The 72,089-nt window shown below is 33.4% G+C and overlaps 3 protein-coding genes across 4 annotated transcripts; 1 reads left to right on the forward strand and 2 right to left on the reverse strand.

Annotated features, from left to right (window-relative positions):
- Positions 1–29,059: 29,059 nt before the first annotated feature.
- On the reverse strand, positions 29,060–34,819 carry LOC120076275 (chromatin modification-related protein EAF7-like). Its single transcript, XM_039030043.1, has 4 exons — positions 34,689–34,819; positions 29,857–30,091; positions 29,531–29,668; positions 29,060–29,320 (listed from the first exon to the last, which is right to left on the reverse strand). Exons 1-4 carry the CDS (start codon positions 34,817–34,819, stop codon positions 29,060–29,062), a joined length of 765 nt encoding a protein of 254 aa, XP_038885971.1.
- Positions 34,596–40,877, forward strand: LOC120076442. Its single transcript, XM_039030269.1, has 4 exons — positions 34,596–35,018; positions 35,123–35,321; positions 39,640–39,758; positions 39,972–40,877. Exons 1-4 carry the CDS (start codon positions 34,884–34,886, stop codon positions 40,422–40,424), a joined length of 906 nt encoding a protein of 301 aa, XP_038886197.1. The 5' UTR covers positions 34,596–34,883; the 3' UTR covers positions 40,425–40,877.
- Positions 40,878–44,492: 3,615 nt separating this feature from the next.
- LOC120075578 (probable LRR receptor-like serine/threonine-protein kinase IRK) lies at positions 44,493–48,534 on the reverse strand. 2 transcript variants are annotated; one of them, XM_039029107.1, is made up of 3 exons: positions 48,099–48,534; positions 46,563–48,001; positions 44,493–46,341 (listed from the first exon to the last, which is right to left on the reverse strand). In XM_039029107.1, the coding sequence occupies exons 2-3, from the start codon at positions 47,999–48,001 to the stop codon at positions 44,892–44,894; spliced, it is 2,889 nt and encodes a 962-aa protein (XP_038885035.1). In that variant the 5' UTR covers positions 48,099–48,534; the 3' UTR covers positions 44,493–44,891. The 2 variants fall into 2 exon arrangements, with proteins under 2 accessions (XP_038885035.1, XP_038885034.1); XM_039029106.1 differs by having other exon boundaries at positions 46,563–48,534.
- Between the last annotated feature and the right edge of the window lie 23,555 nt (positions 48,535–72,089).

A 72,089-nucleotide genomic window follows, 5' to 3' on the forward strand; every position in this document is an offset into this window, starting at 1 on the left:
GACACATGGTCAATGAACACTAAGCATGAGCATTTAATGGGCATCTATTGTCATAATATTTATAATACTCTCCCTTAGGTACCCATTATATTTGAAATATGTCTCACTAAAACCTTATTGGAAAAAAATCCAATGGGAAAAAATCCTAGTGAAAGGAAAAGAGTACATATGTCATATAGTTTATTCTCCTAAAAAGTATATTTACTCCCCTTCATGAAAACATCACTTGGAATCTCTGAGTCACCGCATTCCAATATTATGCACCAGTCTTTCAAAGGTTGCGGTTGATAATAATTTTGTAAATAAGTTTGGCAAGTTAGCCTTTGAACATATTTGTTGTTCGGTGATGTTGTCATTTTCTTCAAGATCATGAGTGTGTAGAAGAGTTTTGGTGAAATGTGCTTTGTTCTATCTCCTTGAATATATCCTCCTTTGATTTGGGTTGTACATGTTGTATTGTCTTTGTACAATATTGTTAGAAGATTTTTACTAGAAGATAAGCCACATGTTCCACGAATGTGCAGAGTTGTTGATCTTAGCCATACACATTCTCGACTAGCCTCTAAATTACCAAAATTTCAGCATGATTTGAGGAAGTAGCCGTTATGGTCTGTTTCACTGATCATCATGATATAAAAATTCTTCTCCATGTACTAAGTATCCTGCATCTTCACAACCAACTAGATCAATTAGATTTATTAGAATAAAATAATCAATGTAAACTAATTCTCAAATAAAACATACCATATGTTTAAATCTAGTCCAATATCCTCCTTTTGGAGAAATATCATATATATCTAATAAAATTACTAAAAAATACTACAAAGTGCAGTCTATAAACTAGTAAAACTATATAAGTGCACTTATTTCTCAAAATTTATGGTTCTTCAGGACCTAATATTTTTCATTATCTTTCTAAGATTATATGATATATCCTTTTCACATCGAGTGAATAAACCACCATAGGAGTATTCAATGATGTAGATTTTTATGTATAAATTGATTCAATTTCATTTGCTCTATGCTTTATTTGCAAGCTAAGGCAAAATTTATCATCTCAATTTCTTTCTTCAGAAATTTTATTGTCTTTGAAATCTCTTCAGGAGTTTCTACTCAAATCATCAAGATATAGTAAATCTCATATTGTTATTTCTTTATAAAAACACATGGACATATTGGATTGTTTTGATATCCTTCTTTCAAAAAACATCCACTCAGGCGATTGTACCACATTCGTCCTGATTGTTTCAATCTATATAGTGATCTATGTAACTGTATTGAATACAATTCCCAGAATTTTGATTTATATGTTTCAAGTACTTTAAATTCTTATAAAATTCTCATATAAATATCATTATCAAAAGATCCATATAAATATATCGTGACTATATCCATAAGATGCATGTTTAGACTTTCATACACAGTCAGACCAATTAAATATCTTAGTGTAATTGCATCCACCATTGGAGAATATGTCTCCTTATAATCAGTACCAAGTCTTTGTGAAAAACCTTGTACAACTAGTCTTGCTTTATATTGAAGGATCCCAAATTGAAGGGAATCGTGAGCGGAAGATAGATCGTCCCAAATTCATTTTTCATTGAATGTAAATTTTACAGTAATTAAAGAACTAGATTTACATTTATATAAATTACAACATGCTATTAAAAAGGTTTTAAAAACCTTACCTTTGAAGACTTTTCTTCAAGAATCCTTCGAACAGCACACGAACGTCTTGAAGACTCTCTTCAAGAAAACTTCGATCGAGAGCACAAATACTACCACAAAGGCTTCCTTGGTATTCTTAAGTAGAGAACCCAGAAGTGGTGGACTTTGACTATTTTTAAATGAGGGATAAATGGGAAGGTTTGAAATTGTTCACCAACAACTCAAACTCATACACATAACTCTTCTGTCTTTCTCCACTATGAAAATTGAAGAACAAAATGTGGAAGAAGGAGATTCTCTCCTATCTTTCAAAAAACCAAATACCACAACGAGATAAAAAAGGGGGAGGGAGTTGACAACTCCCTCATTTTTGTTTAAAATAAAATAAAAAAATATATATATTAAATTATATGTTATATCAAAGATAACATATAACCTATAGATTTAATATTGTATCACATACAATATAACCTATAGTTTTTTTCTCTCTTTTATGACATTTAATATAAATCACAATTACATTAAATTTAACAATTATGAATTCAAATCAAATTAATAATATTTAAATCACATTCAAATATTTATTTCCTCTCACTAAAGCTATAATGTATCACATATAATTAAAATTAACTTAATTACATCATATATAATTAAATCCCTCTATTAATTTGAACAATTCAAATTAATCCAAAAACTAATTCTCATTTAATCCAATTGAGCTACTAAGGGGACCTCATAGACCTGTAGCTTGAAGTTTCAACAGTACATGAATAATTAATCAAACTCTTTAATTAAATTATTCACTATTCGTTAACTATCGAGCACTCCACTAAAAACCGACAGCTGCACTCTTCGCACTACAAATATATTTCTGTGTCCGTTGGATATAACCAATCAACAGTACGATGACCCTTCACAAATTGCTCGTACGTACAGCTAGACCAAAATTACCTTTTACCCCTATAGTTACATCTAACTCCTTAAGTACCATTGATCCCTCTAATGAACAATAGATCGTAATCCAACTATGACCAAACCCCTCTCAAGCTAGGAGAAGGTGTGGTGCCACATTGTTTAAGCCCTGGAATCAACCCTTAAGGGAGCAATTTATCTACATACTCCGACCTCAAGAAAGGAGTAAATTCCTTCTTGTGTAGCTGTGTTCCCAGCTTCTCAATCAGACGAATCCCCAAAATGGTAAGCTTGTTGAGTTGGTGATCTGACCTCTCTCACTCATACAAATCAAAAGATCGCCTTCATAGGCAGAAGTTCACAATTCACTCAGGATTCAGGTCATGTTACCTATGGTCATCCTGGTGAAATGTAAGTTTCTACAATGAACAGTGATATATAATGAGACTTAAACATTTTGTGGTCTAGTCTTATAAAAACTCCTTTGCATAGAATATCCCCACTCACATGTCTATATATGAATGATCAAGATCAGATCATTTGTAGCACTTTACAACAATTGTAACACCTACAATGCAGATCATACTCGTAATGTCATTAGGATAAGGTACCCAACCTTATCCATCTACTACAAACCATTTAGGTTATCACTTAAACATGATCTACCTGTATGCCTCTACATACATGTTTAAGTTACAAGATAACATTGGATGTTAGTTTATTGGTTTATGACTAATGCAACAAAAATATGGGTTAAAATATCATATATTTTATTAAATAAATAACGAGTTTGTTCAATACATTTACAAACTATATGATCCTATGAGATTTAGGGCATCAAATATTAATTATATGAATTTGATCTATATAACTAAATTTAATATAAATGAGATTTATATTAAATGTCATTATTGAGAGAATAGAAACTATAGGTTATATTGTATTGGATATTGTTGAAAATAAGGTTATTAACCTAGGGGTGATTATGTAATTGTGTAGACCCTGGGGTTTCCTACTGTCTATTTATACAGCGTGTCCCTTCGTATTCAGAGTATCAGTTTTAAAAATAGTAAGAAAAGTCTCTAAATCGTGGTTTTTCTCCCTATACTAGGGTTTCCACGTAACTGTGTGTTATTCTTTTCTCTACGCTTTATTTTTAACATGATATCAGAGCTAGGCGACGAAACCCTAGCAGCTATGGAAGAGAATCAAACAAAATCATTTTCTGCAGCCGGAACTTCGAGTTTTGACATGAAGACGACAATTCAAGCGGCAGTAAAAGAATGTTTTCAAGCAGCCTTATCGGAGTTTCTTTCGACTGTTCAACAGCAGTCGATGGAGAATCATCATCCATGGGCGTCGTCGTGTCAGATAGAAACTTCGATTGACGGACGAACAGACCGCAGGCAGATCGATCCAACTGTTCAAGGTGATAGGGTGTCGTTCGTGCCATCGGAGTCCGCCGCACTTCCTCAAACATCTTTGCTAGTTGAGGTCGCGTCGATCAGCCAGCTTGCCTCAGATCCGGTCGACTTCTAGCAGGCTATGCCGAACACGAACGTCACGATGGTCGACCGCGTGTTTGATACCTCTACAGCTGGCGTCGATCGATCGTCCGTGTCAATGGAGCTGACCGTTCGTCTGCGTCAAACTCGGTTTACCCAACAACGAGCCAGTTTACCCGTGGGTTTCAGCCATCTGTTTATTACCCAACGACGAGCCAGCCTGCCGACGATCACCTCGAGTCGTCCGGTCGGCTGGGTACTTCACAGGTGCTGGCAACCTCTGTCTAGCCGGTGATGTCGTTTCAGCAGAAAGTAGCAAACCCGATTTCGATCACTTGTGGTTCGACTCATTACCCAGACGATGTGAGACAATAGTTGGCTTATCTGCAACAAAAAAATTCAGATTTGGATATAATGTTTGGCGCAAATCTCAATCCTGTTCAACTAGTTTATACAGAGAACTCGGTAAACTCGTTCCCTGTTATGTCGAATGTTTCTTATTTATCTGGTTCAGTGGGTAATTTTGCAGGACTTCTTGTAAAGGAAAAGTTAAATGGCTAGAATTATTTCTCCTGGTCTCAGTCAATTCGAATGGCCCTGGAAGGGCGTTAAAAATTTGGAAAGGACCTAGAGATCCACAGGAACGAATCTAGAAAGAAGAAGACTCACTGTTACGCTCTGTTTTGGTGAATAGTATGGAGCCTCAAATTGGGAGACCATTATTTTATGCTACAACCGCCAAGGATATCTGGGAGGCAGCGTAAGATCTGTACTAAAAAAGACAGAATGCCTTTGATCTATATACGCTCCACAAACAAGTTCATGAATGCAAACAAGGATCCATGGACGTTACATCTTATTTTAACAAACTGTCAATGCTATGGCAAGAAATGGACTTGTGTCACGAAATTGTCTGGAACTGTGCACAAGATGGAGCCCAATACTTGAAAATCGAAAAGGCAGATCGTGTTTACGTGTTCTTGGCTGGATTAAACCCTAAATTCGATGGTGTTCGTAGTCGAATATTGGGCCAACGCCCGACTCCTTCACTTAGAGAAGTCTGCTCCGAAATACGGCTTGAAGAGGATCGGTCGTGTGCTATGAATAATTCCATTCCTACAACTGATGTAGCTGCTTTCGTTGCAAAGTCGTCCAGTGCTGATGATGATAAAAAACCCCCACCTGTGTGTGAACATTGTAAAAAGCTCTGGCACACAAAGGACCAATTTTGGAAACTGCACGGGAAGCCCCCAAACAGCAGGAGACGACAGTCTCATGACAAATCTAATACTAGTCATGCCCTGGTAAGTGACTCAATAGATGAACAGACTCAGAAGCAATCTTTTGTTGACAGTAATTACAACTTGAGTACGGTTGGGGTGAGTGCAATTATACAATCAGGTAATTTTTCTTCATTTGGCTTGATTAGTATAAATGATAAAAAGCCGTGGATCGGGAACTCAGGAGCCACAGATCATATTATGAGCTCTTCAGAATTGTTTATGTCATATAACCCAAGTGCTAGTAATGAGCGTATCCACATAGCAGGCGGGTCTTTTTCCCCTGTTGCAGGGAAAGGCAATATTTCTTCGTTTGATGGTTTAATTCTGCGTGATACCTTACATGTGCCTAAAATATCGTATAATTTATTGTCTGTCGTTAAAATAACAAGAGATTTGAAGTGTAAGACAATTTTCTCACCTGATTCTGTTTTGTCTCAGGATCTGAAATCGGGGATGATGATTAGCAATGCCAGGCACGATAGGGGACTATACTTCCTTTCTAAAGAAGCTTCCTTTAGAGATAATCATCAAACTGGTTTTATGTCTTTAAATTTCTCTGTTTCTAAGAATTATTTTATGTTGTGGCATTTTTGTTTGGGACATCCTAATTTTCAATATATGAAGTATTTATTTCCGCATTTATTTCGCAATGTTAATACTTCTTCTTTAAATTGTGATGTGTGTATTCGTGCCAAGCAACATCCTGTTTCTTTCCAGTCTCAGCCTTACAAACCCTCGAGTCCTTTTTCCCTTGTTCACAGTGATGTATGAAGTCCTTCACCAGTTACTACTTCCACTGAAAAACGGTGGTTTGTCACTTTTGTAGATGATCACACCCGCCTTACCTGGGTTTCCCTTCTCACTGAAAAGTCTGAAGTATCATCTATTTTTCAACAATTTTATACAATTGTCGAAACACAGTTTAAAACAAAGATTAGGATTTTACGAAGTGATAATGGGCGAGAGTTTTTCAATGTCTCCTTCAGGGATTTTCTTGTTTCTAAGGGTATTGTCCACCAGAGCTCGTGTGCTTACACTCCGCAACAAAATGGAGTAGCTGAGCGTAAAAATCATCATCTGGTTGAAGTAGCCCGATCTCTTATGTTATCTGCCACTCTTCCGTCATACCTATGAGGAGATGCAGTTCTCACTGCTGCCCATCTCATTAATCGGATGCCATCTCGTATTCTTAATCTTCATACTGATTTAGAATTATTTAAAGAGTCCTTTTCAACTACTCGATTGATCTCTGATGTTCCTCTTTGGGTTTTTGGTTGTGTTGCATTTGTTCACTCCCATGGTCCAAACCACACAAAATTTACTTCTCGTACTCAGAAGTGTGTCTTTGTTGGATATCCACTCCATCAACGTGGATATAAATGCTATCATCCATCATCTCGTAAGTTCTATGTCTCCATGGATGTCACCTTCCTCGAGGATCAGTCATTTTTTCCTGTTAGTCATCTTCAGGGGGAGAACAGGAATGAAGAGACTAACTGGTCATCTTATGCTATTCCCTTAGAGTCAACTTCCATTCAAACCTTGTCTAAACCTAGTTCTGAGCATGGCAGTCTGGTCCTTCCTACCAACTAAGTTCCTTGGAAAACTTACTATAGAAAGAATCTCAGGAAGGAAGTAGTGTCACCTGTCGAACCAGAACTGCCGGCTCCAGTGCAAGAGTCAGGCCTACCATCAGATCCAGGAACATATATCCCTTAAACTAATGATGTTGATGTATGTATGAAGACTGATGAAGGCAGGCAAGACAAGGTAGAAGGAAGCAGTAATATTGAAAGAGTGACAGAAAAGGAAACTATAGAGGAAGTCTATATGAGTCCCCCTCCTGGGTTCGAGAGTCAATTCAAGAACAAGGTGAGTAGATTGAGGAAGTCACTATATGGATTGAAACAGTCTCCAAGGTTCTGGTTTGACAGGTTCACAACTTTTGTGAAAGCACACAGGGACATTCTGATTACACTCATTTTATAAAAAGATCGACATCAGGGAAGATAGTTGTTCTTATTGTCTACGTTGACGATATTGTTTTATCTGGGGATGACGATGCAGAGATCATGAGGCTCAAAACAGAAATGGCACAAGAGTTTGAAATTAAAGACCTCGGGAAGCTAAGATACTTCCTGGGAATGGAAGTGGCTCGCTAAAAAAAAAAAAGTATATCAATCTCTCAACGAAAATATACTCTGGACTTACTAAAGGAAACATGCATGACTGGGTGTAAACCTATTGACACACCAGTAGAATACAATGCGAAGCTCAGTGATAAGAATGATAGAGTTCCTGTTAATAAAGAAAAGTATCAGCGGCTAGTCGGGAAGTTGATATACTTGTCTCACACAAGACCAGATATTTCTTATGTAGTAAGTGTTGTGAGTTAGTTTATGCAAGCTCCTTGTGAGGATCATATGACAGTAGTTGAACGTATCCTTTGGTATCTGAAAGGAACTCCTGGTAAAGGCCTAATGTTCAGAAAGACCGATAAATGATCCATTGAAGCTTACACTGACTCTGACTAGGCAGGGTCTGTGATTGATAGAAAATCTCCGTCTGGGTATTGTACATTTGTCTGGGGTAATCTAGTCACTTGGAGAAGTAAGAAACAGGGTGTTGTTGCTAGAAGTAGTGCTGAGGCTGAGTATAGGGCCATGAGTCTAGGGATTTGTGAAGAAATTTGGTTGAATAAGGTATTATCAGATCTCCAGCAAGATAATGAGCTTCTGATGAAATTTTTTTGTAACAATAAAGCTGCCATCAGTATTGCAAATAACCCAGTTCAACACGACAGAACTAAACACGTAGAGATAGACAGACATTTCATTAAGGAGAGGTTGGATAGTGGAAACAAATGTATCCCTTATATTCCTTCAAATAAACAAGTTACTGATGTACTTACGAAAGGGTTACTGAGATAAAGCTTTGATTATTGTGTAAGCAAGTTGGGCCTTGTTGATATTTATGCTCCAACTTGAGGGGAAGTGTTGAAAATAGGGTTATTAACCTAGGGGCATTTATGTAATTGTGTAACCCCTAGGGTTTTCTACTGTCTATTTATACAGTGTGTCCCTGTGTATTCAGAGTATCAGTTTTAAAAATAATAAGAAAAGTCTCTAAATCGTGGTTTTTTCACCTGTATTAGGGTTCCCATGTAACTGTGTGTTATTCTCTTCTCTACGCTTTATTTTTAACAGATACAATATAGAACCGATAAGTTATGTTATATTTGATATAACACATAGTTTTATATATATATATGATAAGGTAGTTACCATATAGATATATATTAAATTTATTTATGAAAATAAATTATTTTATTTTATTTTAAAAATCATTTTGGGAGGGAGTTGTAACTCTTTTCCCCTCTTTTCTCTCTAAAAATGTGCTAGTGGGAAGAAAGAGAGTGAAGTTGTTGTTCTTCTTCTTGGTATGTTTTTCACAAGAAAAAGAGACACATAAAAGTTTTGTGAGAATTGCAGATTATTATCTCTTCCTCTCAACACTTTAAAAAAACCCTCTCTTCCAAAAGAGCCAGAGCCCACAAAACTTTTGAATTCTCATCCAGAGAATACAGGGGAGTTTTTCGTGGTGGTATCCTCGTATAAGGCTGAAGGATTCAAGGTTGTTCATGACAAGATTCAAAGAAGGAATTTTGTGAAGAAGTGTTCTTCAAGGGTAAGGTTTCTTAAACCCTTTTACTTTTTTGTAATCTTTGTTTTAATGCATGCTGTAATTTCCTTTTAAATGCATATCTGTATGTTCTCGCTATAAAATTTATTATCTGTAAATTTTGAGTATTTGCTCCAGTCCCATGCTTCCGCTCAAGGACCTTCGTTGGTTCTTTCAATTGGTATTAAAGCGCGATTAATTTTACAGTATTCTAGCGGGATTTTGCATTCTGTAATTTATGTGATGAATGTTCTGTAGAATGTATAATTTTTGTGATTATTGGATGTTTTTGGGAATGGACTATATAGTTTTATCGTCTTCTTTTACAAATTGGTTGTAAGAGCCCATATTTTTAGGGCATTTAATTGCGATCGAGTATGTATTTAAAGTTTTGAGTTGTTCGTGTTGTGCCTGGTGAGTTTTTTTTGGAGAAAAAGAAGCCACTTTTGGAAGAACAAGAAAGCTCGTTCAATCGTTGTTAGGCGATGCCTGTTGGGCAATGGCGCTTGGCGTGAGGTGCTATGTGATAGCACTGAGCGATGGTGGCTATATGATAGCATTGTGCGATCGTGGCTACATGATAGCCCTATGCGGTCATTGCTATGTGATAGCATTATGCGGCCATTGCTATGTGATAGCATGATCGTTGCTATGCAATAACACTGTACGATCATGATTTGGCATGGCGTTAAATGTTGGTTGCTATGCGATGGATGTGGGCGATCATAGCTGGGCGGTTCGGGTCAAGCGGTTCAAGACTCGGTTCACTTGTTTGAACCGACTGACTCTTAATTTTGTAATAGTTGGTTTTAAATTCCTTTTAAGTGTCTAGTCCTAGTCCATTAATTGTCATTTTAAATTATGTATGTAATGTATAATTATTTTATTATTATATGTCATATTGTATGCCATATAGTATAAAATCCTATCACAGGTTATGCATTTAATTTTCATGCATCATTTATATTATAATTGTTATAATATATGTTTAGATGCATGTTTTAATTTTATAGCATGCTCATGTATCATATAGTATAAATGTTATAATATATGCATGCATGCGTTAATGACATATACATGCATAACTTATATTATAAGAGTTATAATATATAGTATGGATGTATGTTTAAAGCATGTTATTAATAATTTCATTACTTTATTATATAATTGTTATGTATGTTAGTAATGAAATGAAATTGCATGAAGCATGTCACCATTTTAGGGTAATCTATAATTGTTATAAAATTACTTAAGTATGCTTTACTTGCAATGTATGGTTTTAATTTATTTCATTTGCTTATAATTGTTATAACAAAATGAAATTATAAATTAAAATCAATATTTCAGAGTTGCATGCAAACCTTAGCTTAAAATCATCTTTTAAAATTGATTTAAAACATGATTCAAATAGACCTAAGATCACATTTCTAATGAGATTAGAAATATAAGTTTAATCTTTTAATCTGTTTAATAGGATTAAATTGGTTCTTAATAAAAGATTAAATATGTAAAAAAAAATGTATCTATAAGGGACCTTTTGCCTAAGATGGGTTCTGTCTAGGCTGGGGTATTTAAGATGACGGAAATGTAACACCCCTACCTGAGAACTTACCTGAAAATGTGAATTAGATAGATTTTTTATATGCATGCAAGTTTGATTAAAGTTTGTTAAAGTGTTTAACAGGTCTTAATCAAAATTATTTAACTATCCAAGGCAAGTGTTGTTTTTGGGCAAATTAAACAATCACTTAGATAAAATCAATAGCCAAATTTTACTAAGTTAATTAACCCTAGGTAAGATGCTCAATGGGAGGAAAATGAGGTATGTGATACTTCATTTTATCCTTTTTACGTTTCTCCCTTAAAGGTCACATCGTGAGGTCTATACTCTGCCTTGAGGCACCATAGGTGTCCCCCTGCGGGTGGCATTTGTATAGAACAATATCAAAGTGAATGGAGAGAATGTTTATAGTAAGTGGAAACGGGACGTGTGACAACATATCCTTAGGTCTCTCTCATTAGTTTGAAGTAAAGTTTCATGCATGGCCTCGTGGCACCGTGGGTATCCCCTTGAAGGATGAAATTTTTGCATGACGTTTTATTCAAACGCCAGCAATGGATAGGGTTGCTTTAGTTTCATGTCCCAATCGATTTTTCCTATGATTGATTTATTGGGGCAGAACTCGAAGACCTAAAATGAGGGGTTACACTTACAAGAATTGTTAAGCGAGTTTAACAAATTCTGGACCGAACAATGGTGGCTGATAGTTACAAAAACAAGGAGTTGTTCTGTCTATTGGTTGAGAATATCTCATTTTAGTGAAGGGGCACTTGATCACCCTACGGTGACTTTTGTCCTACCTCACTGAAACATCATCGCAAAATAGATGTCACTTAGGATACATTAGATTATTTTGCTAAAATTGATTGGTTGTCTTGTTGGTTTAATGCTAATAAACTAACTATAAATAATTTGTATGGTTTCAACAAATGTTTTTCACAATGACTTCCGTGACCTTAAATCTATCGACGTTAATAAGTTAATGGGTGAAAACTATACTTCGTGGAAAAACACGATCAACACAATACTTATCATCAATTACCTTCGTTTTATCCTGATGGAAGACTATCCTCCCATTCCAGCTCCAAATATTGCTCGAAATGTTCGAGAAGCATACGAGCGTTGGACATGGGAAAATGAAAAGGCCCAAGCGTATATCTTGTTGAGTCTTTCTGAAGTCTTGGCCAAGAAGCATAAGCCCATGCTCATAGCCCGTGGGATCATGGAGTCCCTGAGGGGAATGTTCAGACAACCGTCCACACAGCTCAAGCATGACGCTCTCAAACACATCTTCAATTCTCGTATACAAGAAGAGGCATCTGTTCGAGAACATGTTCTCAACATGATAGTCCATTTCAACGTGGCAGAGATGAATGGGTTCACTATCGATGAAGTCAGCCAGATTAGCTTCATTTTGGAATTTTTACCTGAAAGTTTCCTATACGTCCATAGCAATATTTTTTTAAACAAAATTGACTACAACCTGACCACTTTGCTCAATGAGCTACAGATCTTTCAGTCCTTGATGAAAACCAAGGGACAGAAGGGTGAAGAAAATGTTGCTCCATCCTCTAAGAAATTCCATAGAGGTTCGACCTCCGGAACAAAGTTTGTGCCTTCTTCTTCCAGCACTCAAAAGTGGAAGAAGAATAAAGGTGAAAAGGGGAAGGTTAACCACCAACTACTGCACAAAAGAAAGCCAAGGTTGCAAATGGAATCTTTTTCCATTGCAACAAGGAGGGACATTGGAAGAGGAACTGTCCTAAGTACTTAGTGGAAAAGAAGAAGGTAAAACAAGGTAAATACAATTTACTTGTTTTGGAAACATGTTCAGTGGAGTATGATGATTTTGCTTCGATTATCGATTCTGGCGAACCACGTTTGTTCTTCATTTTAAGGAATTAGTTCTTGGCGGCAACTTGATGCTGGTGAGATGACGATGCGAGTTGGAAATGGGCACGTCGTCTCGGCTATGGCAATGGGAAGTCTCCAATTGACTTTACAGAATAAATTCCTTTTACTAGAAAATGTATATGTAGTTCCTGGTTTTAAAAGGAACCTAATTTCTGTAACGTGTTTATTAGGACAATCTTATTGTATCAACTTCCATGTAAATAAAATGTATATTTCCAAAAATGGTGTTGATATTTGTTCTGTGAAACTGGAAAACAACCTTTATGTGTTAAGACCATTAGCAACTAAAGCCCTCCATAACATTGAAATGTTTAAAACTGTGGTAACTCAACATAAAAGACTTAAATTTTCTCCTAAAGAAATTGCCTAACTTTGGCACCTAAAATTAGGACACATCAAACTCAATAGGATTGAGAGATTGGTAAATAATGAACTTCTAAGCGAGTTAGAAGAAAATTATTTACCTGTGTGCGAGTCATGCCTTGAAGGCAAAATGACTAAAAAACCCTTTTGCTGGAAAAGGTCACAGGGCCAAAGAACCTTTAGAGCTGGTACATTCAGACCTCTGTGGTTCAATGAATGTTAAAGTAAAGGGAGGTTTTGAATATTTCATCACTTTTACTGATGATTATTTAAGATATGGGTATGTTTATTTAATGCAACATAAGTCTAAATCTTTTGACAAGTTCAAAAAATTTAAGACTAAAGTTGAAAATGCATTAAATAGAACTATTAAGACATTTCAATCTAATCGAGGTGGAGAGTTTATGGATCTAACATTCCAAAACTATTTGATAGAACATGGAATTGTATCCCAACTCTCAGCACCCGGTACACCTTAGCAGAATGGTGTATCAGAAAGGAGAAATCGAACCTTGTTAGACATGGTTCGGTCTATGATGAGTTACGCTTTCTTATCTGACTTGTTTTGGGGTTATGCAGTAGAAACTGCAACGTATATTTTGAACTGCGTTCTATCCAAAAGTGTTACCAGAACACCTTTGGAGTTATGGAATGGTCGTAAAGCTAGTTTAGGTCATTTCAGAATCTGGGGTTTTCCAGCACATGTGCTTGAGGCAAATACTAAAAAACGGGAAACTCGTTCAAAACTATGCCTATTTGTAGGCTACCCCAAAGGAACAATATGTGGTTTCTTTTTTCGATCCTAAGGAAAATAAAGTGTTTGTATCGACAAATGCTACTTTTCTAGAAGAAGACCACATAAGGGAGCACAAGCCTCATAGTAAAGTTGTGTTGAATGAACTTTCCAAAGAAACTATTGAACCTTCAATAAAAGTTATTACCGAACTCAACATCTCAACAAGAGTTGTTGAAATTAGATCATCTAGTAGGTCAAATCCACCTCAAATGTTGAGGGAACCTCGACACAATGGGAGGGTTGCGAACCCACCTGTCCGTTATATGGGTTTAACGAAAATCCTAACTATGGTAGCTGACGGAGATATTGAGGATCCATTATCTTACAAGAAGGCAACGGAGGATATTGACAAAGATGAGTGGATCGAAGCTATGGATCTCGAAATAGAGTCAACATACTTCAATTTAGATTTGAATCTTATACATCTATCTGATGAGGTTAAACCTATAGGTTGCAAATGGATCTACAAGAGGAAACGGGGTGCCGATGGGAAGGTGCAAACCTTCAAGACTAGATTAATGGCAAAGGGTTATACCCAAGTTGAGGGAGTCGACTATGGGAGACATTCTCACCTATTTCCATGCTCAAGTCTATCCAGATCCTCTTGTCCATTGCCTCATATTATGACTATGAGATTTGACAAATGGACATCAAGATTGCCTTTCTGAATGGCAATCTTGAAGAGGCCATTTATATGGATCAGCCCGAGGGATTTATAACCCAAGGTTAAGAACAAAAGGTTTGCAGGTTTAATCGGTCTATTTATGGACTGAAGTAAACTTCTCGATCTTGGAATATAAGGTTTGAACATAAAGGATGAGTCTTGTGTATACAAGAGGATCATCAACAGCTCAGTAGCTTTCCTAGTGTTGTATGTAAATGATATCCTACTCATTGGGAATAATGTAGGTCTACTGACTGAAGTTAAGAACTGGCTAGCGACCCAATTCCAAATGAAATATTTGGGAGAGGCTCAATTTGTTCTGGAAATTAAGATCTTTAAAGATCGAAAGAACAAAATGCTAACTCTGTCTCAAGCATCGTACATCAACAAAATGGTTGTCAAGTATTCGATGCAGAACTACAAGAGAGGTTTGCTACCTTTGAGGCATGGATTTATATTGTCTAAGAAATAGTGTCTTAAGACACCTCAAGAGGTTGAGAAAATGAGACGAATTCCCTATACATCAGCTGCTGACAGCCTGATATATGCGATGTTATGTGCTAGATCTGACATCTGCTATCCGATAGGGATAGTCAGTAGATATCAGTCTAATCCAGGATATGATCACTGGACCACCGTTAAGAATATCTTCAAGTATCTAGGGAGAATGAAGGATTACATGCTCGTGTAGGGTTCTAAGGATCTCATCCTTACAGAATACACGAACTCTAGTTTTTTAGACTAGTAAGGATTCTAGGAAATCCACATCAGGATTAGTGTTCACTCTTAATAGACGAGTCGTAGTCTGAAGAAGCACCAAGTAAGGGTGCATTGCTGACTCCACTATGAAGGTCGAGTATGTAGCAGCTTGTGAAGCTGCTAAGGAAGTTGTTTGGCTCAGGAAGTTTCTGACCGATCTGTAAATTGTTCCAAACATGTCAAAACCCATCACTCTTTATTGTGATAATAGTGGTGTTATGGCTAATTTCCAGGAGCCTCGGAGTCACAAATGTGGAAAGCATATAGAGTAGAAGTATCATCTCATTCGAGAGATTGTGCATTGAGGAGACGTGATCGTTATGCAGATAGCTTCGGAGAACAATGTTGTTGATCCATTTACAAAATCCCTAACGACTAAGGTGTTTGAGGGTCACCTGCGGAGTATGGGTTTATGGGATAAGTCGCATTTAGACTAGGGCAAGTGGGAGATATGTACTGGGCATGTTATGCCGTAGTTTATTGTCTGTGTACTTTGTATTTAGTATGACTTTTACATTGTACGCCCCACTAGCTTTAGGTCAAGTGGGAGATTGTTGGGGTTGATGCCCTAAATCTCAAAGAGTCTCATAGTTTGTAATTGTAATATACAAACATTTTATTTATGTAATAAAACATGTGATGTTTTATTTCAAAAATTAGTTACATTAACCACAAACCAATAAACTAACATCCAAGGTTATCTTTGTAGCTTAAACATATATGTAGAGACATACAGGTAGATCATGTTTAAGTGATAACTTAAATGGTCAGTAGTAGATGGATAAGGCTCGATACCTTATCTTGGTGACATTACGAGTATGGCCCGTGAAAAGTGCTAATCATTCATGTGGAGACATGTAAGCGGGGATATTCTATAAAAAGAAGTTTGTATAAGATTGGACCACGAAATGTTTAATCTCATTATATAATGTCGTTCATAATAGAGACTTTCATTTTACTAGGATGACTATAGGTAACATGACTTGAATCCTAATTTAGTTATGAACTCTTACCTAAGAAGGCGGTCTTTTGGTTTGTATAGGTGAGAGTAGTCAGATCATCAACTCAACAAGCCTACCATTTTGTAGATTCATTTGATTAGGGAGCTGGGAACACAGCTACACAAAAAGAAATTCACTCATTCCCCAATGTCAGGGTAAGTAGATAAATTGCCCCCTAATGGCTGATTCTGGGGCTTGAAAAATGTGGCGCCATATCCTCTCTGAAGGAACTTTTATACAAGAGTACCTCTAAGCAGAAGCGGATCTTTCAAAAGACATTGTGACAGAATTACCACATTCACATTCAAACAACCAGATATGCATCATATTGTAAAATTACCGGCATGCTTTACGAATGACAAACAAGAGAACAAGTAAACATACCAATTGAAGACTCTTTCTTCCCGGCAAATCTCGCTCTCTCCACGAATGGATGCTCTCGCTCTTGCTGGAACGTCAAGCTAACGTTCAGCAAAACTCCGGTCGTTTACAACGAATGACCTCCACACGAACAAACCAAGATGAGGATGACACCACCACTTGGAACCCTTAATATTCTCGGTGTGAGAATCCAAAGAGTGAGCTCTGTTCGGATTTGTAGAGGGGAGGAGGAATGAAGATCATATACAACGATCAAGCAAGTGGGAGAAGGCTGCGTCTATCGTATAGACAAAGTGCTTGATCATTTAGTACATGATCGTGTAAGAAAATGGCAGCGATCGTCTATACAATCATTTAGTAAATGCTCGGGTGCTAGATGATCATTTAGCAAAAGGTAGGCGATCGTTTAGAAGAAGCGCGCGCATGTAAACGATCGGGTAGTAAAAATGAGTTATCGTATAGTCTCTGAGTTTACTAAGCGATGGGCAGCAAACACTTCGTGAGTAATTTTACCGTGATTTTTGCAAAATGAAAACAATTTTCATTTTATTCTTTAGTTATGAAAGCCGATTGGAACTTCCCACTAGCGCACGGAATCGGAGAAAACGACGTGTACAATTATCCTAATTGTTAAAATAAAATAATAAATATAATCATATTATATTCATTAACCTATAGTTTAATATCACATATCAACTATAATGTTTTCTCCTCTACTAGATATAAACCATATTTATATCTAATTTCCTCCAATTAATGTATCTCATACATAAAGTCAATCATATCAAATATAATTAACCAGTTTGATCATATCACATATAATCAAACTCCCTCTTGTCAATTTGAACATTTCAAACTAACCAAAAAACTTATTCTCAACTAGAATCCATTGAGCTATCAAGGGGACCTTATGAACCTATGGCTCGAAACTCCAACGGTATGTGAATAGCTGACTAAACTCTTTAGCCACGAGATCTACCATCCGTTAACAGCCCGACATTCCACTAAAGACCGACAGCTGAATCTCCTTACCACAGAAATATTTCTATGTCCATCGGATATAACCAATCAAAAGTATAATAACCCTTCACAGATGCTCGTAAGTACACCTAGACCAATTTATCGTTTTGCCCTTGTAGTTACACCTAACTCCTCAAGTACCACTATTCCCTCTAATGAACAATACAACATAATCCTACTATGTGTGGACACCTCTCGGCCATGAGAAGATATGTGGTGCCACATCGTTCAAGCCCTGGGATCATCCCTTAAGGAGTGTGTTTTTAACTCCTAGAAGGCTCTCCAGAGTTCTAAAACATCACAGCAATTCGAATTCCCGAGATTTCTCTGCTCCATTTCGTCCTTTTTCCACTTGAAATGCTCATTGAACTCAGAAATCAGAACCCCTTCTTATGGAAACTGTCACTGTAGGACTTATATCGAGTCCCTTCGTCTTCTACGGCTCCCCTCAATCAACTAGGCATTGTTCTACCAACTTCTTGTCTTTTGGGCTTACTTACCCCTGCTTCAGGAAATGAGTGAATTTCATCTTATGTAGTTGTGTTCCCAGCTCCCAAATCAGACAAATCCCCAAAGTGATAGGTTTGAGTCGGCAACCTGGCCACTCACACCCATGCAAATCAAAGAACCGTCCTCAAAGGCAGGAGTTCCCAACTCACTCAGGATTGAAGTCATGTTATCTATGGTCATCCCAGTGAAGTGAAGTCTCTATCATGAACGGCGTTATATAACGAGACGTTAACTCTTCGTGGTCAGGTCTTATACAAACTCTTTGTATCGAATGCCCCCGCTCGCATGTCCCCACACGAATGATCAGGATCAGACCATCTGTAGTAAGTCACAACACTTATAACTATTACAAAACGGGCCGCATCTGTAGCGTTACCAGGATAAAGTTTCCTTCCTATATCCATTATACTACAGGACCATTTTGGTTTATCACTTAAGATATGATCCACTTGTATGTCACACATACAACTAAGGTTACATAAATGACAACCAAGAGATTTTAGTTATTGGCTTGTGTAAAGCAAATAAAACATCCAATGTTCAAAGACAAGAAGTGAAAGTAAATATCAATATATTATACATCACAAGCGTTCGTACAAAATGTGTTTACAAACTATAGGAACACAGACTTTAGGCATCATCGTCAACACTTTCTTGGCGCCGAGAGCGGTTTAGTCATACTTGGATTATGATTATTGTTCATTAAAGGCCAGTTGTACTTAAAGAATTAGATGTAACTACCAAGGGTAAAACGGTATTTTTGGCCCAACTGTACTTACAGTGATTTATGAAGGGTCATCGACTGTTGATTGGTATATCCCAATGGACACATAAATATATCTTTAGTACAAAGAGTGTAGTGTCGTTTTTTGGTGGAGTGTCTGACAGTTAACGATGGTGAATATTTAATTAAAGAAGTTAATTAATTTCAACATACCGTTTAAGAGCTTCAAGCTACAGGTTCATAGGTTCCCCTCTGTAGCTCAACGAGAATTAATGAAGAATAAATTTATTGAAATTAATTGAATTATTCTAATAATTGAAGGATATTAATTAATTTAATCTATTACTATAATGTATTTGATACATGGTAATATAAAGTTTATTTGATAGAAATAAATATTTTGAAATATGATTCAAGTATTAATTACTAGGAATTTGGATTCATATAATTAATTAAATATAAATGAGACACTTATATTAAATATCATTGTTTAGAATAGAAACTATAGATTACACCTGTATTTGATACATATAAGAATCTATAGGGTTCATATATATATATATATTATATATAGGTAGTTACCATATAAATATATATTGAATTTATTTATGAAAAAAATTATTTATTTTATTTTATTTTAAAATCATTTTGGGAGGGAGTTACTTTCTCTCTAAAAGCATGGTAGTGGGAAGAAGAAGAGTGAAGTTGTTCTTCTTCTTCCTGGTGTGTTTTTCACAAGAAAAAAAGACAGAAAAGTTCTGGTGAGAATTGCATATTACCATCTCTTCCTCTCAACACCCTAAAAACCCTTTCTTCCAAAATAGCCAGAGCCCACAAACTCCTGGATTCTCATCTATAGAATATAGAGGAATCTTTCGTGGTGGTGTCCTCGTATAAGGGTAAAAGGTTCGAGTTGTTTGTGACAAGATTTAGAGAAGGAATTTCGTGAAAAGTGTTCTTCAAGGGTAAGGTTTCTTAAACCCTTTTATTTTTCTGTAATCTTGTTTTAATGCATGGTATATTTTCTTTTAAATTCATAATTCGTATGTTTCTCGCTGTAAATTTATGATCTGTAAATTTTGATTATTTGGTCCGTTCCATGCTTCCGCTCAATATCTTTCAATGGTACTTTCAGTATTTACATACTCAACCAAGTCTTCTTTAACTATTAATTATTTTTTTCAAGGATTTTTGGTCTTTGGAACTTCTGGTCCACCACGCTTCTAACGTGTTCTAGACTCATTAGTGATAACTTGTTGTGTTTAGGATATGAATTTTCGATGAAACATTTGCATCTTAGTATATGTACGTTATTTACTTTCTTTGCATCTATAAATGCATCTGGTAACTGATTTGCTATATTTTGCAAATGAATTATCTTTAAACTTCAAAGTTCACATTGATTTTTGTGTGGATCTAAGTGAGACAATACGATGTACTCGATGTAATTTTTTTCTAGCTTTTTAATTCGCCCCCCCCCCCCCCCCCCCCCCAAATGTTGGGAAAATTTGTCTCCCTAAAATGAAAATCAGCAAATCGTGCAGTAAATACATCACCCATCCGAGGTTCAAGATATTTAATAATTGATAAGGAATCATATCCAATATATATTTCTAACCTCCTTTGAGAACTCATCTTAGTACATTATGGTGAAACAATTGGAACATATACTCCACATCCAAAAATTCTCAGATGGAAAATATTTTACTCATGGCTATAAACTAATTTTAATGGCGAGTACTTATGATAAGATACTGGCCTAATGCGTACAAGTGACGTTGCATGCAAAATAGCATGTCCCCATATAGATTTAGGAAGCTTAGCTCTCATAAGCAATGGTCTAGTAATTAACTGCAAATGTTTTATGAATGATTTTACTAAACCATTTTATGTGTGACACATGAGCTATAGGATGTTGAACATTATCTCAATCGACATACAATAATTATCAAAAGTTCGAGATGTAAATTTTCCAGCATTATCAAGACAAATAGTCTTGATTGTATAATCAGAAAATTGTGCTCTCAACTTAATTATTTGAGTAAATAATCTTGCAAATACAAGATTTTGACTTAATAATAAGCACACATATGACCATCTGCTGAATGTGTCTATTAAGACCATAAAATATCTAAATGGTTCACTTGGTGGGTTAATAGGTCCACATATATCACCATGAATTCATTTTAAAAATGCAGGTGACTAAATCCCTACATTGTTGGTGATTATCTAATTATTAATTTTCCTTGATAGCAAGCATCACATGATAATTCATTAGATTGAAGAATCTTCTAGCTCTTCAATGAGTGTCCATTTGAATTCTCAATAATTATTCTCATCTATAGACCCTAGATGACTTAATCTATCATGTCAAATTGTAAATATGTCTGGATTTATGAACTTCAGGTTCATTGTTGCATAAATTTCAATTACTCGTATAGGAGTATAATATAATCCAGAAGATAAAAACACCCAACTCTTCCAACGTATGTTTTTCATATGAGACAGTAGATATGATTTAAAGATACTCCATATTATTCTTTCTATCAGTCTCATATGATAAACATTGCAATATATATCTTTAAAACTAAGTAGATTTCTCTTTGATTGACTAGTTTTGTTACTAGTTTTTTAATGATCCAACATATGAAAATGATACAGCTTTCTTCATTAAAAGAAAATAATTACAATAAGAAAAACAACATTTGGAATATACAAATGTTAATGGCCCTGGCATTCCTCTACGTCCCCAAAAAATTTCCCAGGAGGTCACCTAACATAGGATTACTCCAAGCTAAACACACTTAACTTTAGAGTTCTTATGATTGAGCCACCAAAAAGGAAGGTGCACCATGTTAGTATAGGTAGTAACTTTCAATTATTTTAAGCTTTTCTTGACCATACTTTCATGTCCTCAGGATCCCTCTCGTTCGGATGTGATACCAATTTATTCATGTACCCTTCCTGAACTCGGGTCGTTACAGTTAACATCTGCTAAGAGGGAAAAAAATGGAGATGAATAAAAAACAACAACATTAAGTCTATATATTTTCAAAGTCAAAGGAAACACTTGATGTTCCATCAAATTCTGTCGATTTTCTCTTCAGAAGATTTAAAGAAGTCTGCCACATCCAAATTTGTCATATGGGATGGGTTAGATATTTTAGGAAATTTGTATTAAATAATACAAATGGGAAAAAAATTGATTATTTATACCACATTTTTAATATTTGCTATTATAGCAAACATTGACCGGTCAAGCTTTCCTTTTTTCCGAAATTCCAAATTTACCCTCTCTTTCCCTTTATTAACTTTCCTTTTACACATTGTCGGTCGTGACCTCCTATTTCTTTCACAGTGAAATATCTATCGTCTCCATGAAATCATATCAATGAAGCTCCATGATACATTGATCATTGCCATTCGTGACTGCTTTCCTTTTTCTTTCACAGTGAAATATCGATGAATCAATCTCCATGAAATCCCATTCGTGAAGCTCCGTGATACTTCGATCAATTCCAATTCGTGAGTTCGTTTTTCTTTTTTCAATTTCATCTTTTATTGGGAGTTTTTTTTCTTTTAGCGTTCTTATTTTTTCTATTCTGTTTTTCAATTTTTCCCTCGATTTCTTCAGGTCATTTAGTATTTTCTTTCTTTTTTTCTCAAGAACCTAATGATTTCTTCAACTCACTGTGAACATAATGGATTGTGAGCAGAGTTTGTGTGCTTTCATGAAATTTTGCTTTGTTCATTGCGTTGTTTACTTTTTCTTTGATATTTTGAGTTTTGATTGATTAATTAAGTTAGGGCTTGCATTTTTCACTGTTTCATTTGATACTGTATATTCTTTCTATAAACATGTCAGTGTATTTTGATGTTTGATATTACAGCTACCTTGACTTTTTGTTTGTCATTTATGATTTTCTGCTACAATTTATTAACTTAGGGTTAGAAGCTACTATCATCAGTTGGAAGATATCAGTAGCTATCATTGATAATGTCTATCACTGATAGAATATATGTGATTGCTATCCTTTTTTATTTGTTCATTATTTTTTTATTGATATCCATTGAAAAACATGCCTAGTTTTAGACTGGTATCAATGATATTGATAGATTTATATTTGCTTTTGATGGCTATTAGAACCTATTGATATTGTTATTCGAGAGTTTTTGTTTTACTTTTGCAGGAATTTTAAAACATGGTTATTCCTATAGTTGTTTTTTCATAGTGGAATATGGAATGAAAAACACTGTTGTGAATTACAAATCTACTGGAGTTTTAGTAGATGATATGATGGTTTTTGAAGATTTTATGGGTTTAATAGTTAAGGAGATTTGTTTGGATGTGTCTACTTCTTCTATAGAACTTTCAGTTTTATTAGATTTTGTTATGAATGAGGTTCAAAATGTAGTTCAAATTCGTGAAGATAAGGATATAGCTTGGTTTTTGGCTTTAGTTAAGGAACACAATACACGACATCCTTTGGTTGCTCATGTCAGTAGTTCATGTTTGGAAGTATCTTCTAATGTTGTTTCTAGTGGAGCTGAAAATTATTTGTCTACTGTTCCTTCTTCTAAACCTATGATTAATGATGGTGATTTTCAAGTGATTATGGATATACATATTGCTCGTGATTTGAAAGAAAAAGATGTGTTTGCCAGTAAAGAGATTTTATCAAATTGTTTTTACTTGATAGCGGTTAAGAAGAATTTTGAATTTAAGACTATAACGTCAAATTCAAGAGCAATTGTGTTTCGATGTGTTTAAAATGGTTGTCAATGGTATGTGAGGGCATCTCGTTACAAGCGGGGTGTTTTGTGGATGCTTAGGAAGTTTATTGATATTCATGATTATTCTATAAAAATTATTCAAACTTGTCATAGGCAAGCTTCTTCGTCCTTAATAGCTGAATGTTTGAGAAATGATTTTTGATTTAGTTCATCTCATACCTAAACTCCTAGTGATATTGTGAATAAAGTCCGTAAGGAATTTGGAGTAACTATTAGCTATTATAAAGTATGGAGGGAAAAAGCGCAAATAATGAAGTCTTTGAAAGGGGATGCACGTGAATCATATGCATTGATTCCAAAGATTTTGATGAAGTTAGAAAAAAAGAATCCAAGTTTCTTGTTTCTGACTTATTATATGATCTATCAATGATAGCTCCTATCACTGATTGGAGTCTATCACTGATATCTTCCATCATTGATAACATGAAAATAATGGAAGCTATTGGTGATGGACTGCAACCAGTGATAGAAGCTATTGGTGGTAGACATCAATCAATTATATACCTTTTGTAATCTGGCTTAATTGTTTGCTTTCTTCTTTAGGTACATTCACTGCCTATGAAGCTGACATATGGCTATTGGAGCATCAATTGAGGGTTGGAAGCATTATACGCCTAATATATCAGTTGATGAGAGGTTCTTGAAATGTAATACGCTGGGACTCTTTTGACGGCTTCAACAATTGACGGTAACAATAAGATTTTTCCTCTTGCTTTTAGTATTGTTGACTCTGAAAATGATGCATCCTGGAGATGGTTTTTTGAGAATTTAAAGAAAAGTTTTGGTGAACGAGAAGGATTAGTCATTATTTCTGATCGACATTTTAGCATACCGAAAGGTGTTATGAATGTTTTTCCAAATGTTGAGTATTGTGTTTGTCTATGACACCTTTTGCAAAATATGAAGTTGATTTATAAGGATTCTTTAATTGATGACATATATTATAGTTGTGCAAAAGCTTATACAATTGATAAGTTCGAGTTTTATATGAAATGGATGGAATCAATATATCCTATAATTCGGGAATATCTCGGTAAAGTTGGTTTTGAGAAGTGGGCACGTGCACATTCTAGGAGAAGAAGGTATAATACGATGACTACAAATATTTCAGAGTGCTTAAATAATATTTTAAAAGAGCCTTGGGAGTTCCTCGTTGCATCATTACTTGATTATATTAGAGACATACTTCAAAATTGGTTTTATGAAAAAGGTCAATCAACATTATCCATGAAGACTATTTTGACTAGTTGGGCAGAGTCTGAGTTGCGAGAGCAACACAATCAGTCAAGAAGCTTCAAGGTACAAATACCTTAACTATTAGAAAATATCATTAATAACATGTTATCAATGATAGCTTCTGTTATTGATAACATGTTATTAGTGATAGAAGCTATCACTTGTAGTTTTTGTTTTCACTGATAGCTTGAAAATATTTAATCAAGTAAGGATAGTATCACTTACATTTTCATTTATATTTTAGTTTTCATTGACATTCTATTAGTGCACCTAGTTGATTACATTTCGTTGACTGTTTTATTTTTCAGGTTGATCCTATTAACAATGAAGAATATAAAGTAGTTGATGGGCACAATCACTTTTTTTGTAAATTTGGCCTATAAATCGTGCAGTTTTCATGTTTGGGATTTGGTGGAGATTCCATGTGCTCATGCTTGTGCTATTATTCGTGGGCTAAATTTAGATATATATACTTTTGTGTCGGACTACTATTTTTGCAGTACATTGTTATCAACCTATAAAGGATCAGTTTATCCTATTGGAAATCATTCTGATTGGAGATTTGTTGATGTTGGTGTGAATGTATTACCGCCAATACTTAAACGTCCAGTTGGATGACCACGTAAACAAAGAATATTATCAATTGGTGGAAAGAAAATGAGCTCGAAGTGCAGTTGATGTCTTCACCGTGGCCATAATTGTAGGACATGCAAATTTCCACCAGTTGTTTAATGAAGAAGCTTGATTTATAATTGATATTTGTAATGAAGAAGCTTGTTTTGTAATTGATGTTTGTCATCAATTTATCAATGATAGTGAGACAGCCGATGTTTTTCACCAATTTGACAATTAGATTGTAGTTGTTGCTTGTTGTCATCAATTTAACCATTGGATAGTGAAACAATTTGTTATTGATGTTTGTCATAAATATATTAGAAACCTTGTTACTAATGTTTTGTTAGTGGAACAGACTTTGTTGTTGATATATTCATTCTTTAGTCAATATGATGCTTCACAACATGATGCTTTTATTTATGAAGCTTTCGTTTTCCTTTAGCCACAACAATTGAAAGAAATGATATCAAGCTATCTGTAATAGCTTTTGTCAGCAATTAATACAATGAATTCAAAAGCATCAAAACTTCTTTTGTTAAATAACTATACTAAAAGATAAGCATTTTTGCATGAAATCCATCAATGATAGATTCTATCGCTGATAGTAGATAAGCATTTTTACAGAAAATCCATCAATGATAGATTCTATCACTGATAGCATGTCCATTACTGATACCATACTATCAGTGATAAAAACTGTGCAGCTTGTGTTTAAAGTTTGATCAACACAACAACCCTATTGAAGAACACTGAATAACCTGTTGAGGAACCGACTTAGAGACTAGATGATCGCTTAACAAGTCCAAACGATCGTTTACAAAATTCTATACAGTCGCCTACCCAATGCTAGACAATCGCCTACCAAATGCTACATGATCGCTTAGCTCTGTTACACAACGCTGAGTAACAAAATGCTATACGATCGCCTACCAAATGCTACATGATCGCTGAGTAACAAAATACTATACGATCGCTTAAATTATCTACACGATCGCTGAGCTCCGCTACACAATCGATGAGTAACAAAATGCTATACGATCGCCTACCCAAATGCTATACGATCACCTACCAAATGCTACACGATCGCCGAGCTCAGCTAAACGATTGCTTAGCTCTGCTACACGATCGCTGAGTAACAAAATACTATACGATCGCTTAAATTATCTACACGATTGCTGAGCTCCGCTACACAATCACTGAGTAACAAAATGTTACACGATCGCCTACCCAAAGCTAGACGATTGATAACTTGTAGAAATTCAAGTTATTTATGTCACTTTATCTAGATATTGCGGCCAAAAGTTATGTGAATATGCGCTGATTGTATGAAAATTAGCTTAGAATTACAATAATTATAAATGATCGTAATTACACCCACTAACACCATAAAGATTGAAGACAAGCCGAATTTTACACTATTTTGTAGGAAACTAAGTCACTGTTTGCGCTTAGGCTCACGGGAGAAAGCTGATCAACGCATCTCTGTCACATTGCGCCCGTCAATCAACAATGAAGAGACGATTACCGCAATGACGGCGCAAAGCGACAGTCGATCTAGAGTTGACTTTCAACCGCATGCGATAATAAAAATAACACTGTATGCGAACTCACGATAGAAAGATACAGTTGAGCAACGCAAAAGCGAAGAATTGAGACACATGTACAACTAACGGTTGTGTAGAATTGACGATCTGATTGCATAACAGAAGGAATAATATCCCTTCATCTTCGGAATTACCATAACAATCAGTGGGGACCACAAGGCCAGAGTCAAAAACCTGTACCTATAAATACCCCATAGATTTCAGAGAAAACTTATACTACTTGATACGGGGCGAATTATTGCTAAAGTGTTGAGAGAAAAGGCTGAGTTGAATGCTTAATTGAAGAAATCTGGGAAGAAGACGAGACAAGGCCGAGAGGTGAGTGTCAGATCTATTCTGCCAAATACCCGATTTGAAGCTCTGTGTAAAGACCCCTACTACCGATTGAGCAAGCCTGAGAGAGAAACTCTTCCTATAATCAGATCCATCCAATCCGGCAAGCAAATCTCCATCGAATCGATACCAAGACATTGGCGCTTGTTTGTATCTGTTCTATTTCTTTCATCGTTGTATTTCACTTTCTCTTTATCTCTTCATTCACACACTATGTATCAAACGCTTAATAGATATATTAAATGTTTCGATAGCTTTCATATTCCATTCTCTGTCTATTTACGTTCACCCATTAATCACTTTCTCCATGATGTTTTCTTAATTCCCTGATAGTTAATATGAATTAAACAAGTACTTAAATTGTTGTTAAGATATAAAATGCGTTTAGCTAAGGCATGCTAGACGGCATCCTCACCTACGAGAGCGTAAGTGAATATGTTATTCTGATCTATCGAGAGAAGATTAAAAGAATGCGTTAACTAAAGCGAGTAGTACTTCCAGACATGGAAGGAACCTTGCATTCATTACGTTAGTCTCTGTCTCACCACAGATATATGGGAGCGCGACCAATCACTAAAAGGTGTACGCCAAGGGAAGAGCGGAACCGTATTTATAGCTTCAGTGCAATTGAGGACTTGCGTTGTTTATATTATTTATCTTTCTCTTTGTATTCTGTTCATAAGACTTGCTGCCGCATCCCATGTTCTTTGCATAACCTTCACAGCCAGCCTTGACCCCAGCATCGTGTATCAAGAAGCTTGTATCTTATATCATCTAGCTTAGGTTTATTGTATCTTATTTTCATTATCGCATCTTTATTGCTTTCATTTACTTTACCACAATCTTATATACTTGTACACAAAACATCCTTTTTAAATATTGAAAAACCTGGTTGCATATATCACGAACATACCACAATAACCTAAAACAGTCCATGTGTTCGACCTCGAATCACACCAAGAAACTTGTGGTGGAATTACACTTGGTTCCATCATAAGGAAACTTGTGACAACGCAAGGCATACTACGTAAGCATCCATAATTAATGCATATCTAGCAGTGGTATCGCATCATTTCACGCATAGCATAGAACATCATCAATCATAACTATCAGCATTTCCAAACAACAACGATCGCCTACCAAATGCTACACGATCGCTTAGCTCTACTACACAACGCTGAGTAACAAAATGCTATACAATCGCCTACCTAATGCTATATGATCGCCTACCAAATGCTACACAATCGTTGAGCTCGGCTACACGATCGCTTAGCTCTGCTACACCATCGCTAAGTAACAAAATACTATACGATCGCTTAAATTATCTACACGATCGCTGAGCTCGGGTACACGAACGCTGAGTAACAAAATGCTATACGATCGCCTACCAAATACTACACGATCGCTGAGCTCAGCTAAACGATCGCTTAGCTCTGCTACACAATCGCTAAGTAACAAAATACTATACAAAGTTGTAACTATATCAATCACATTTATACTATACGATCGCCTTTTTTTCCCTCCAACCAAACAGCCCCTAAAATAAATTGAAAATTGCAACTATATCAATCACATTTATGAAGGATTCATATTGATTCAATCTAACTATCATTAATCTTGTAAAATAACAATGTAATTTCCAAAATCATAACAATCACTGTATATTGTCAAAATAATTTCCAAACTATTGTCAAACAGAAGTCTATTGTCAATAAACAAGTCTATCTATTGTCAATCAAAGTTGTGATATTTTGAGATCAAAGCTTGGAGTGTCGTCATTCCACCTTGGAGAATGCCTTGTAGCTTTGCTTGAAGACACCTTGGTAGACACATTTGGAGAGACCTTCTTTTTGTCTTTCTTTTGCTTCTTTGCGTTCTCCAAAATTTTCTTAGTTGGTTTTGTTTGTCTTTTTGGTCTCTTGTTGTCATCCATATTTTCGATGACAACTTTTGGTCTATATTTTTTTGGACTCTTTTTAAGAGTCTTTTCAATGACCTGAAATCATGGAATCAAATATAACATGACATCTATCAATGTGCTATCAGTATCAGTCAAGTAAATAAAGCTTCCTATTATTTATACTATCACTGATAACAAATTATCAATGATAGTGTGTTATCACTGATAGTTGGTTATAAGTGATTTCAGATATCACTGATAGCATACCAATGTTATAATTAAGATCATCAATCAATCAATACTTACATTCATTTTCGTCATATCTTCTTTATCTTTTTCTTCTTGATCTTCCTCTTCATCTTCAGGATCATCTTGCAATTGTTCTTGTTGGTCATTCTCTTGATCATCTTGAGCCTTCTTGTCCTTAGCAGTGTCAACGTCAGCCTACATGCATATATCATTTTTGTTATTGTACTTCTTTACAGAAAAAGAAAATCACAAGTTTTACCTCTAGAATTTCCAAACTTGCATCTAAAAGCTCTAAACTAGATGATGGCGCTTTGTTCTTCTCAAGAGATTCTTGAGATTGTTTTTCACCACCTTCTACTTTTTATGAAGTTTATCACGATAACTTTTTTTATGTAGCCCAATATATCAAGAATCTCCTTGTGCTTTTCAATGATGTCCTTCTTAATATCTTCTTGTCCTCTTTTTAATTCTTCAATTGCTTCTTGTAATGATACAATTCTTCTCTCAATTGACATTTGTTTTCCTTTTTTTTCTTTTTCAATATCCATCTCCCTGGTTTCCAGCTCCGCAAAATAGGCATAACAGTTGGATTGCTGGAACAAATGAAGCAATAGTAAACTGAAAGTTTAATAAAGATATTAGTGATACAGCTAATTTATAGAAACAATCACTGATTTCAAGCTATCACGGATTGCTTCTATCTACAATAACATGCTATCAATGATAGAAGATATCATAATAGTTCCAAATGACTGATAGAAGCTATCACTGATAGTGGTATCTTCTATGTCATAAAAGCTGAAACATCAGTTATAATTTCTATCATTTGATAGCATGCTAATAAAGGAAATAACAGTGATAAAAGACTTACACCAGTGGCTTTGAAAATATTGTTGTTGATGTGTTGTCAATCATTAGGTTCTTGAGATTTCCATTGAGTAAGTCTAGGTCCATCACTTTTTATTCTTCGTGCAAATCCAATAGTGGGGTTAGATAATCTTGGTACAATTTCAAAAGCCCAATATACCAAAGCTAGTGGAAATCCTTGGAGGAACATGGAAGATGGCTTATTGATGACAGCCTTCTTAAAAAACTCTACAGTTAGTTCAAAGGAAACCCTGCCCTATGGATAAGATCTAAACTTTTCTTCGTCATCCAACATTTTTAGATGCTTCTAACTTACTTTGTTATGTCCTTGTGTAGGAATTAGGAAGCTTTCTAGAAAATACAAGTGTGCAAGTTTGACCTTTATATCAATGGGTATGTTGGCATCATAACCTAACAAATTAAAAGTAGGTTGGAGCTCTCTTCTTATAATTTTTGTATTTGTTTTGAAAAAGAAGTTCCTAATTGTGTTGTCCATTGATTCTTGTTCACTATAGAGACCATCTATAGGGTAATCATCACAAATTAAACCTGTTACTAAACAAAAATCCTTGAGGCCAATTTCTAAAATATGTCCATTTAAATTAAAAGCCAAGATATTTTGCTTGGTAGTTGTGCATTGCCTTCTAATAAGGTGTGATATGAGTCGGTTGGGCACCCTTTTCATTTTCATATCTAAGAAGTGCCCAAAAGGACCTTCTCTAAATAGTTGAAGTGATGGCTCATCTAATTTTCCTATGTTAGATAGGACTTCTAAACTTATGAAGAAGCTGACTTTTAATGAGTTTGTCCATTCACTTTCTGGAACAATTAATACATTTTCCTGTATATATAACAATAACATAAATGTAAGAAAAAAGTAACCACAAATCTATATAAATTTATAAAATATCATTAATGTTGATCCTTCCAATGTTTTTCTATTTCCTTTCTCCATTTATCCTAAAAACAAACAAACATGTAGAACCATTACATTCATATCATTGATAGTAATAATAGTGATAGATACTTTTCCTATGAATAAACAATCATCAAATCACAATACAGGGAACTAAATTAGCATCAATGATAGCATCAGTGATAGTTTGTTGATAGATAACTCCATCAACAAACTATCAATGAACTGTCAACATATTCCCTGAAGTATCAGTGATAACTTCTATCCTAAAAACAAACATGTGAAACCATTACATTCATATCATTTATAGCAATAATAGTGATAGATACTTTTCTTATGAATAAACAATCATCAAATCACAGTACAGGCAACTAAATTAGCATCAATGATAGCATCAATGATAGTTTATTGATAGATAAATCCATCAACAAACTATCAATGAACTGTCAATAGATTCCCTGAAGCATCAGTGATAACTTCTATCCTAAAAACAAACATGTGGAACCATTACATTTATATCATTGATAGCAATAATAGTGATAGATACTTTTCCTATGAATAAATAATCATCAAATCATAATATAGGAAACTAAATTAGCATCAATTATAGCATTAGTGATAGTTTGTTGATAGATAACTCCATCAACAAACTATCAATGAACTGTCAACATATTCCTTGAAGCATCAGTGATAACTTCTATCCTAAAAACAAACATGTGGAACCATTACATTGATAGCAATAATAGTGATAGATACTTTTCCTATGAATAAACAATCATCAAATCACAGTACAGGGAACTAAATTAGCATCAATGCTAGCATCAGTGATAGTTTGTTGATAGATAACTGAAACATCAGTTAAACAACAATAAACAATCAGTGAAGCATCAGTGATAACTTTTATCACTAATAAATAACTAAATTAGCATAATATTCACTGAAACATCAGCAAATCACAACGAAACACAGTACTAATCTTAACATAATTAGCAATCAAACACAGTCAACAATAAACTATCAATATATTCCTCGAAAAACCAACAAATCACAATCAACATTACAAATAATCTTCACATAATCAACATTTTGATGACTATTAGTCTATGATGACTACACTGTGACCAAAATGCATAATAAAACACTGAATGAAACACCTAAAAAAGATGGAGAATGCATGTAGCCTAATTTGAAGTAACTATTTATCTTCTTATATAAACTATCAATGGAAGAAGAACGAAGCCTACGTTTTCAAATTCTTGCTATCAGTGATGAAAAGATGAACAAAGGAAAAAGAAGAAACTAAGAAACTAAGAAGAACAGCGTACCTTTTGAAGTTTGGAGTGAAATCGATGGGGAAGAAGACAGAACTATCGGAGCGGAAGAAGACGGCACTGTCGAAATGAAAAGGTTGAAATCGGAAGAAGACGGCACTGTCGGAGCTCGAAATAAGGGTTGGAAGTGTTTTTTGCGTTTTTCAAAAGAAGATTAAGGGTCGAAATGAGGTGGCCAAACGGTTTTATAGGGGCCATGTCCATTTTAATCTTTTTCCTTTTTCTGGGCCTAAATCTTTAATATAAAAAAATCTATATTTGCAAATGCTTTTATCTTACTAAATAAACTCTAATATTTATTATAAAATAAATATTCATGCAACTCCCCCAATATGTTATTATTCTGGTATGCAGAATTTGCTTCAACATTTTTCTCTTTTTTCCTTCAGGGATGCTTGATAGAGATCAACTAAGTGTTTTGACGTACGACAAGTACATTAACTAATGCTCAGGCATTCCGCATCGAAAGTATTTATTTTTAATACTTTTTGAACTCTTATCATATGGAGCTTTTCCTTTGTAATCATCATTTTGTATGATTTTTTTAAAAAAAAAATTGAATAATTAAAATGACTACCGTGAAAATAATAATTATTTCTTCCTTTGTCACGGTCACGACCTCTACCACGACCACGATTATTAACATTCACAACATTCACTTCAGGGAATGGTGTTGTCCCAGTTGGTCGAGATTCATGATTTTTCATCAATAACTTGTTATTTTGTTCGACCACGAGAAGATATGAAATTAGTTCAGAATATTGTTTAAAACCTTTCTCTCAATATTGCTATTGCAAGAGCATATTTGAGACATGAAATGTAGAAAATGTCTTCTCCAACATATCAGCATCAGTAATTTTCTCTCCGCATATCAACAGTTTCAAACTGATTTTAAATAATGCGAAATTGTAATTACTTACTGATTTAAAATATTGTAGTCTTAAATGCATCCATTAATAACGAGCTTTAGGAAGAATAACTATTTTTTTATTATCATACATCTCTTTCCAAATTTTTCACAAGATATAGGGATCTTTTATTGTAAGATACTCCATTTTCAATCCCTCGTGGAGATGATGACGAAGGAAAATCATAGCTTTTGTTTTGTCTTGATTGGATGTCGTATTTCCTTATTTAACTATTTTTGCAAGGTTCATAACATCCAGATGGATTTCAGCCTCGAGCACCCATGATAAATAATTATTGCTATTAATGTCAAGAACTGTGAATTCTAATTTCGTAATGTTTGTCATGATAACACTATCACAAATTGTATTCCTCTTAGGAACTTAATAGATATTAAATATACAAAATAATATAAAATTTATTAATTATAAAGAGAGAAACTCATCTACCTTTAGAACCTACCTTCGGTGGAAGAAATGACAAGAGTTCATGCTGATAACATGTTGTGAATTTGAGGGGCATAGTGGCACATAACAAGAACAGGAATACCTTCGGTGGGAGAAATGACAAGAGTTCGTGCTGATAATATGTTGTGAATTTGAGGGGCATAATGGCACACAACGAGAACACGGATATAGAGAAAGTATAATATAATAATAATATATAATAAAATAAATAAATATAAAATAATATATAAAATAAATAAATAACAAAATATAAAGTATGGGAATTTTTCAAAATTCTCCACTTTTTCCAAAATTCATGGGTTTTGCCCAATGTATGTGTGTCTTCCAAAATTCACCAAATGTCACTAGCAATTTGACGATGATTATATGGATACTAATAATGTGTAATGTTGAGACATATGAACAACACTTAAAAAATGAGTGCATGACACATAATCAATAGACACTAAGCATAGGCATCTATTATCCTTATATTTTTAATACTAATAGTATATATAACATAAAATAGTATATATTTTTAATACTAATAGTATATATAACATTAACTAAGTACCTATGGTTTGACAATTGATTTTTTTTTTCGATTGAAAGGATGGAGGAAGGAATATAATTTATTGGTTTTTTTTTTCTCTTTCTTGATAAATAATTAAAAAAGACGGAGCCTGATCGGACTTCGTCGTCTCTCCGGACGTAACGAGGACGAAGGAAAGAGACAATTAACCGCCGACCTTGTTCCGGTGGCCCCGCCTGCATTTCTCTCTCTCTCGTTGACTTTGACTTTTCCATTGACAACGTCTTCTTCCATGTATTTTCCCTCTTTCAACTCAAAACCTTCACCAATGTGGCGTTTCTCCGCCATCTCGATTTCATCGCCCTTCTGCTAGATTCGCCAGTTGTAGAAAGACGGCAGATTTTTTCCGGCGATGAATCGTGATTTGGCCCTCGTATTCATCTTCTTCCTTTTCATTCTCCTCTCTCCTGGATCCGATGCTTCTTCTTTCCCTTACCGTATTTGGAATCTTCATCGCCGTTTCGCGCTTTCGAAGGATCCTCCTCAGGTTTGTTTGCTTCGGATTCTTGAGTCCCTTTTTCTTGATTTCTGATGCAACTTTTGGATTGCGGTTGACTTTGAAATTTGTATTTCGCCTTTTCGCTTTTTTAGAGTGTAGCTCCAGCTCCTGGTCCTAGCTCTGTTATCAATGGTAAATTGAGTAGGGGCGCCCCAAAAAGTTCTCCAACTCCTGTAATTCCGCCGTTTCCAAGTTCAACTGATGGTTTTACTACAGAGAAATGTGACTCGTCATCTAAGACTTGCCACGACCTTAAGAATATGACTGCTTGCCTTCTGTTAGCAGAACAAGGTAATTGTGTGTTTTCTTCCCTTTTGGTTTTTTTCATCCGATGTTTTCTTCTGCGAATAATTTAAGCTTGTGTTTTGCGAGGATTGTACCTCTTTTTAGTATAGAAATAAACGCTCTTCCCATGATGCTCTCTGCATATTGGTTACTGAAGTTGGTTTTTCTTTGGGAATTTCTACTTGCGATATATCTTTTTGTTGTCTTTCCCAAACGGTTAAATGCATCTCCATCGACCAACTTACTATGTAATTATTTTGCTGATAATAGTGCCCCTTTGTAGAACCTGTTAGGCTGTTACTCTTAGTAAGCCTGCCAATTAAGTCAGCTTTGGTTAGAACAAGAAGCTGGGGGATGTGGGGAATTATTTTCGAACTTTCAGTCAACACTGAATTTGTGCATAAAGTTCACCAAATGAAATGATTGAACCAGAGCACTAAAACCATTATTTAGTTTCTAGACGCTGCTATCAATGCACAGTAAGTTGATTCAATAGAGGCTGTTATTTGTGGAGAATCTGCTGGTTGGAATTAGTCAATCACTCGATTCCATGCAACAATCCTTTCACTTACTGGATGTATGCAAATCCCCCTTACAAACGAACAACTGTGGTGGCAGAGGATGGGACGGCCACCTTCTCTTCCCCTATGCAAACTGAATAGAGGGTGGCCACAAGTTGCCTATCGATGATATGTCTCCATGATAATCCAATCAAACTGCAATGTGATGGATCCCAAATATTCCAATCCTCAGGACGAGATATGGTGAATAACCCTCTCTCCCCAAAAAAATCATGCCAGAACTAAAAGCCCTGAGCAACCAAAGTTTCCAATTGAAAGATAATTTATCTATTCTACACTTCTATAAGCCAAGCATGGGAAACTTCTTGGACTGAACAAAGAATGTCTATGTACGTGGGATTATTCATGTGTGGGAATGTTAGAGGAACATATGGTAAAGCTAGCACCTAGCAATGTGTAGGTAGAAAACCAAAATTACTTGGTGGGACGACTGTATGGCAACTGTAGAAGAATTTTTTTTAGAGAAGGTAACTGTAGAAGAATTTTAAAACTATCGATTCATTATTGGGACTCTCATCCCATCAGTTGATGAGGAAAAAAATTTCACTTGCCTATCATGAATAGCTACTATAGGAAGCATATCGTGATACTTAGCAGGATGTCTGTAATGTAGACAAATACGTTGAAGAGTTTTGTCAGCTTAATACCTGTAACAACCTTGCTGATTCACAGTTCCAACAAGCTGCTTAAGAACATTGAGTGTGAACAGTATTGTTGGATGCTTAACAGAGGCCTTGCAACTTGAAAAATTGACAGATAATTAAGTAGAGGGAGTTGTTGTCACATTGTTCTAGGAGGGTGCAAATTGAAGTTACTGAACAGTGAACATAGGAAAGCAAACGCATTCAGACCTAACTACTGATAATAATGGAATAGGCCGGTCTAATTCTCTATGTAATATTAGACCTAGAGGATAAAACCAAACCGGTGTAAAACATGGATTCACAGAGTAGTAGATAAGTTGCTATCCGGATTCACAATAGGCATTCAGGTCTGAGCACAAGGATACTTTTGAAGGTCCTTAGCAAGACTACTAGTGGCCTTGACATGGCACTGGATGCCTATCGTGATAATTGACTTGGACAAAGAAGTAGGGGGAGAAGTGACTTGTTCAAAGAATGATGCTGACAAAGACTTGATATATGGTAAATAGTCAGGTCCGCATTATCTTCATTGTATTGGAACCAACAAATTTTCATTACAAAATCACTTTTGATTTGTACATGGTTATTTGGATCAAAAGAGGTGGGAAATTTTCCTTGAGGGAACTCTATCGTCCAATTGTCAATTAAGAATGTTTATAAAGGCCTAAGTGATATAAATTGTGAATCGATACGAATATTTGCCTCATTCTATTAGGTTGTCAAGGGAGGGAGATTATAAGTGAGTTCATTGGTTGGAGTGATAATAATAATGTTTTAGGTTCCCACCTTTGAAACTCTCTTCAAATATCAATATAACACACATAAACATCACTAGAAAAGAACACCACCATTCTATTGAGAAATTCCAGCAAGAGTTCAAGTTTCTTAACACCACATTACAGCAAAACAGAAATACTAAGTTGAAGCAACGAAAATAACTCCCAGCTATTTGAGAGAGTTGGTTTCTTTCCTTTCAGGTGACAATTCTCTCCAAAGTTCCTCAATGGCCTATGACTTCTTTTGCCTACAGAAACCCACAGAATGTCCTTTTCCATACCATGCACAATCCTTCTGTAAGGTATCTCCCTTACTAAGGTGCTTTTATTCGAAGAAAACAAAAGAAGCCCTAAGGCAATTACAGCACCCTCCAGCCTGTTATAGAAGACTGTTAATCCTCCCCTTCTCACTCTCAAGAATTCGCTAAAAACCAACCTACCCTCTAACATTCTCTCTGCCTCTCGTATATACTCCCTACCCCATCAGAAACATAACAGCTTGTGGTCCCCACATGGCTACCCTCCTTGCCTCACGTAGCAGTGCCCTCATCTGGGGGCCAATTCCTTTCTTACCCCTCCTCTGATATTGAAATATGATTGGTGGCCTAACACCTTCCTACCCACTAACTAACTATCTTTTCTGAATTTTCATTCTTACCCCTCCTATGTTAGCATGGTAGGTTTGCACGAGAGCTTACATAATGTTATTGAATGCAAAATTTGAAACAATCAACAACATCCCTCGGTCCCGATTAATCAATGTCATAGTCATGTTGTGCAAAGGACTTCTGAAATTTTGAATATCTGCTTAGAATAGTGGTTAAAAACTTCAAACTTGAAAGAAAGGATTGGAAGTTGGCAGGGTAAAAGAAAGCCTTGGTTGGAAGGAAATATTGGAATGTCATTAGTTTATAGCAAATAAGAAATGGGTTCCATAGTTGCAAGACATGAAAAAGCTCATTGGCTTGGTTCGAGGTTTAGTGCTTCCAAGCCTTCCTCTCTTCAGAATCGGTCCTAGCAAGTATGCACTTCATAGGCAAGTGCAAGAGCAAGAGTTTGAATATAGATGTTGTTATTGGTCTTAAGGGTATCACTGGTTCGGTTCTTCATGAAATTTTATGAAGGGCAATGCTGAACTAACCATACTGGCATGAAAGATGTTTAAAGCTAAGTTGTAATTCCAACTAAACAGACCAAAATTCAACTGAATGAAATTGACTCAACTTTTCTATTTTAAAATTGGACTATAACTAGCCTTATTGGCATCTAATCAAACCGAGTGTTCTTTCAGTTTTCCAATTTCAGTTGGTTGTTGATTTGGTCATGGGCTTTGACCTATCTATTTGGCCTAGCTAGAACTTCGGGCAGTGCCAATCTTTTCACCGCAAGGAGAATGGTATCTGGTATTTGTATGTGGTAGCTGAGCAACAGACAAGATTGCAACATAATGTAGCTTTTTAATAACGAGGATCGAGATATGCACATAAGGATGACCCTACTCCAAATTACAATTACAGCATTTGGGGATGTTAGGATTTTATTGTTAGTTTATTTGTGTTCCCCAGCATTATTTGCTCCAATGTTAAGGTGCCTAAGGAAGAATCTGTTGCTTCTGTTTTGCCTTAAGTTTACTTCATCAAATATCAGCAAGCCTATCGATGAATTGATACCTCGTGTGGTATTGAATGCTGCTCAGAGAGAGCCTACAATCAACTGTTGTATGCTCTAGGTTTGGCATTCAACGAGAGGGAAACTTGTATAACGCAGAAGTAATTTAGCAATTGACAGGCTTTCTTCCAAATATAAGCTTTGTGATCGAACATCAATCTGGGACTATTAAATTGGAAATGAAATCTTATTGCTAACTTTGAAAGGATGCATCATTGCGCTTGATTTATTTGGAGACTACTGTATGCGCATGAGTCACGGCGATGATTTCTTAATCATTTGGATAATCAGCAGCTTGATAATGACAAGGGGGGCGTCGTTCAAAATAACCGTGTCTACCAAGAACTTTGCTCAGGAACAGTTCATTAATGACCTAGATTTTTGTGATTCCTACATTTCTTTGTGACTGATAAGAATATTAAACTTGATTTCAGCAAGATTTTTCTGGTCTATTTTGTGAGATGTGCAATCTGTCAAAAATCAACAAAGCTGCAAAACATGGGCCTTCTCATAACTCTGTCTATTCCTTTAGCCCTTTTCAACATGTCCATGTCATACCTGTCTTTCAAACATTGCGAAGATGACTGTTTTTAGAAACTTTAATCTATGTTAAGCTTCAAGAGGCCAGTATTGCTAAAATATTGTTTTCTCACAGCGGTGATGGAACAATATCTTCTGATCCAAAATGATGGAGAGACTTCTTTGAAAGTGAATGTTATAGTTTCCGATGCTAAATACAAGGAGATACAAGTTCCTGAACATCATGCCAAAAAGGTACTCGTTGATCTTTGCTGGATCTTCCCGAGAATAGTTAACTTCTTTATTTAGGTCGGATGACAGTCAGAAATTTTCTGCCCAAGGCAAAACAAATGTTTCTGAGATCGTCTCTTCGGTTTTAATTTTAAATTGTGAAGATTTAAATCTATAGGTTTTCAAATTCTAAAGAGCGTAACTTGAGATTCATTTGTGCTCCATATTCTATTTCAGGTTAATATTTCAGACTTTCCAGGGAATTCAATGATTATATTAGATGCAGGAAATGGGAAGTGTATAGTTCACGTAGGATTACTAACAAAAAGTGGCAGCATTTTTAAGCAGATCTCTTCCTATGTAACCCATCTAAACATCGTATCCGGATCCTATCTACTATTTTCAATTGTTTTGATCATTGGAGGTGTCTGGGCATGCTGCAAAATGAGAACCAAGGAACGGCATGCCGATGGAATCCCATATCAAGAGCTTGAATTGGCAGAGCATGACTCTTCTCCAACCAATGACTTGGAAGCAGCAGAAGGTTGGGATCAAGGCTGGGACGACGACTGGGACGAGTCGAAGCCTGCAAATAAATCCCATTCTGACATGAAAGCAAATGGATCATCAAATGGTATTAACTCTAGAACTTCAGATAGAAATGGATGGGAAAATGATTGGGACAATTGAAGCAACAAACAGCTCAAAAGTTCTGCATACTCCTCGATGTTGAAAGATCAGTAAACTTAGTGAACATAGAAAATTTGTAGGATGAGAATTCTGCTTCCCCCACCATATCATGTGGTAAAAAGTTGTGAGCTCATTTTTTTACTGTTGAATTACAAGAGAGCAAATGTATGCTTATCACAATAGGTAGATTTTTGGTTCAATTACACCTAGGTTGATTTTTTTTTCCCATTGACAAACAATAGATCTCAGTTTTTCCTGTTAGTAAAGCTGGAAATTGGAAATTGGAAAGTGCAATAATGTTGGTTTTTAGTAAAGTGCATCGCAATGATAAGGCTATTTTGGTTTGTAATGTTAAGTGGTAGCGTGCTTACATAGATCAAGAGGGTATCATTTTGGTTGGCCTCTCAATAAAGTGTAAACCAAAAGAGAAAAGGTTTATTTTTGAAGTGCGCAGTTTATTTTTGTTCCCCACTTTCTCATCATTCACTCCAAGTTTGTTCTGCCATCAAAATTTATTCAATCCCTCAAATATTCTTCACAATGCAGCTTTGGACTTAGAGCTGTAAATATTTCAATTCATATTTGAACTATGCAGCTATCTTGCCTTTAATTGTTATATATATATATATATGTTCCGACAACATGTGGAGTGGGACATCGAAGCTCAAACTTTGAAATTGATAGTATAGAATCATGTCAGTTGAGCTATGTTCATGTTGGCTAATTGTTATAATTTCAATAGTCCTACCCACTTACAAAATCATAATTCTCATCATTTATCTTTTACAATTAATATAGAATTTATTCTTTCTATTAATTATTGTGATTTATTTTTGTGATCCATTTCTTTGACATCTCATAAATAGTAATTGTATGAGGAATTTTTCAAAATCAATTAATGGATGAGTGCTATACTATACTTGTTCTCTTAGATAGGCACTTTTTATAGTGATGGAGACCAATTACAATATAAAATTAAAAGTTTAAGGATCTATTAGACGCTTTTAATTAAGACTCGTTAAACATAAAATTGAAAATTTTGAATTTTAGTAGATATTTTTTTTAATTCTGTTAAAATTCAATAATTCATTTACTTAAATTCAACAATTTTTTAATAATACTAAAGTTTATATTATTCTTAACTTCTATGATAGAAAAAATTGATAATCAAGCATAGATCAACAGTAGTTGATAGATATACCTTTTCTAAAGATCGGATGTTCAAATTATCATACTCTATCTTTGATTAAAAAAATGAAAAAAAAATGAAAAAGACCTTTATGTTGAAAAAGAAAGGATAAGACCCATGTGCCAAAGGGGAAGTTAGTTAATGCATTAAAATGTGTAAGTTTTGCTTGACCTATAAATCATAATACTTAATTATTTAGTTGCATGTCTTAGTTTACTTTTTTGGACAGCTCATTGATCCTGTAGCCTCTGCACATGGCCTTCATTAGTCTTAATGTATTCTTCAAATTAAATTAACAAACAAAATCTTAATTTACAATTCTAATCTCTTCCTTCTATGACTTTATAATTTATTATTATTATTATTATTTATTATTCTAGTTCTCATCATTTTTCTTTTTTAGTTCATCAATTTGACCACAAACATTGACCATTCAATTCAATAATCGAGAAAATCGTGTGTATATTAAGATAGTATCTATTAATTCCTCTAGATTAAGAAATTAAGTCATATAGTATAATGCTAACGATAATTAAACTACGACAGAAAAGACTAGAACAAGTGTAGCTCAATTGTCACTCGATATGTGTTAGCGACTATGATGGTTCAATTCTCCATCCCTATTGTACTAAAAAGAAAGAAAGAAAAAATATATTTTTAAATATATATATATTATTGCATTGGGAGGTGATTGTTAATATACTTTCCCATTCACTTTTTAAAAAAAGGTAAATTGAATAGAACTAGTTTATTAATAAAAGGAGGCAATTGGAAGCTGATTTAAGATGATTCGTTGTTCCCCTCTTCTTGATATTTTAAAAGTGAAATGAGTCTTGCTTTGGAATTGGGACATCAAAAAGCAAAAAATAAGGAAGAATTTTTAAAGATAATGGCAGCCTTTTCCCTCCCTCAAACCCCCCTCAAAAAAAAAACAAATAAATAAAATAAAATAAAATAATAAAAAATAAAAAACAAAAGGGAGAGGGACAAATATCAATTTATACCTCTAAATTTTGGATGTTGTATCAATTTTAAACCATAAATTAATAATTGTATCAATTTAAATTATGAACTTTGGGGATTATACCAATTTAAATCTCAAACTAATAATTGTATCAACTTAGACTCTCTATTATGTTTTATTTAGATACACTTACGAATGTTATTTAAATTGATATATTTATGAAAGTTCAAGATTTAAATTAATATAATTATAGTTTGGGATTTAAATTGATACGAATCCAAAAGTTTAGGGTTTAAATAGATACAACCCCTTAAGTTTAAGGGATGAATTGATACAATCATTAGTTTAGGATTTAGAATGATATATATCTCAAAGTTTAAGGTATAAATTGATAGTTAGAAAAAAAGAAAAAAGAAAAAAGGAAAGAAAAGAAAAGCATTAGTAGCATTATTGAAATCAAAACTTTGAGATTATGGGTCAGACACAATGACATAATGGAAAAACTTTTTAAAAAAATATATATATTATTATTTTCCAAAAGATAAAAAAAGAAGAACATTAATAATAGGATAGAGATATTGTTTTTCATGTGTGGTATATAGTATTGGAACTTTTTCACTGGCAATAGGTTTCTCTATTTTTTTAAAAAAAAATTAAAAATTGTGGTTTTTGTGCACTTTGGGTTATTCTATTGAGTACTGAGCACTTTTGGTCCCAAGTGGGTGCTACGAATTATGACATTTCTTACATTTTCATCACACTTTTTGACTTGTTACATCTTACTTTTACTTTCTCTTCTTCTTCCTATTCTTCTCTCTCTCACATGATCTTTATGAAAAACAAAAGGCTTCACCTTGTTCATATGATCACTTAGAAGAAATTTAAATTTTGAATTATGTTTAAATTTAGACTATAATACCATTAATACTTTTTAACAAAATATTGGTGTGAAGTGCCTATAATCTAATTGAGCACTAATTATATTATGACACCTCAACCAAAATTTATTTAATACATTTTATTATGAACAAATGTCCTATCTTACAAACAAAACCTGTAGTAAGGAAGATCTTCTCTTATGTTTCTTATATGATTTTCTTGTATTTGTCTTCTTATACTTCATTTAATTAATAAGGGTATCACACTAATACTTTAATATTAGGTATCAAACATAGATGCATTAAAAGTTAGTGAGACCTTCTATTTGATATTTACTAATGTGGACAATGAGTTATTTCCCTAATTTATTTTGTTTGATGTTTTTTTTATTGGTTGTTTATTTTATTTTTAGATTTAAATATTATTTTAGTCCTTTTACTTTTGGTTTTAGTTCATTTTGGTCCTCATACTTTCAAAATGTTCATTTTGGTTCCTATACTTTTAACTATCGTTTATTTTAGTCTCTATATTTTCAAAATGTTCATTTTGATTCTTGTACTTTCAAAAAAGTAATCGATTTGGTCTCTTCATTCTCGTTTTTACTTCGTTTTTAAGGGATCAAAATGATCACTTTTTGAAAGTTGAAGAACCAAAATGAAACAAAGTTGAAGATCCAATGAGCAAAACAAACATTTTGAAAGTACGAGAACTAAAATAAACCAAAATTGAAAGTAAATGAACCAAAATGAATACTTAAAAGTACAAAGACCAAAATGAACCAAAGCCAAAAATTCATAATTTAAAGTCGTATTTAAACCTTTATTTTATTTTTGGTTGGTGGGTGGGTGGGGGGAAGGCAAAACAGAATGTTTGTAAAAGCTTTTACTCTGCATTCTTCTGTTAAGTCCTTCCATGAAAGGTAAGAATGTTGGAGAAAGATGTGATGTTTAATCTAATGCATTTTCCTCGCTCAAAAAGTGCCAAAACTTCCAAATTAACCAAATCTAGATTAGTTGTTTCTTGTTCAGAAAGAAAATACTAACAAAATGTAGATATGTCTGAGGTTTATACCATCTATCAACTTTCAAAAGAGATATTACATTTCTATTCTATCTTCACAAGCTGATGCTCTATCAAGATCTTGAAATGAATAGACAAATATGAAAGATAAGTGAAAGGTTAAAGATTTTCGATCAAGGATCCGGAATGGAACCCGGTGAAGAGGAATCCGGAAAACTCAAACATACACAAGAAAACTACTTAATACAACAGGAATTAACAAAGCTACAATAAAAGCAAAAAAAGAAACAGAAAACTCTCAACATTTTTTATGTTTTCATTTACCTTAGATTGATCGAACAAACCGGATTCTTCTTCGCCGAATGACCTGTGTTGAATCCCCTTGAGAGATTTGTAATAAGAAACCAAACTGGATTTAACCCAATTCTTCTTGGCCTTCTGATGGACATCTGATAAGTTCTAATATATTAACAACCTCTGCCATATCAGGTCGGTTTGATGGCACCTGAGAAGTGCATATCAAGCCTAGTTTCACTACTGGTATGGCCTCCTCTGATGGAAAATTCCTCTGAAGCCTCCCATCAATGCATTCCTCCACCCGACCTTCTTCCAGCGCCCGTCGAACCATGTCGCACAGTACCACCACGTCGTCTTCCATGTACTCTACAGGTCTCTTCCCAGTTACTACCTCAAGAACCAGAACTCCAAATCCATACACATCACATTTCTCTGTTATCTTAACTGTTTTGCAGGCAAACTCGGGTGCCATGTATCCGAGTGCGCTCTGTATCTTGCTGCTCAATACATACCGATCAAGCATTGGTAACAATCTTGCTAGGCCAAAATCTCCAACTTTAGGTTCGCCTGAACTATCAATCAGAACATTGTTTGATTTTATATTGTAGTGGATGATGTTCATTTGGTGTAAATGTGCCAAGCTTTTCGCAGTTCCGAGGATTATGTTGAACCTTTCATTCCATGAGAGGATGTTTCCTCCCAATCCTTCATGAAGCTGTTTATACAAACTCCCTCCAGAAACAAATTCATATATGAGGAGCTGTAGAGATGGAGTCCAGTAATAACCTTCTAGAGCCACAAGATTTTGGTGCCTAACCTTCCCCAACTTCTTAACCTCCCTTTCAAACTCTTCTTGAGATTTGACAAGACTTGAAACAGTGAGCTTTTTTATTGCAACCGGATGCCCGTCACGAAGAACAGTTTGGTAAACCGCTCCAAATCCACCACGGCCAAGCTCGCAATCCTTGTTAAGGAGGGCATGTGCACCGGTACTGAAGTCGGGTTCTCCCGAGAACATGACCAGCTTGCCAGAATTAGCATCAGTAGTTGGGGAGTGGCTGAAGTCGTCCCCTCCCGAAAACGTGATGGCTGCTTCAGGACAGTTTGCAGACGACCGAACATGGAGGTTAATGACGGTGATTGCGACTACACCGACGAGGATAACAGCAGCTGCACCGATGGCAATGAGTGCAGAAATGCTGAGGATGATTCTTTTGTGACCAAGAGTTGTAGGTAATGAAGGAGAACCAGAGTCGGAAGATGAGTTGGGGTTGAGAACAATAGGCTTTGGAAGGACACCGGGGCAAGACTTCTTAACAATAGAACCACAAAGAGAAGGATTTCCAGCCACAGAGGAAGGGGAGATTGTATTGAAAAAGCCACCTGCAGGTAGTTCACCTTGCAGATTGTTGTGAGAAATGTTAAACAAAAGAAGGTTAGGAAGATTGGCCAACTGTTTTGGCAATGCACCACTGAGATTGTTTGTTGACAAGTCCACGATTTGAAGATTGATCAGTTGAGACAATTCTGCTGGTATGGAGCCAGTTAATCTGTTTTCCGATATGTCCCTGCAAAATTCAAGCAGTATCTAAGAGCGAAATCGATAATGTAAACTGGGGAGAGACCTCAGACTCTCTCACATTGTACCTCTTGACAATCAAATTCTCTTACGAAAAATATACACAAAAGCATCATATTTTAGTTGTTGTCATGATAAGAAGCAAAGTTTAATCCAACAAAATGGAACAAAACCCATATGAAATGAAACATCAAAGCAAAAACCACTTACAAAGTTACAAGTGAAGAACAGTTCCCAAATTCTGGAACTTCACCCTCCAGCAAGTTCTTTTCCAGTCTCAATTCTTTCAACGATACGACTTCGCCAAGTGTTTCGGGAATGCTTCCGTTCAACTGGTTCTCACTCAAGTCAAGAAAAACCAAGGCCTTCAGGCTTCCAATACTCTCTGGAATAGCCCCAACAAATGAGTTCTTACACAGGTTCAACACCTGCAAGCTATTTAATATCCCAATATCTGGTGAAATTTCACCAGAAAGTGCATTGTGAGACAAATCCAAAACTTGAAGGTTAACAAGAGCTTTTCCCACAGTTGTAGAAAGAGAGCTTCTTTTCATATCAGAAGGCAATACATTTTGCGAACTGAGCTTCAGAATCCAGGCTGGAAGAACCCCGGTGAGAGAACCGCGACCAAGATCCATGGCTGAAAGGTTTTGAGAAGGAACTATGGATTCTGCCAAGCTACCAGTTAAACCATTTTGAGAAAAATTCAAAACCTTCAGTTTTTGAAGATTCCCAAATGAACTTGGAACCGGACCAGAAAATCTATTCCCTGAAAGATCCAAGATTTCAAGGCCTTCCATTCCACCAATCCATTCAGGAACCTTCCCTTCAAACAAGTTTCTTCTTAAATTAAGAGTACTGCATAAACTAAGCTTCTGCATTGTCACCGGAACGTCGCCAGAGAAAGAATTCTCACTGAGATCAACAGACCTCAAGAGCAAACAACTCCCAATCCCATCTGGGATCTGTCCAGAAAACCGATTCTTCCCCAAATTAATAGCTCGCAAATTATTCATACCCTTCACCTCCTGTGGAATTTCACCTTCCAACGCATTATCAGACAAATCCAAAGATCGAAGCCCAGTCAAGGACCAAATCCCAGAAGGCAATGAACCTGAAAACTGATTAGAAGATAAATTAACAGCAGCAAGACTGAAACAAGAGCCCAAGCTTTCCGGGATTTTCCCTGAAAATTTGTTCTTAGCCAAAGAGATTACTCTCAACGACCCACATTGCCGGAAGAAATCATCCGGAATCATCCCATGAAATGCATTGCCGCTTAAATCAAGCACTCGAAGATTTTCAAAGCGAGCATTATTAGGACTTAAATTTCCAGTTAGATTATTGTTCGAAAGAGAGAGTTTACGAAGAAACTGCAACTGAAGAAGACCACGGCCAAGCCTGCCATTGAGAGCGAAGCCATCAAGATTAAGCTCAACAACTCTATTGGATCTGGGGTTGCATTTTAAACCAACCCAATTACATGGGTTATCATCATCTTCATTCCACGAAGCGAGTTTCCCTTTAGGATCTTCAATGTCAGCCTTAAACACAATCAGCCCCAAAACGTCGTCGTTCAGAGGTGGGTTCAGAGATCTCACCAACACTGGAACTACAACGAACAAGACGAACAACCCAACCCTTTTCATCTTAAAAAAAAAAAAAAAAAAAAAAAAACCAGAATTATACGCTACTAAACACAATTTCAAATAAACCCCAAAGCCATGCCAAAACTTTAAACCTTACCCAGTACCAACCAGCACCCAAAAATCAATCTCCCCAACTACAATACCTCAAAATCTTCCATACCCAGAAAGAAAAATGTCAAAAAGAAACGACAAATTTGCTTCGAACGGCTAGATTTGGGATTTTCGTCCACAAGAAGAATCACATCAACAGAAAAAGCAAATGACGGAACGACAAGAAATGGAAAAACCCAGTGAAGAAATATAAGAAGAAAACCCCTTTAAAACACAGAGAGCTTCAAAATCTTTCGCTCATTGAAGCCAAGGGATTGAAGCAACGCAACCCACAAAAAAAAAAAAAACAACTAACAACCTCAAAACTGAAATTGAAATTCCTTCAGCTAAACTTCTAACATTTTCCTACACTAACACTCCCTTTCTCTCTCCTCTCTTTCTTTTTTCTCTCTCTAGTTCGCTCTGTAATCCATTTGTGAAAGAGAAAATTAATGGAAGTTTTTATTCTTTTATCAACGGGAAAAAGCGGAGTGGGGCGCAGAGACAGAGGGAGACGAGGTCCCAATCAATTCAGATTGTGAACACGTGGCACCGCCAGAGTGGTAAGGCCTCCGATGTGGCAAACACGTAGTCTTTTTCAGCCAAAATGGCTTTTTTACATTGTGGTACACGTGGCACATTTTCGTTAGTTGAATGGCGAACTATACAAACGCCCTTATCTTTTCCACATAATTACCGGTTTTGCCACTCTACTTGTGCTCTCAACTTTTCAACGGCGAGACTGACCGTTGGCCCTCACAGATTGCTAACGATAAACTAACTTAAATTTAATTCCTAAATTGTCTTGTGATTATTAGATTTAAGTATTTAATTAACCTACTCTTAACCTTGATTGGAAGGATTAAATTCAAATACTTTATAAAAGAATATCTATGTACTATTATGATTTGGTGGATATGATTTCATTTTCAAGTTAGTTATAATTATTAGTGGGGCAATTGAGGACCAGTGGCAATTTAAGTAAAATTAACAAATTTGGAGGGGGAAAAGGAGATGGGTGTGTAAAGTTAGTTGATATGAAAATAAAGCAAAGGAAAAAAAAAGGCCATAAAAGCAGGTGGGTGGGAATAGTGGGCGGTGGGAGGGGTAAAATGGTATTTTGCAAATAAGTGCAATAAAAGCAAAGTGGAAGGAGAAAGTAGAGTGGGGTGGCGGTGAAGACTGAAGATGTGATTTTTATGTAGAATTTGTTGAGTTTTCATGTAGAATTTGTAGTTTGTGAAATCTAGTAAGTGTGGATCTTAGTTGAAGTTATTATGATATTTGATAATTTAAATCAAGAGATTGGTGAAAATCATTGGTTGAAGATAAGTAAATTTGAATGTTAAATGTTGTTGAACTACATAAATGAGTTTGATGCATATTTCAACTGTAAATTTGTTGATTTAAATAAACAGATTACTGATGTGATGTCTGTGATCACATTGTCTCTCGTGCTTAAGTTGAATTTTCAAAGAAAATAATAGTAAGTTTTAGGATTTTTTTTTTTTAGAACGTGGAAGAAGTTAACTTCAAGAGGTCACAATAATATATTTATACAAGGGTTGACTTAGGATCTTATTTTCCTCACATGTCCAAAGAAACTAAATAAAGTTATTTTAAGGACTTCTTAGGTTAGAGGCATGTGATCAAATGCACACCTCTTCAAGAGACCTTAGCCATTCTAGTCCCTAGCCAAATTGGACTTGTAAGCCTTTGCCGTAATTTTCTTCTTTCTCAAGAGTCGGGATCATGGATTATATTTCGAGACCTGAATAATAGTTGTTTTGGGGTGTGCTTGATATTGAGCTTGTTTTACCTTTATTTTATTCTAGCTTTCCTTCCCATTATAGCTAAACTCAACTTTATAAGCCAACAATGGATTTTTAGAGGTCATTAGTTCACAAGATAAAATTAAGTCTAAATTTGTGTAGTATGAAGCTAAGAAGTTTGAGTTTGCGTAACAACCACTATGAGTTCCATGTATATTTGCAATTTAATCAATAAATTTATTACGATTTAGAAAATATTAGAGAATGATTCGTTATCTTAAAAACAATCCTCTATTTTAACCTTAAATTAGAAATTTTCCAAACCATCAAAACATAGTAACAAAATTATCCACCCCCAACCAAAAAAAAACATCTCAAAAACTACAAAAGAAAAATGCTTATAACTAACTATAATATATATATTCAAAAAAAAGGAAAAAGAAATTAAAATGAGAAGTTAGTTGCCAAAATTAATTGACAAAATTAAATATAGAGACAAAGGGAAGGGAAAAAAAATGTAGGTAGGTGAGTGAATGAAGCAAAAGAGTCCTTTGAGCAGCTTTTGAATTAAATGCTTCCCTTAAAGAGGGAGGGCAGTGGAGAGGTTACCCAATGGCAGAGGGGACCAGAGGATTGACAACGGGGTTGGAACGGAACGGAGGAATTATCCATTCCTGTTCATGCGGGATATTTTTTCCACCCATTCTATTTTCATCAATTGAAGACAAAGACAGGAACAGGATTCCTTATCGAGGAATCCCATTTTTTTTTTTTTGTAATATATATAATATATATATGGATATCTACAAAAATATTTGTAAAATTAATATATATATATACGTACTAAAAAATAATAATAATCGAGGTCGAGGTCGGGGACGGAGACGAGGACGGGACGAGGACCCGACTCCGCGGAGATTTTTGCCAACCCTATCCCCAACCTATCCAAACCCTATTTCCTCCTCGATTCTCTCTTTTTTTTCTCTCTCTCTCTCTTCTTTCACTATTTTGGCGTGTTATGTTGACATTTTACTCAACTTTCATGTTGTTCAATAAATTTAGAGCCTACTCATCCAAAAATACAAGTTCCCTCACATTTTTGTTAAAAGTTAACATAATTTTAATAGTAGAGACCAAAATAAACATTTCTTTTAAAGTTTAAGGACTAAAATGAACGGTTTTTAAAGCTTAGAGTCCAAAATAGAATAAAATTTAAAATTCATGACTAAAATAGAATTTAAATTTTAATATACTTTTTTTGTCAAGGGCACTCCCCTTCACCTCCACCCTCTTAAAATCAAAATCCTTTCCCCGACCCCCTTTCATATCCCCTATTATATTTTATGCCCTTCTTTCGTTTCTACCAACCTACTCTAAAATTCAATTCCACATTCTTGATTTTGGAATGCATTTATTATTCCAATTATTTTTCTCCCTCACTCTCAATTTTGTGTTTTCATTATAGGTTAGGAAAAAATATTTTTTTATCTCAGAGTTTTGGGTTTAATCTTTATTTAGTTTTTTAAATTTTAAAAATATCTATTTAATTTTTTAAATTTTAAAATATTACACTTTTAGTTTTTAAGTTTTGAATTTAGTTTCGATTTAATTTCTAAAGTTTAAATCGTTTTAATTTTAATTTTTATTTCAATTTAGTTTTTAAGTTTCAAAATTTATACTTTTAATCTCGATTGTCCACTAAATATCCAATTTTATATTTTTAGTAATAATCAACTTTTACTATTTTTCATCACTATTAAAATTAAATTTAAAATTTTACTTCATAATTATTTTAAACTAATGTTTAGTGAAAAATCGATATTTAAAATATAAATATTGTAATTTAAGAACCAAATTGAAACAAAACTCAAATCTTAAAGAAAAAATTGTAACATATTTTAAACCTAACTCAAAACCTAATAACTAAAAGATTGATATTTTGAAACCTAGTTCAAAACTTAAAAACTAAAAATCTAATATTTTAAAACTGAATGATCCAATAGAAACTAAATTCAAGATTTAGAGACAAAAAAAATATCTTCCCCTATATATTATTATATCCTGGTTAAAGTTATGTGTTGGGTATTTAATGTTTTGTATTTTTTTTTTCAGAATTTAGTTTATAATTTAAAAATATTTCATTTAATCTCTTATGTTTTAATATTTTTCCCATTATACTTTGTTATTATCGAAAGTTGATTATATGATTACAACATGATATTGAGGAGGCATTTTACGTGTGATAAAAGCATAGAGTTGAGTTGAGTTGATTTGAGTTGGTAATCATTATCTGGAGATTTAAATTGTTTGTGTTTGTTTTGCAGAGTTGAGTTGAGTTGGTAATTATTGTGTGCAAAGTTAAGTTGAGTCTGAAAGTCTCTGCAAAGTTGAATTGAGGTATCTATGCAGTTTTCGTAAATAAGATTGTTTCCTTTCTTTCTTTTCTTTGTTGTTTTTGTTTTTGTTTTTGTTTTTATTTTTTTACTTCTTTTTGCTTTGTTGTTGTTGATTATTTTTCAACTATACACCTATTTTCTCAACTCTTTTATGACATAAACTCGAAAATCTCAGTTTTTTTTCTCAATTTGTAAAACATAACAGATTCTTTTCAACGTATTCTTTTCAAAAAGGGTAAAAATTCTAATTCTCTTCAATGTGTAAAACATACCACCAAAATACATATCATATTGCTACTCAATTACTTATGAATTGGTATATTATATGTATGTATATTGAATCTTACTAACTTAATATTATTATTTAACATATTGTACACATAAACATTGAATAACTGGATAAACTTAACAGTTTATGTTTATATAATATGGATCGTATATGTGGAACTGAAATTGCACATAGAATAATTATAAGTGTATTTACGTAATAGTGAAGCAAATCTACATAAGTATTATAATAGTTGAGATCTTTGGACTTGTCTAAAATTTATTATAATAGTTGAGAAGACATTAGCCTACAATTTAAGCATAATCTAAAGTTGGTTTGTAATGATAGTTTCGGGACTTACTTAATAACATTACCTAGAACAACTCTGTATAATTAATATAATAAATGTCACTTAAAAATGTAATATATATAATATATATAAAAACAAAACCTACTTTTTATATTATAAAACAATTTAGACAATGTAGTTTTAGTCAAAATTTGAGGGTTAAAATTTTGGAAAAAGTTATAAAGTGAAAAAAATATATACGAAAATACCAAAGTATCCAAAATTAATTCTAGGAAGAAACTTGTCATCTCACACCCAAAAAATAAAAAACAAATAATAAATAATAAAAATCATATTAGAAATTAATGATTGAAAATTTGAAAATTTGATTCTTGCTAAAGAGCAATTTTAAGACATTTTTCATTTTATTTCTATGTTTTTTTTTTATGTTGAAAAAACACTTTCTTCACTGTGCTTATACTTTCTTTGTCGTGGAATTTATGCTATATTAGAAAATATTGCATGTAACTTTTCTTCGGAATTGGTCTCCATCCATTCATTCATTCATATTTTTGTTGTATTTACAGATATTTTAATGAAGATTAACTTTATGTATTTATAGCTATTCTTTGTATAGATAAAAATAGTTTTTCTAATCCATATAGATTTGAAGTGTACTTTTTAATTTTACAAAAGATTGTCAAATAAAATAAAATGAATATGGAATGCACCAAATCAAAATTATAAATAGAATTCTAAATTGAAATTTAGAGATTGAAAATTAAAACAAACCTCAAAATATTTACAACAAATCAAAGTCCACAACTAAACAGTTCCCAACAAGTTCAACATAAAGTGAAAAATACAAAATCATAATACATTACAACTAAACATTCCCTAACAAGTTCAATAGACGATAGACTATAACGAAGATCATTTCAAAAGTAAAACTTACGAACCTCGAACTAGTTACAAAAGGTATGTTCAATTAGTTTGGACCTTACACGGAAGAAAAAGAAGTATAGTTAGATCATATGGATATCAATACGATTGAAGTAGAAATAAAATATAATAGATCATACCTTCGATTATGTTCGTAGTGAATGAAGGTCGAGACAATCCACAACTAAGGGGGCAGAAAAATCGGTCCAGGGCCGAACAAAACATAAAGATGTTAGCTACAGATCTTACTTTGATTATAAGGAAATAATGAAGCATACCTTATATGGATGGAATAAGTTGAAGTTAGTTGTGGAAGAAAGAAACAAAATATATTGCAACGGTCAAACAACACATATGAGAATGTAAAATGGTTTAAGAAAAATTTGAAATAAAAATACTAGACCAGAGACGTATCAACGCAGTTTACCAAAGGAGGCTGTGGAGAAGTCTCAAAAAATATGATGAGGAATCCGGATATAAGTAGAGGATACAATAATAATGGTCGGTGAGGAAAGTTAGGTACACTTAAGTGCACCTAACCTCAATAAGTTCAAAAGTATAGTACATACATGATAAAGAAAGTTAAGCATAAATAAATTAATTAAGTAATGGTTAGTCAATATTAATTCGATGGTTGAGCTGAAAATAGACATAAATACAACATAATATCTCACACATGAATGGACATAATAATAAAGATTCGTAGGCCTCAGGATTTGATATAGCCATTTCATTAGATCAAATCCAACTCTAAGCAAAGAAAATAAACAGTTTCAACACTTGTAAAATTGAAGTTAAATTTAAATATACAAAAATTGAATTTAGTTGAATACTGAAAACAGTTTCAAAGGAACAAAGAAAAAGAATCCATTCATCAGATGTAGAACACAAAACAGATCGAATATGTATGGAGGAAGAAATTACAAAGTAGTCCACAAAACCTAAGGAAAAACATATATGCATTCCTTTTTTAATCTAAATATCGAAATGAAATAAAATTAAATAAAAAATCATACTCAAATATGAGATTGCAGATTTTTGGAACAAATCATCATCAGCCTTCAGGAGAAAAAAGATTAAAAAAAAAAAAGACTTGTTGGGGTGGATTGACCCCCCACCAAGCCCGAATAAAATGGTTTGTATCCCCTATCAAGAATTCACTCGCCGTCCAATTTTGATGGAAAAGCATAAGAAAAATGGCAAGAGAAGGACACATGGTTTATTATTGAAACGACAAGAGGAAATTTGGAAGAAAAAAGTACATATATTAGTAGGAGAAGGAAGAACTGAGACGAAGTAAATACAATATATATGGATAAAAAAATATAATCCATTCGGGCCAGTGGAAACAAATTGTAAGAGACCAAGAACAATTTATAAGAGTAAACCCTAGTTAGTCACAAACATGCAAGCCAAAAAGATGTCCAAAATAGAACGAAAACTAAACCAGAACAGTTTGGAATCGGAAGAAGTATAGAGCAACAATAATTGGAAAATCAAACATGCAAAACATGAGGAAATAAAGACGACAACGTACAATTCTTCAGCGAGAAGAAAATATTCAAAAAAAATTTAGATTAAACAGAAAAAAAAGCTAGATCTGCTATAAAATCTTCCACATATACCAAAAATAGTTAGATCTACAAAAAAAATGGCTAGATCTACCAAAATATCGTTAGATCTACTAAGAAATCATTTATATCTACCCAATCTAAAAAAATAGACATACAAAGAAACCAAAGAAGAGAAACACATCATTGAGCAAGAAAATTTGAATATGGAATGAAATCTGAGAGGAATACAACCCATTCGAGCTGGAGGGAGAATGAAGAGACGAGATGAAGAACACAAACCGAACGACGAAGAGAGAAGATGAGAAAAGAGAGTTGAGTAATGAAAACGCGTGACGGGAAAAGAGAGAGAGAAAGGGGGGGGGGTGTGAAATGAAGAGAGAAAAGGGTAAGTAAAACAGTGGGTTTAAAACCCACCGTTTCCTTTTAAGCAGCCATCAAACATGGATGGATGCTATCAAAAAACCCCCTTATTGGGTTAATAAAGCATTTGAAGAGAAATAATTAGGATGTCTTTGGAATACATTTTCAAATGTTTAATTTAAAAAATAAGTCATTTTGGAAAAAAAAAAAAAAGTGTTTGACAATTACTAAAAATAGTTTTTGAGGTGTATTTTAAATTATTTTAATCAAAAGAATTTAAATAAAAATGAGTTTTTTAAAAAAATATTTTTTTTTCTCCTATCCATCCAAATGAGCCCATGAAACAATTGGAAAAACCATTTTTCATATATATTTTTTTATATAGTTTGTTGAGTTTTTTACATTTTCTCTCTTATTTGTGATCCTTATCATTTTAATTCTCATTTTAATTCACTGTCTGAGTTTATCATCAATCAAATTTAATTTTCACTAACAAAAAAAAAATAATTGAGAAGGACTAAATTTAAATCATTTACAAGATTGTTAGAAATTTAAAAACAACTACTTATAATTACGTAGAGCTTAGCTCAACGATAATTTGCATGACATTCTTCCTCTTAAAGATCAAGAATTTGACCTCCCATCTAGAGATGTTCAATTTTCCCGTGGGGACGAGGATTCCCAGATTAGGCCACGAATGGGGGAAGGAGTGGGGGAAAAAAATTCCCTGTCAGCTAAATGGGTGACAAGGACGGGAATACATTTCCTGTTCCCATCTCTCATCCCCTGCCCCTTTAGCCTCTATTTATTTATTTAGTATAATTATTTAATGTTATATTATTATTATTATTATTATGATATAAACATTACATTTAAATTTCAAGTTTGATGTTTATTAGTCAAGATAATGAATATGTTTAAATTGAATATTTACCTCTAGATTATATATGTGAAGAATTTGATTTATGTTTAAATTCAAATTGTCATGTAAAATTAACCCATAATAAAAAAAAATATAGTGATAGAGTTAATTATTTGATTAAATTTATCCACATTAGTGATTTAAATTAATTGATTTTTAAAAAAAACTAATGAAAAAAATTCTCTACGATGAGCCCGATCCTTACGAATTCCCTATAGGGAATCACCATCCCGATCTTCATGAAAAATTTCACGGGGATAGAGAATGAAATGGAGATCAGGGATAGAGATGGAGAACGATATCTCAGTCTTATCCCATCTCGTGAACATCTCTACTCCCATCGCAACAGTTGTTATATTAAAAAAAAAAAAAAAACTATATGTAATTAATGTGCGAAGATTAAAGAGTATTATTATAGAAATTATAAATATATTTTTAAAAAGTTTCAATCATGTATGATATGATTAAAAATGTGATTTTGGTGAAGCCAAACTATCATTTTCTAAGCTTGGGTGTGAAGCATAGAAAGAGTCTCAATTTTTAACTTACATTCTCCTTGTTTTGTTTTTAGAGGGGTGTATTTATGATTTTTTTTAACTTTATCTCAAAAGTTATGTACACATCATATCCAAAAGGAACCAACCATTCTTTTTTCTGCAGCTTAAATAGTATCCTATCTTAGTAGCTACTACACAACACAATTGACCTATGAGATTCAAGTTTTGAACCCCTCTTCATTAAATTGTTTCTTGAGTTTAATCAGTAATTGCTTACTTTTTTCCCCCTTTAGTATGTCCTCATATTTTCCCTTTATTTCTGTCAGATTGGGTTATTATAATGTAAATATAGTATATCTTACAAACTAATTATAAACTTTAGTATGTCCTCCTACTTTTTTTCTTTGTTTTAAATACTTAGGTATTGCTTCAGCTATATCTATCCTTATGTAGTCACCACTTACTCAATTAAAAACCATCACGTGACATATAATTTTTTACTTTTTTGAAAAACTCAAATTATTATTTTTCTTGTCACGTGATAAATGAAGGAGTTGTAGAGAGATAGATGCAGTCAAGGTTACACTTAATCATTACTTGACTTTTTTTAATCTAAGACACACTTGATAAATGATAAATGTTTCGAGAGATAAAAAAGTGTTTAGAAGATGTTTAATTCTATGTTTGTTTTTTGTTTTTTGTTTTGTTTTGTTTTGTTTTTTTTTTTAAGATTGTGTTTATGCTTAAAAGAATAATAATTAGGTGCGATCTTCTTGCACAGTAAAAGAAAATAAAAATAATTCAATTTTAAAAATAACCGCCCACATGATCGGTTTTTAGTGGTATACATTCTAGGTTGTATCTATATTTTTTAGGGGAATTAAACAAACAAACAGAAAAACTATTTATATAAAATAATAAAATTTTAATCTTTTTTTATAGAGGCTGATAGAAGTTTATTAATGTCTACCAGTGATAGAAACAGATAGAAGTCTACCACTGATAGACGCTAATAGAAATCTATCAGTGTCTAACAATGTTCTTTTACTATTTCTGTAAATAATTTAATATATTTTTTTTTACATGTAAACATTTTCCTTTTTTCATGTTAAATGATAAAAATCTTTGTTGACATGTCTGGATAGCATTTTATCTTTTTCCTCTATTTTTATGTGTAATCCTTGGAATTATTGGAGTTTTTTTCTTCTCTGTAAAGGAATAATCTTATTTTATTTTTTAAATTAAATGGAGAACAAGTTTTAGATTATTTATTATGGTTAGAATAATCATTTGAACACGAAAAAACTATCCATACAAGTATTGGGTTGAATTTCATGTTCAATATCATGATCATGTTCTCGATTTAGACTTGGAAGAACAATCAAATTACTTTACATATTCGTATAGAATAAAAATATATATGTATTTATGACGTCATTCAACCTTAGAGTACAATATTAATCTAAACGGCTAAGTCTCATATGTAATGATTTTGGAAGTTGGATCTCATCATTTTTTACTTCTTTAGCTTCACTCTCATTTTTGCTAGGGTTGATAACCGACATGTCGTAAATAGACTATATCGCTCGAACGAGGCTGTCAGAGGGGCCAACGACATGATGCTTTAAGAATTGAGCAAAAAAAAAGTGATTTTTTCCTTTTTCCTTTTTCTTCTTTTTCTTTTTCCTTGAAATTTAAATTACCGCCATTTTTGTCTAAAAATTCAAAACATTGACAAATGACACATCGGAATACGGAGCCATGTTTTTTCTTTTCCATACTTTTTTTTCCAGTTTAATTCTTAAAAAATGAAATTAAATTAATTAATTTGTACGGTGATAATTACAATAATACTCTTAACTTTTAATTATAAAAATTCTGAAACTTATACCAGCTGTGTTAAAATTTGATCCGGCATCCAAAAATTTAATGGTAAAAGTTAAATTAACTTATATATTGCAATTTTTAAAATTGAATCTCAAAACTGGTGTATGAATCGTAGGAAATAACAAATAAAAAATAATGTCCAATATTAAATTTTCAGATTTTTATCTAGTTCTATGAAAGAACAAAATAAATTTTGATACGAACAAGAACTTAAAAAATTAAACAAAAAAAAAACTCAATTTTAACAATTAGGTAACTAAACATAAAGGGGGCGTTTGGGATAATGAGTTAGTTATTATAGTTGGGTTATCATAAAACGTATTTAGGGTGTAGATTATTGTAGTTTGGATTATAATAGTATAGTTTGAAATGAAAATAGTAAACACAGTAGCGAATGATAAAAACAATGATGAATGTTAAAATAGTAAAAACTATACCAAATAGTAAATACTACAATAAATAAGGGTTTTAAAACAAAGTTGACTCTAGTTGATTAAGGACTTTAAAGGTGGTTATTATAATCTCAAGACAATTATTGCCTCAAACATCGTCAATAGGTTAAGGCATCATTTTAGTGTTAATTATGACTAATTTATTCTAACTTCTATTTTGAGGTTTTTTTTAAAAAAAAAAAAAATTAGTAATAGTTAGCTGTAAACAAGGTGCACCTATCTTCCAGTAACACAATTCAATCATATAAAAAAATCAGAATATATTTTAAATGTATATCATGTGACATATTTGTAATTATACTAATGGATGAGTTGCACAAAAATAGGTGCAATCAGATGCACCAAAATATTTATCTTATATAATTTTTTGTTTTTTAATTTTTAAAAATTAATTTTATAAATATATGTGTTTCTTTATTTTGTTATTTACCTTTTAAAAATATTTTAGAAATCCAAGCTAAGTTTTTTAAACTATAGAAGTAAGGTTTTTAATAACCTACAAATTTATATTTTAAAAAATTGAACTATTGATCACTAGCATAAATATGATTAAAATGTCAAAAATTCGAATATCTCTTCTTCACGGTTATTGAATTAAAGGACAAAAATATAATATTCAAGTGGAAAGATATATTTCACTTGCTTTAAATTCTATGATAAGAATATACTTTTGGCTTTTTATAGACGGGACAATACCTTTGATTTTTAGAAGTTTCCAGTTAAGTCTTTTACCGTTTAAATTTAGTTGAAAGGAAAAAAATCAAGTTTAACTACACCACGAGGCTAAAATGACACTAAAAATTACATGTGGAATTTTGTTAAAATATATCAATCCATAATTTAATATGTCATATCAAATCATAAAGAAGAAATTTGTAATTTAACTATAATTATATTATAATTTGTTCCTTTTCCCAAAAAGAGAAAAAATAGTATAATTTATCAGTCGTATTTAATTCATAAGATCATACAATATCTATAAAAAGAGAGAATTCCACGCCGATGCCCAAACAGAAACGTCGAAAAACGTAGCGGCACGGCACGGAAAGAAAAAAGTCAAAGTTAACAGAGTAGACAAATAATAAAATATGGAAGAAAAAAAAAGTATGGGAAGAAAATATTTTAAATGGTGGGGCCCATTCCCAAGGGGTTTGAACGACGTGAATAAACGGTGTAAAATTGACGGCGGCAGATACAAGGTGAAACACCGTTAGAACGTTCCCTGAGAAGGGGATGCTACTTCCAAGGACTCTTAACAGAAACAGAATGTGGAGAATGTGATGACGTGTAAGTGGGCGGGTCCGGTTTGAATAATCTATGGCAATCCCATATTTCATTAATTTAAATTTGAATAACTTCTACAAAATTATGTTTACTTAAACAAAGGTTTCGATTGAGATTGCGTTTGGAATCGTAAAAAGTTATTATAGAAAAATATTAACTATCCTTCTTATTTGATAAAATAAATTATTTAATAATCTATCCGAATCACTTCTTAATTTTAACTCACCGGTAAAAGTTAATAGATACTACCTTTTATATTTGACTTTTCCAAAAAATTTGTCTTGACTTCTTAATTTTTTAAAGAAATATATTATAATAATAGTATTTCAAAGTAATATAATTTAATATGTCAATTTTCAAATTCAAATTTATTATTTTTTATAATTTTTTTTATCAAATAATTTATATTAAATAAAATTAGTTAAAATTTAAATCACATACAATTTTAGATAAATTATAAATTAATTATCCATGTGAAAATAACTTAAACAATAAGCCTAATTTGGTTCATATAACTATTTACACAAATTTAGTATTGATTTATCAAACCCTGTATTTTTTTTAATTTAAAATTAAAATTTAACAAACATTATTTTACTTCATTTCACAACTGATTTTCCTAAAAGCACAGCGATTAGCAATTATTTTAAAAGCAGGGGCAATCCCAAATGGAGCCAAAATTATAATCAAATTCAATAGTAAAAGAAGGGAAATGGTACCTTTTTTGTCCCTAGATTTTGACTCTATTTTCTATTTGATTCATAAATTTTAAAATATTACACATTTAATCATTGAGTTTTGAGTTTTGTTTCAATTTAGTTCCTAGGTTTCAAGATTTTACCCTTGAAATTTGAGTTTTGTTTCAATTTATTTCATAGATTTCATACATTTTGAATCTCAATTTTTCATTAAATACTCAATTTTAATCATTGACGTCAATTTCTATTAATTAATTAAAATAAGTGTGAAGTGAAATTTTAAATTTAATTTTAAAAGTGATAAAAATAATGAAACTTAATTAATTATATTCATTTAACGATGTTTTATTTATTAACATAAATTAACTCTAAAGATAGAAAATGAGTGTTGGGTGAAAAATAAAGATTAAAGATGTAAATCTTGAAACATATGAATCAAATTGAAGCAAAACTCATATATCAATGGCAAAATTACAACATCTTAAAATCTAAGAACTAAATTGAAGTCAAACTCAAAATTAGACGATGTGATATTTTAAAATCTGAAGACTAAATAGAAACCATATTAGAAAAAAAGTATCTCTAGAAAAAATTATTATTATTATTATTATTATTATTTATATTAATATTATTATATATATATATATATATATTTTCTTTTTATCTATATATTGTGGAGATACGAAGAGTGGAAGATATAGTTTTCTATTATCTCGAGGCAGCATAACTCCAGACAGCAACACGACAACCAACCCAATTTACGGTTGCCTTTTACTTTTCTTACCAATAGTGTGTTCCAAAGCGTGACACCAATAATAACATAAATTATACCGAAATTTTTAATTTTACGCCCATATCTATTTAAATTATGAATGTATCAATTTAAATTTTAAATTAATAATTATATCAATTTAATCATTTAACTTTTACGAGTGTATTAACTTACACCATTCGTTATGTTTTTTTTTGGATAAACATTGTATAAATCTTACAATTTAATCAACTAAATCTCTAAACTTATATAAGCCAATCAATTTAGACTTTCAATTTATATTTATTTGAAACTTGTGTTCATTCAAACTATAATCGTCAATTTTGTTAAATCTACATTTTAAGAAATCTACACACATAAGAATTTATACATTGATGCTTTTCAAATATAATCCTAACAAAGATTTTAAATCGATTCATTTATATTGGGTGATATATAATTAAATTCGCCTTCAGCCATTAGTTAAGCTTTTGTGTCAATCAGTTATTTAAGATAGTATCAGAGTATGTTAGTTCAGGATATCTGTGTTCAAACCCTTACATTATTGTTTCCTCTCCAATTATAAGATGGTATTAGAGGTGGTTGATTCAAGATGTTATGTGTTCAAGCCCCTACATCATTATTTCTTCTCAAATTAATATTTCCCTCTTTCTGAATAATAGCAAAACGTATGTGAGTCCAATTTTCTAAAATCCTAAAATGCCCTCATCGTCAATTTTTAATTGTAGTGTAATTATTTTGACATCTTTATTAATCATATTTTAATTAATTGTTCGACTATATATCCCAACAGACTTTCAATGTCAACTAAGATCATCATTTCAAACGGATAATTTTCCATAGATCTCTTGATTTAATAGTTGTTTTGAATTCTCGAATCAGATTTAATAGTTGTTTTAAATTTTCGAATATTGTACCTCAACTAATTTTCAAATCTTGTTTTGAAATTTAATAGATTATTCTAACTGAGATTTGTTAATTTTATTATACTTTATATTAATCTTAATCAAGATTTACAGATTTTAAATTATTTTGAACATTATATTTATTATCCTTTTATTTCAGACATAAAATATTATAATACAACGTAGCCTTTGCTTTCTTCATCCTCTATACTGAAGATTTTCTTGTTATGGTTGTTCAACGATTAAAAGTGAGATGAAAATAACCACTATCATGACTTCCAATGTATTGAAGTTCTGTTACTTCAAATACATTTTTTTCAATTTTCATATTTTTTTTGTTCCCAATGGACGACAAGTCTACTTTGGAAGCTTAACTTAATCGATCAAATCCATTGGCGCATAGATGAAAGGCTACCATCGACTTGGAGTTAGTCGCAAAGTCTCTTCTTTTCAAAGTGATTTATATCGAGTCACTGTGAAAAGGTAGGCCAAGCATATGAATGACGTTAAATAACCAATTTTCCTTGGGTCTTAAACCTACCTTAACAAATTCGATGAAGGAAGGATGTACCATCGTCGAATATTGTTTATTTCTCTTTTGTTCATGAGATCTCCATGATTGACATCAATACCACATCATAATGGGTTAATAATTTCAATTGACGATTTTTAATTGGAATTTTCATATTCCAATCTAAATCGGTTTATTTTTTCATGAATGCAATTAGTTAGATAAAGTTTTTATCCATCTAACCTTCACTTTCTAAACTGATATTTTAGGTCTAAAACAAGAAAAAGTATTGTTACAGAATTTTGGGTAATTCAAAAGCGATTTAAATGGTTTGGTTAATTGATTTTCAAATGTAGTATATTTGTCTTTAATTTAGTGTATTTGTTGGGCGAAGTTAGGAGACTAATTACAGTGTATTTATAGGTCACGTAAATATCTCATTGGAAGTATGGTAAAAAAAGTTTTTATGACTATAAAACCCTCATCCAAATTACCGTGTAACTAATTTTTTTTTCCTTTGCACGTTTTTTTTATCATACATCTTTATTTTCTCTTGGAATATCTCCCCCGTTTTAAATCATCAAATCACATTGTTATTTTTTTTTTCAAATGTCAAACTGAATCTTTTTTTTCAAATATCATTTTATTTATTTGTTTTGATTTTTTTAATTTTTTTTCAACTTATTTTATGTTTTTGCATTTTGATTTTTTAATTAATTTGAAAAATACAATCAAATATCAGATTTTTTTAATTAGTTTGAAAAATTTAGAGCGAAGAATGAAGACTAACCAATCGCATTTAAAGTAGTAGGGTGGAGGAATTTATAGATGCGATCATAAATTCAGAGACAGTGATTCTATTCACAACAACACCATTGTTAGAAGTTGAGGTCGGCGATGGAGCCTATATCGGAGTTGTTGAGATAGAAGAAGATAGAATTGAAGTGATCATTAGTGCCTCAAAAGGAGCAATAAATGAAGTCGATGGAGAAGGAGCCGAAGTCGAAGCTGATGGTGAAGTATTGGTGGTAGGAGGGGGAGTTACACTCAAACGGAGCAAGGAATGAAAATAGAATTCAAGTCAGAGGTATCGCCACTGTTGGTGGAGGAGCCGATTTAATGATGGCAATTTGGTTGGAGAAGAGGTCGTTACGGTTCACAGAGCATGGTCAAGTGATAAGATATTTAAGTATATTGAATTAATAATAAAACTCAATTTTTATTTATTTAATGAAAATTTTCTTTTCAAAGTATTAAAAAAACTATTTCAAAGAGTTGTTAGAGAATAAATTATCCAAAAAAATAATGAAATTAAATAAATCTAAAATAAATATATGTATATATAATTGTATCATAAGTAAAAATAGTATGCATTTTAAAGTTAAAAATAAGTTTGGGTTGATTTAGGATATTTAAGTGATCCCAATTTCTAAGAACTAATTCAATCCATAAAATTTTCATTTATTTGAACCAAATCCAATATAAATCGAATGAGTTGATTAGGTTGACCAATTTTTTTTTACGTCATCAGATTTTTTGAACACCCATAGCTCAAACCTATTGAGCAATTTTTCTGTTGGTTTTTCTTCTTCTTAATATATTTAACTGTTCTGAAATGTCTAAAAAAGTCCAAGTATTTGCATATTGAGTCTAGAGGTTGTAGCCCAAAGAAAAATGGGACCAGATCCGTATATCCAAAGATTTGGACCGGCTCAGATAGATGGGCTGATATCATGAACCGGGGCTCGGGTTGCGATCCGCCATATGTTCAAGCGATTTTCTTTATTATCCCATGTTTCATTGTAAATCTCATCAAATATATACATTCTTAAGCTAATACCCATAGCATAGTAGTTTGATATGTACTCCGAAGTAGAAATTTTCATATCTCATTTATTGTTTTTTAAAAACGTATAAGAAAATTAGTAAGAAATAATAGAATATCTATCACCATAACGAGAGATTCAATTAAAGAAATCTACTAGCCAACAAGCAAAACAAATCTCAATTATTGTCCAACAAATTATATACCATCTCCAACAACATTTTGCAACCGGTTTGACGTGATAGAAACATAGTATATCAACTAAGGAAGCTAATCCAAAAACTTCCTTTGGGATAGTCTTGATAATAATGTGGTCTTCACCAATTCGTAAATCCTTCTCATTTACCCAAATGATTGAAAATACACATAGAAGATGCTACTAATTGTTGATGAATGTTTTTAAGAACATTATTAATTATCATAACATGAATCTAGATATTTTGAGGATGATCACATGTGATGACGTAGTGTATGTTTGAGAGTAGTTCTAAAATGGTTAAAATCATTTTTAAAATCACTATGAAAAATATTTTTCATGATTCAAAACCAATTTTGATGATATAGAAATTGCATTTAGAAGTGTAAAATTAAATATTAAATTAATTTTATGTGATTAAAGGTATGTTTCGCGGTGATTTTGAACATGAAAATAAGTTATTTTTATAATTTAAAATCACACATAAAAATCTGCATACTCATGTTAGACAGTCATATTTGAGTATAATATGATTCTAATATTTGTCTACTTGAATATAATTTTGATATTTTTATCTTATTGCCACCACATATTTTGTTAAAGAAGGATTCTTGATTAACAATTGTTTGCTTGATTTTACAGATCAAGAATGTCGTTGTTGAAACTTAGATTTTGTCGAGTCGGTTGGGTCCTATCTCCTTCTTGTATTATCTCTGGTGTATAATATGGTTGCTCACTGTGTAGTCCGAGTTACTACTGATTTCGATATTTTTTGTGAATTTTTTTTATTCTTCTACTTTGAAAGATGTATTGTTGGATTTCAGAATTCCCGAGTTCGATCTTGGATGTAATTCTTGATTACTCTCTTTTTTTTTTTTCCCTCTTTGAGTGGCTTTTATGAATTTTCTTTTAAACAAAGAAAGAAAGGAAGAAAGGAAGAAATGAAGAAAGAATGAAGGAATGAAAGAAGAAAGAAGAAGAAAAACCTTCTAATACACAGATCTAATAAGATTATTGCATTGGTCTTGACATAGCATCAACCTACATTTTAATTACCTCACATTATGGTATCCAACTCCACTTTGAAAATAAAGAACAAAAATCGCCTCCAAAATTATCAAGTCATCAATTTTTAAACAACTTTTAATTTTGTCAAATTGCAAATTGCAATTTTTACTCTCTGATAAATGCATACAACAAATAGGATTATGATGTGTTTTCAATTAAAATAGAATTTTATGTGACTTCTTGATTACTAATCACAAAACCAAAAACATTTGATCCAACATTAAACAGACACCTTATAACTAATTCAAACGTATTAGAATTTATCCTTACGTATTCTATAGATTTGGTGTAAAAAGTGTTCATATATTATTCCAACATCAACAATCAAACCTTTCGACTAGCCTCTATATATTCTTTCTCAATCTTCTTTCATTCATCATGGAAGCAAATAAATATGTGACGTATCCTGGATGAAAGCAAACATATATACAAGAAGTTAAGAAAAGTTGTCAAAATCTTGGGAAAACGACTATATCTCAATCAAAAAAGTCAAAATATCCCTCGAGATTTATGTTATTTAGGTAACCTCGGGGCAATTAGGTCTAATCTCAATCGAGATTTATGTATTTGCACCAAGACTAGGTAAACACTCACACGAAACACATTTTTTGGGGCCAACATCATGCATATTAGAAACCAAACAATTTTATTAAAGATTAAAAAGAGATATATACCATATTTTTGTGAATTTGTGCAAATAAATGTGTTGAAAAGGGCAGAAAACCCCCAAATGTGAGAATGAGGAAGGTTTGGGACTAAAAATTTGTTGAGCAAGTCAATTTGTTGGTTTTGAAAAAAGTGATTTAATACTAATAAATTAATATAATAATTGGGGAAATAAACATAAACTTAACCGTTTATTAATAAATCCCACATATGTTAGAGATTTTTTTTAACTCAATCTCGTTCTCAATCTCGGCTAGAAAAATTATTTAAACGAATTTTGAAAAAATGTGTTAGTTGTGAAAGAAGAACCATTTAATGGTCATTTGCTTGTGTTATGGATTCCTCTTGGTTAAGAGGTTAAAATATGCACTTGCATCAAATTTGGTATTTCGCTTGATTTTGGAGAACATTTAGGGCATTCGGAACACAGAGTTGTATTGGTAATTACCATCTAAAAAGTTAGATTATCTGTAGAACTAGATTATCTGTGTTTGAAGTGCAAAGTTAAGTTGAATTGAGTTGGAATGTCAGTGTTTGAAGTGCTAAGTTGAGTCAAAAAGTCTGTGCTTGAAGTGCAGAGTTGAGTTGATTTGAGTTATGGTATCTAATGCAGTTTTTTTTTTTTTTTTTTTTTTGCTATTTTTTAATTTCTAACTACACATTTTCCTAAAATTTTTGAACATTCAATTATATAATATATTTCATTTCCATTCCCAAACACTAATCACGTTCCAAACAAATGAAAACTTTTCACAACTACTTAGTTCTCAATCATGAACATCGAAGAAGTTTAAAAATCGAATAACTTTTTGTTTTCTTTTTTGAAAATGTAACATATTTTCATCGCACAATTTGAACACTTATTTGCATAACAATTTTATATACGTCCCAAAATTAATGTGTTGGAATTTCTATATTTATGTACAAATATTACTTGTCAAATATTTATCTTTTATTGTTTTATTCTCTCTATATCTATAAAAGGTCTTGAAGAAGATGTTAATTGCACACATCCAATAAGAAAAATAATATTATTCTCTACAAATTTAAGATGGTATCCATGGATTGGATCGCACGAGGCGACTAAAATACTAGATGGTTTCACTATAGAGCATCCCAACGTAGAAAAGCTAACAAGATTCTCAGACTTCGAAATGGGGAAGGGTCCTAGATCAACACATAAGAGGATATGGCGAAACTGGCCACAAATTATTTTGAGAATTTATTTAGGTTCTCAAACCCACAGAGTGAGAGTGTGATTGCAGTTCTGATTGTCACCCCATGCTCGATTTCTGATGATATGAACATGGATCAGATTTGGCCTTCTACTTTAGGGGAAATCAAATCGTTTGTGAAGAATATGGGTTGGATGAGCTTTTCTTTCAAAGGTACTGGACAGAGTTGGGAGCTATCACAGTTGATTTATGTCTTAACATACTGAATGGTGAGGGAAGAATTGAGAATATTAATCACATCTTTATTATCCTTATTCTAAAGGGTTTCAAGCCAATGTCGATGACTGATTTCGGCCATAAAGAAGTCTTAATTAAAATGGTATGCTTGAGCTATCCTGAATTACATGATGAGTTGCTTCAAGCGCTCCAAGAAATTATATGATGAGACCAAATTTTTGTGAGATTTTGATGGAGATCAACTAGTGATAAAAACAAAATTCATTGTGTCGTTGGTCCCACATGTTACGGAAGGAGGATGGTGGTCTCGACTTGCATATCTTCAATTAGGCTATGCTGGCTAAGCTAAGCTGGCAGACTATCATGCGACCTAGCAGTTTACTTACTCAGGTGCTCGAGGTAAGTATTTCATAATTGAGATTTTTTTTACTACAAATTTAGGTCATAACCCTTCCTATGCATGGAGGAGTATTATGTTGGGAAAATCCCCATTCGAGAAAGGATATAGATGGAAGGTTGGGAACGGGCAGTTTATTCAAATTGCTGTGACCCTTGGCTTTCGAGGAAGGGGAACAGGGCGCCTCTTTGGGTACCTCAATGTATGAAGGGGCAAAATGTGACATATCTCTTTTCACAAAACGAAGGATGGAATGAGGAGTTGATTTAGCAAGATTCATTCATGTTAATGTTGAAAGTATCCTTCAAATCCAACGACCGATGGGTACTTGCTTTAAAGCTTGCTAATTTGAGTACAACTTGTTGGTGATTGTGTCCTAAATCTCGTGGTATAAATGATAAAATTAATTTATTTAATAAAGTAAGGAGTTATTTTTTTTGAAATTTAGAATTGTGTAACTCAATCCATTAAACAAGATCTAAGGTTATTTATGACTATGAGACTTTTTCACATGTTGCCATGCTAAAATCCATCCAAATATTCTTATCTATTGTCTCATATTATGACTATGAGATATGACAAATGGATGTCAAAACTGTCTTTTTGAATGGTAATCTTGAGGAGACCATTTACATGCAACAATCAAAGGGATTCACTGATTAAGGTCAAGAGTAAAAGGTTTGCAAGCTTAAATAGTCCATTTATGGGCTGAAACAGACATCCGGATCTTAGAATACAAGATTTGATAATGCGATCAAATCTTATGGCTTTTATAAGAGTGTTGATGAACCTTGTGTCTACAAGAGAATCATCAATAGTTCAGTAGTATTCTTAGTGTTGTATGTGGACGATATCCTACTCATTGGGAATGATGTAGATTTACTGACGGATGTAAAGAAATGACCAATCGCCCAATTCCAAATGAAAAGATTTGGGAGGCGCAATTTATTCTGGGGATCCAGATCCTTGGATCGTAAGAACAAATCGATATCCTTGTCTCAGGCATCGTATATTGACAAGATGCTTGTCAAATATTGGGATTGGTGTTCTAATTCTCACAGAGTCTCGTAGTTTATAAACAGTTTGTACACATTGTTATTAATAAAATAAGAGTTATTTTATTTATATTTACTCATATCTAATAAATTAAGATCCATGGTTATTTCTGAAAGATCTCTTACCGAAGAGTTCCATGAGCGCGTTCGGACTGCTTCAATTTCACAGTGACCAAAATACGTCAAATACGTTCAAACGCACAGTTATGCAAACAAACAGTCAATTAATGGCATGCTATGAACAAGAAATTACGAGGGAGAGAGTTGCCATACCAATTGAAGATGGTCTTGCCAAACATCGAAACTCAACGCAGCGGAAACCTCTACCCGATCAACCAATGCCCAGCAGATGCGTCGACTGCAACAGCATGAACAACTGCAAACACACGAACGCACTGGGACGACATCACCAAAAAGAGCTTTAGGTATTCTCGGAGTGAGAACTCAAAAGCGTGATCTTGGTGAGTTTGGTAGAGGAAGAAGGAAGAATGGAATTGTGTAGGCGATAAGCAAGTGGGAGGAAAAACGACGCTATCATATAACAAGAAGCTTATCATTTAGGAGAACTACATGATCGTGTAGATTTTACTGAACGATCGTTTAGAAAATAGAAGGCGATCGTCTAAACAAATTTGACACACATACAATCCTTTAGGGACTAACCGATCGTTTAGGACTTAGTGTGCGATCGTTTAGGTGCAGAGCAACTATCTATACACTCTCGAGATAAAGTGATCGATTATGTTTTTAGACTAACGCGCTCCTCGATCTTTTTTTTCGGACTTCCGATTCAAAATGAAACAAAATTTCATTTTAATTCATCGATTACAATAACCGATGCAGCTCCCACTAACGCACGTTCGAACGTGATTTTTGCTTAAATATTATATAATTAACCAATTAATTAATAATAAATATAATCATATTATTTTTTACCCTATAGTTTGATATCACATATCTACTATAGTATTTTCTCCTCTACTTGATATAAATCATATTTATATCTAATTTCTTCCAAAATAATGTATCTCATACATCTAGCCAATTATATAATATATAATTAACCAGTCTAATTATATCATATATAATCGGAACTTCCTTTTGTCAATTTAAACATTTCAAATTAACCCAAACACTGATTCTCGACTTTATCCAAGCTACCCAGGGATCTAATGGACCTGTGGCTCGAAGCTCCAACGGTCCGTGAATAGCTGACTAAACTCTTTTAGTCACGAGATCCACATCCGTTAACTGTCAGGCATTCCACTAAAGATCAACAGCTGAACTCTTCTTACCACAGATATATTTCTGTGTCCATTGGATATAACCAATCATGAGTACGATGACCCTTCATAGATGCTCGTAAGTACAGTTGGGTCAAATTACCATTTTCCCCCTGTAGTTACATCTCACTCCTTAAGTACCACTGATTCCTCTAATGAACAATACAACATAGTCCAACTATGTGTGAAACCTCTTGAGCCAAGAGAAGGTGTGTGGCGCCACATCGTTCAAGCCCTGGAATTAGTCCTTAAGGGAGTTATCTATCTACTTACCCCTACTTCGGGGAAGAAGTGAATTCCAGCTTGTGTAGCTGAGTTCCCAACTCTCAAATTAGACGAATCCCCAAAATGGTAGGTTTGAATCGACGATCTGGCCATTCACACCCATACAAATAAAAGGACCACCCTCAATGGCAGGAGTTCCCAACTCACTCAGGATTGAGGTCATGTTACCTATGGTCATCCTAGTGAAGTGAAGTCTCTGTCATGAACGGTGTTATATAACGAGACGTTAACACTTTGTGGTCAGGTCTTATACAAACTCTTTGTATAGGACGCCCCCGCTCG

Source organism: Benincasa hispida, chromosome 4 (genome assembly GCF_009727055.1).
Source record: "Benincasa hispida cultivar B227 chromosome 4, ASM972705v1, whole genome shotgun sequence".
NCBI lineage: Eukaryota > Viridiplantae > Streptophyta > Magnoliopsida > Cucurbitales > Cucurbitaceae > Benincasa > Benincasa hispida.

Excerpts from the sequence above, each read along its gene's own strand:
- LOC120075578 (XM_039029107.1), bottom strand. The coding sequence starts at position 48,001 with ATGAAAAGGGTTGGGTTGTTCGTCTTGTTCGTTGTAGTTCCAGTGTTG. Across the intron at positions 46,342-46,562 it reads TGTTCTTCACTTGTAACTTT|GGACATATCGGAAAACAGAT; the intron begins GTAAGTGGTTTT and ends TGAATTTTGCAG.
- LOC120076442 (XM_039030269.1), top strand. The coding sequence starts at position 34,884 with ATGAATCGTGATTTGGCCCTCGTATTCATCTTCTTCCTTTTCATTCTC. Across the intron at positions 35,322-39,639 it reads CCTTCTGTTAGCAGAACAAG|CGGTGATGGAACAATATCTT; the intron begins GTAATTGTGTGT and ends GTTTTCTCACAG. Across the intron at positions 39,759-39,971 it reads CTGAACATCATGCCAAAAAG|GTTAATATTTCAGACTTTCC; the intron begins GTACTCGTTGAT and ends ATTCTATTTCAG.
- LOC120076275 (XM_039030043.1), bottom strand. The coding sequence starts at position 34,819 with ATGGCGGAGAAACGCCACATTGGTGAAGGTTTTGAGTTGAAAGAGGGA. Across the intron at positions 29,669-29,856 it reads TATTGGGCTACATAAAAAAA|GCTGACGTTGACACTGCTAA; the intron begins GTTATCGTGATA and ends ATATGCATGTAG. Across the intron at positions 29,321-29,530 it reads AAGATATGACGAAAATGAAT|GTCATTGAAAAGACTCTTAA; the intron begins GTAAGTATTGAT and ends CCATGATTTCAG.